This window comes from Heloderma suspectum, chromosome 6 (assembly GCF_057233095.1).
Source record: "Heloderma suspectum isolate Gila_16-S chromosome 6, 16-S_ref, whole genome shotgun sequence".
NCBI lineage: Eukaryota > Metazoa > Chordata > Lepidosauria > Squamata > Helodermatidae > Heloderma > Heloderma suspectum.
Genome location: NC_139463.1, coordinates 118,712,615 through 118,784,703, shown reverse-complemented (window position 1 = coordinate 118,784,703; position 72,089 = coordinate 118,712,615). Strand labels below are relative to the sequence as shown.

The 72,089-nt window shown below is 46.1% G+C and overlaps 2 protein-coding genes and 1 pseudogene across 2 annotated transcripts; all 3 read right to left on the bottom strand.

Moving 5' to 3' along the window:
• Window positions 1-16,463: 16,463 nt before the first annotated feature.
• LOC146342849 (vomeronasal type-2 receptor 26-like) lies at window positions 16,464-36,441 on the bottom strand. Its single transcript, XM_084808036.1, has 3 exons — window positions 36,432-36,441; window positions 34,126-34,896; window positions 16,464-16,594 (listed from the first exon to the last, which is right to left on the bottom strand). The coding sequence occupies exons 1-3, from the start codon at window positions 36,439-36,441 to the stop codon at window positions 16,464-16,466; spliced, it is 912 nt and encodes a 303-aa protein (XP_084664162.1).
• Window positions 36,442-36,950: 509 nt separating this feature from the next.
• LOC146342848 (vomeronasal type-2 receptor 26-like) lies at window positions 36,951-45,781 on the bottom strand (annotated as a pseudogene).
• Window positions 45,782-54,077: 8,296 nt separating this feature from the next.
• On the bottom strand, window positions 54,078-66,502 carry LOC146342847 (vomeronasal type-2 receptor 26-like). The gene is made up of 4 exons (XM_084808653.1): window positions 66,212-66,502; window positions 59,336-59,563; window positions 56,855-56,981; window positions 54,078-54,979 (listed from the first exon to the last, which is right to left on the bottom strand). Exons 1-4 carry the CDS (start codon window positions 66,500-66,502, stop codon window positions 54,078-54,080), a joined length of 1,548 nt encoding a protein of 515 aa, XP_084664779.1.
• Window positions 66,503-72,089: the final 5,587 nt, after the last annotated feature.

Here is a 72,089-nt window from a genome sequence, read left to right as displayed (position 1 = left end):
CTTTGCCTCCAGTTCTTCCTGTTCCCTCTGGCTTCTAGGATTAATTTAGTTTGGAGAACTCTTCCTAAAGACCCCTTTTATCAGACCTCAGGCTGACTCCTTCCTTTGCTGGTCTCTGCTATCAACCACCACCAACCCCACAGCATGTCCTCTTGCTCTTCACTGCTCCTGGCTCCAGCTTCCAGGTGTCCCTCTAGAAGAATTCTCCAAGAGACTAGCTTTCTCTTTCTTTCCCCAGCTGTGAGCTCTCTCCGTTTTCAGCCACCAGCTGTCCTCTCATCCACCACACTAGCAGACTTTAATTGTCTCCCAAAGACTTTTTACTAGGGATGTCAGAGAATTTTGCCATGAATCTCGGGGAGGCCGAATGCCAGCGCATTCAGCCCCCCAAAACTGGTGGCGGAACAGTCTCCCCCCCCGGGATGGGACTTACCTTCGGCGAATCTTCCTGGCGGCGGCTCCGGCGGCGGTTGGGCGGTGGATGGGCGGCGGTTTGGTGGTGGCAGTGGCCGGTCTTCCGACGGGCTGCCGCCACCGCCATTTCCAGTAAAAACAAAACAAACCGTGATAGGCTACGTAAAGATTTACGTAGCCTATCACGGCTAGATTATTTAAAAACACCGTGATAGGCTATGTAAATGTTTACGTAGCCTATCACAGCTGATTTAAAAGGGAAAAAAAACCCGTGCATACACAAATGGCGGCACCCATGGGCGCCGCCATTTGCGTTCCTTATTTTGGCACATCTTAGTCTACTTAAATGTTTAAATGAGATTAGTCTACGTAATCTCTACACCAGCCAAAATCCTCCATTTAAAACAGGGCTTTCTGCTTCCATTTTAAATGCAGGATCACAATGACTCCCTTCACTCACTCACTTCCTTCCCCCCTCCCCCTCCTTCTCCCCATATCTGAGTCTTCCATTGACCTCGCTCTTCTTCTTGCCGCTTTTACTCATTTCACAGAGGGAACTCAAGCGGAACAAAATGGGTTAATTTGATAGGTCATTATCTGTGATCTATGTAAAAATGGAACAAAGGGAATTTAGTGCAAGAGACATCCTGGAGGGTCACGTCGTCATGTAAAGAACCCGCAAACGTCCGTGAAGGAGCAATCTCAATCACAGGATAAAAGCTCCATGTGAAGAAAGCTAAAATCTCCATGCCAATCATGACCCTTATGGAACTTATAACTGCCAGTCATCTTTGTTGAGCTACCTGAGCAGCCCAGACAATGACAGCTTCTTCCCCTAGACAGTTCTAAATTCAGACTGAAGCCTCCTGTCACAAGCAAATGAAACTACGGCAGCCTCATGTGTTTGAGTTCCCATATACCAACCTCCCCCAATGTGGTGCCCTCCAGATATTTTGGACTTCAGCTCCCACCGGCTCTAGCCAGCACAGCCAATGGTGAGGAATGCTGGGAACAGTAGCCCACAATATCTGGAGGGGACTGTATTGGGAAAGGCTGCCACAGACAGCAACAAAGCCAGGCTTCTGACCTACTCAGTTAAAGTATAATGTCATGGAGGTCACTCAAATCGAATAAGCATTCAGGAAAGGTCACCTAGTGAAAACCCCTGCTCAGTCCAGGCTAGCCACAGGAAAAACATTCCTCCTTCACCAGGGTTGGGTTACTTTTGTAATCCTGTAACAAAGGTCACCTATAGTAAGTTAATATTCCCCATAATGCAGAATTAGTAAAGGACCCGAGAGCCAGAGAAACAGTGTGCCTTACAGTTAAATATCGGGATGGACAGAACACTTACCTTCTGTTCCGTTCTGTTTCCGCGGGGGGGGGAGGCGCTCCATCCCTCCCCCTGGAATCCTGGCTGGGGGGGGAGGCGCTCCGTTCCTCCCCCCCCGGAATCCTGTCCGTCCGGCTCCACTCTGCAGGGATTCTGCGGAGACGCCGGCCGGCTCTGCCAGCAGCCGGACATCCGGCCGCTGGCTAACAGGGACGCAAATGGCAGCGGCCATAGCCACCGCCGTTTGCATCCATGCAGTCAGCCATGATAGGCTACGTAAATGTTTACGTAGCCTATCACAGATTATTTTTTAAAAAAAACAATACGCGTACGCAAATGGCGGCGGCCATGGCTGCCGCCATTTGCGTTCTTTATTTTGGCATGTCTTAGTCTACGTAAACATTTACATAGACTAAGATGGCGAAAATAAGGGGAACGCAAATTGCGTAGCATCTATGCTATTTGCGTTCCCCTTATTTTCTCTGTCTTAGTTTACGTAAATCTTTACGTAGACTGAGACATGCCAAAATAAGGAACGCAAATGCCAGCGGCCATGGCCACCACCATTTGCGTACACGCATTTGTTTGTTTTTTTAAGTCAGCCGTGATAGGCTACGTAAACATTTATGTAGCCTATCACGGTGTTTTTTAAAAATCTAGCCGTGATAGGCTACATAAATCTTTACGTAGCCTATCATGTTTTTTTGGTTTTTTTTAACTGGAAATGTCAGTGGCAGCCATTCGTAAGACCAGCCGCCACCGCTGCTGCTGCCGAACGGCCACCAGAGCCACCGCTGGAGCCGCCGCCGCCAGGAAGATCCGCCCAAGGTAAGTCCCATCCCGGGGGGGTGGCGGGCCATTTCGCCACCGATTTTGGGGGGCTGAATGCACTGGCATTCGGCCTCCCCGAGGTCCGTGGTGGAACTTTCATACATCCATTGTTAAATATGCTTTGCGTTTATGGCACAGGAAGGATTCATGCTTTGGATTGTGTAGGTTACTGAACTGCATCATAACTAGATGAACCCTAGATGAATGCAAGTTGTGTGTAGGATTGGGGCAAGGGCAGAATAGTTCTCAGTAATATTACATTATTGGCTCATGTCATTGGCCACTAATGAAAATGTCCTGCCTTTTCAGTAATTAGGTAAGGCAATTTAATGGACTCTGAAGAATTGCATATGTAAGAAGAATATATTTCTTTTCGTAAACTCCCCCTGTAATCCTGATCTCCCACATAATATCACATTCAATCAAGGAAGAAAATTTGAGGAAGGGACTATAGAGTTTGGACAGAGGAAAACATGTTGTACAATGTATAAGAAATGAAAAATCAGTATATCAGAATTGTTTTTTATCCCCTCCTTTTAAATGGTCTCTCTGCATCTATCATCCGTCCATCCATCCATCCATCCACCATCTATCTATCCAGGGGCTCTGAAACTGTTAAGTGAGGTAGACACTCTGATCTGAAAGTCTACTCCACAAAATGTTCTGCGGAGTTTGCCTTTCCCTAGTCCAAGTTGGCACAGCTATTGAACCTCAGGCACAGCCAGGTAGACAAGGTTTTTTACTTAGCCAGTTATAATGGAGGAGTATTGCAACAGTAGTTGTTCCATTCCGGGCTAATGGGAAATGGGTTAATGTTTCATACCTCCTTGTCATGACAGAAGTGACAGGTTGATCTGGGGTATCTGGTATCTCTTAAGAGTAGATCCATGGACTCAGTTGTTTAGACACCTCAGAAAGAATACGTTTAAGTGGAGAGAACAATGCTTAATTCTCTCTCCTTATTAGCTGCTCTGTGTTGTCAATCTCAGGCTTGATGACAATAGTGCAATATTGGGGTGGGGGGGACGTGCTGGCAACAAGCCAGCACTGGAGGCTTAGATAGAAAATACATAAACAGTGACCATGTATGTCCCCGTGGTACTCAGGTAGGCTGGGCCCAGGACGGAGCCCTGTAGTGTCCCCGCTCATTACCTCTCCCCAGTTTGAGAAGATCTCATTGATAAGGACTCTTTGAGTCCGATTCTGTAGCCAGCTGTGGATCCACTTGAGAGTTGTTTCATCTAGCCCATTTTCAGCTACTTTGCTCATCAGGATATCTTGCAGAAGTAGAGGTATATGATGTTCACAGCATTCCCACAGTCCACAAGGGAGGTGACCTGATCAAAAAATGAGATCAGATTCATCTGGCAAGATTTGTTCTTGACATCTCTCAGAGAAACCCCATATCTCAGCCCTAGGGATGTACAAAAGTCACTTACCTTTTCGCAGCTTTGCTTCACGGTGGGGGGGAGGCACTTCGCTTCTCCCCCTGAAATTCATGCCGGGAGGGAGGCGCCCCACCTCACCCAGCTGGAATTCACGCCAGGGGGGCGCCCCACCTTGCCCACCCGAAATTCATGCCGGGGAGACACGCCCCATCTCCCTGGCTGCAAAAGAAAAAGTGGGAAAAAACAACAACCCCGTGATAGGATACGTAACGATTAACATAGCCTATCATGGCTAGATTTCCAAAGTCAGCCGTGATAGGCTGCGTTAATCGTTACGTAGCCTATCACAGTTTTTTTTTTTAACTTTACTTTGTAATGGCGGCAGCGGCAGCTGGTCGGAAGACTGGCTGCCGCCCCCCCCCACCGAAAAGCAGACGAACCGCCGCTGAGACCCAGCGCCGGGAGGGACATTCGGCCACGGTAAGTCCCATCCCAGGGGGGATGGAGAATTTCACCGCCGATTTCGGGGGGCCGAATGCATTGGCACACGGCCCCCCGAAGATTCGGGGAGAAATTCTCTGCCATCCCTAGCCCCATATATAATCTGTGGAATGACCTTTACAACAAAAACTCTAACAGCCAGAACAAAGAAATTACGTCCCTTGGCTTTGGAAAATGTTAATACTGTCTGCATAGATTTTTTAGCTTTCAGCTTAGTAGCTGACAAGTGGCCAGTCCAGGATCCATTCTGACTGAAACAGACTCCCAAATAATCAAATTCAGTATCCATTTAAGTTTGGGGGAGCTTTGCTGAAGTCAAGGTATATTATGTCTACAGCATTCCCACAGTCCACAAGGGAGGTGACGTGATCAAAAAATGAGATCACATTCATCTGGCAGGATTTGTTCTTGACAAATCCATGTTGGCTTCGAGTAATCACGGCATTGTTTTCAAGGTACTTACAGATGGATTGCTTTATCATCTGCTCCAGAATTTTCCCAGGGATTGATGTCAGACTGACTGGCCTGGAGTTCCCAGGTTCCTCCTTTTTGCCCTTGTTGAAGATAAGGACAACATTAGCACTCCTCCCATCATCAGGCACATTACCTGTCCTCCAGGACTTCTCAAAGATAATAGACAGTGGTTCTGACAGTTTCTCTGCCAGTTCCTTTATAACTCGAGGATGCAGTTCATCTGGCCCTGGAGATTTGACCTCATTCAAAGTAATTCGGTGTTCCTTGACCATATGCCTATCGATCCCAAGCTGCAATCCTGCCCCTTCTGCCTGTACTTTGCCTTTGCCAGGGGAGCCATAGACCCTCTTTCAGGAGAAAACTGAGCCAAAGTAGGAATAGAGCACATCTGCCTTCTCCTTGTCATCTGTCATCATTTTGCCATCCTCATTTAGTAGCTGAACCACAATTCCTTTCCTCCATCTTTTACTATGCACCTGGGGTGGCTCAGGACTTCATGGCCACCATGACAACCATGGGGTGTCCCAACATGTCATCAGGCCAACACATGTAAAAGGACACAAGCCTGATCTGTTTTTCTTGACTAGGCAGGAGGATGTCACAGAGAGGAAGGCCAGGATCTCTTCTCAATCAGCGCAGAATGCAGGACACGGAATAATGGCTCAAGTGACAGGAAGCCAGATTCCTGCTGAACATCAGGAAAAACTCTCTGACTGTTAGAGCAATACAACAATGGGACCAATTACCTAGGGAGGTGGTGGGCTCTCCCACACTGGAGGCATTCAAGACGAGGCTGGACAGCCATCTGTCAGGGATGCTCTGACTTGGATTCCTGCATTGAGCAGGGGGTTCAGTGGACTTGTAGGCCCCTTCCAACCCTACTATTCTAGGATTCCATGATTCTATGATGGTGATCTGAAAGTGGAGGAATTAACATCTGTCCCTTTGTCATGGTTCCGTGAGAAGACTATATGAAAATAAATGTAGCTTATTTCCCTATCAGAGTGTAGTTGTCATGCGAGTCCTGCAGGTTCATTGCCATTGTTATCCATGTGTTTAAAGTGGTATTGCTCAACTATCTCCATTTCCCCAGAATCAACTCATGCATTTTAAATCCATGTTGTAACTAATACATGTACCAAGTAGGTTTCTCTTAAGTTCTCTGTGTGTGGTAATTTTGGGGGTCACCTCTTAGTCAATAGACAATCTATGACCAAAGCTTAAAGATGATGTGATTTAGCAAATGTGTGTCTCTGAGAATGTACACAGAGGTGCACACATCTGCAAATGAGAGCATTTTTGGTCATAATACACTAACACCACAAGAATAGGGAGATCTATAGCCAATTTAAGGAGGAGGAGTTCTGTGCATGTATGTTGATATTAATGGAAGGGGTTTGGCCACTGGGAGAATCAGCAGTGGGGTGTAGAGACAGCCCATATGCCTGCATGGCACCCTCCTCATCTTTTGAAGACTTGGGTGATGATTTTCTTGACATTGAAATAATTGGTTGGAAAGGTTCTGTGGAATCCCCCAATGTGAAAGGAAAAATAGAACTACCAGATAAACTGCCAATATCTCTTCTTACCAAATGCTATCATGCAGACTCTTGACATTAATGATGGGAATCAAAGGCTGTTTAGTCAGGACTGAGCAGAACACCATTCCATTTCTTTCTTCTTCTTCCTGAGGATCTCCTTTGATTTACTACAAAATATCCAGCACACATCTGCTTTCTCCTACATACCTCCACATTCAGAAGCCACACACACACACAGGGACCTGTACAGGAGTTAATTGTATCTGCATAAGTAATTCACAGCCAAAGGGAGGCTAAAATGCATGCTTGGGTCTTATTTCAGACAGGTCCCTACAACCCAGCCCAGGATGGATGTAATGATCTTGTGGTAGGGATGTACGAAAGATCCGCCATGGATCTCGGGGAGGCCGTATGCCAGCGCATTCGGCCACCCGAAATCAGTGGCAGAACGGCCCCCCGTCCCCCCGGGACAGGACTTACCTGGGGCGGATCTTCCTGGTGACGGCAGCTCCGGCAGCGGCTCCAGGGGTGTTCGATGGCGGCTGCGGTGGCCGGTCTTCCGACCGGCTGCCGCCGCCGCCATTTCCAGGTTAAAAAAAAAAAGTGATAGGCTATGTAGAGATTTATGCAGCCTATCATGGCTAGATTTAAAAAAAAAACCTGATAGGCTACGTAAATGTTTATGTAGCCTATCATGGCTGATTAAAACAAAAAACAAAAAAACACGAGTACACAATTGGCGGCGCCCATGGGCGCTGCCGTTTGCATTCCTTATTTTGGCACGTCTTAGTCTACGTAAACATTTATGTAGACTAAGACGGTGAAAATAAGGCGAATGCAAATAGCGTAACATCTACATAAAAGCATAAATGTTTACGTAGACTAAAACGTGCCAAAATAAGGAATGCAAAAGGCGGCGCCCATGGGCGCCGCCATTTGCGTACGTACGTTGTTGTAATTGTTTTTTCATCAGCCGTGATAGGCTACGTAAACATTTGTGTATCCTATGATGGCTGACTGCAGGGACACAAACAGTGGCAGCTACGATGGCCGCCATTTGCGTCCCTGCTAGCCAGCGGCCGGATGTCCGGCTGCTGACGGAGCCGGCTGGTGGCTCTGCAGAATCCCTGCGGAGCGGAGCCGGCTGGCCAGGATTCCAGGGGGGAGGAACGGAGCACCTCCCCCTGGCCAGGATTCCGGGGGGAGGGACGAAAGGGCTCCCCCCCAGCATCAGCATAATCTGCGGAAAGGTAAGTACCTTCCATACATCCCTATCTTGTGGTATCCCCCCTGCTCTTTTGGTTGAACAGTGCCATCTATTTGTAAAAGAAAATACATGGACAGGTTACATTTTATAGCATTGACTGACAGAAAGCAAAGGCATTCAGGACAACTGTGGAAAGAAGATGGTACTGCGCTCCTAGTTAACAGAATGTAAAGGATGCAGAGAAAAGGTGACAGATGAGATTGAAAAAATGCAATGCATACATTACCAGTTCCAATATTCTGCTAGTAGAGGCGACTGAGCACATCTAATGTCACCATTTTACTTTTCCGCTTTTACACAAGGACATGATTTGTGATGTGATTTGTTTACCCTTTTTCTCCTACCTCTTTCCATCCCCTTAAGCCTTCCCTTCACATCATCTGTATCACCCCTTTCTCCGAGTGTCCTCTCTCCACCGATTCCAGCCCTCCTGGGTTCCCCAAATGGCCATCTTCCATTTCCCCAGCCCCAACCATCCTCCCCAAATGCCAAATATTTGATTGGTTCCTGATTTATTTATGTTTTGGCACCCCCTCCCCCATTCTGTTCTAAGTAGTTGAGATGCCTCTCGCAGGGGCTCACTAATGGCAGACAGAACTTCAACGGAAAATATGCTGGTAGTTTGGGATTTTGCCTCCATGCCTTTTTCCTTTGGCCCAGAGCTCTTTTGCCTTCACCATCCATCCACCACTGGAATGCAGTCCTTGAAAAAAAAATATTTGAAGGGAAATTTGGCCCTTGGACTGAGAGAACTTCTGCCCTCCCGTTTCATAAGTCTGTGATGTGGCATTAAAACCAAATTCATTATTTCTTTTCCGATTTCTCAGATCCAAACTGTAGGAATGGGGAATCTCCAGCTCTCAGGCCAATTGGACCAACTAGGCTGGTCCATCGGACCCATGGGGCCATGGCAGAAGCCTCTTTCCCTGCCCCTTCAGGGCGAAGTGGGAGAGGGTTCCCTGCTGTTAGCTTCAAACAGAGATGGGTTGTAACAGTGGAGATATCTTTGTGCACACCTCCCCCTCCCAAATCAGATGGGAAGTGGCACATAACATCATCTTTCTCACAGAAGGGATGGGGGGCCATCTGGCCCCCTCACCCAAGTGTAGTTCCCATCCCTGTCATACTGTGACATCTCCCCTAGCGATGGTACTGCAGACATTGATCAGCATGATTTTCAAAACCTTGTACATTTGTATTTCAGTACTATACTGATTCTATGCCACACAAGGGGAATCTCTACTTATCTAATGCCTGTGTGTGCATACATGACCGTATATTTCATGTACCATAGCACTGCTAGACTAGAAAGCATTAATGCAAATGCACACAAACCATTTTCTCTCATCACACCTAAATCAGTTTCTGGTGATATTTCTTTATTTATCATAAGAATTTGACTGTGTTGTGACTTTAAGAGAAGGGTAATATGTAACCAGGCCAATAACGTTTGACAGCAGTGAAAGATGGAATTGTATTGTGTAAATGGATTCCCTGACTCCCTCCAGGATCTCGTGTTACTTTTGATTTTATTCCAGACTTGTTGGAAGAACCATTACCTACTAAGGGACTGTGTCCCCCAACCAACCTTCCAATTCAGGTTAGGGAAGGTTCAGGCGTCTGAAAAGGGGGTGGAGTCTGATGAAAGGAGGCCAGTGCGAGAGTGCTGGGGGCTGGCCATGCTGGGACACATCCTGCCTTTGCTGGCTGTCAAGGGCTTCCTTAACAGCCGGTGCGGGGAGGAAGGGGATCTGTGGCACCTCAGTACTCTTGCCCTGGCCTCCTCTCTTCAGACACTGAGGACTTGGCAGTAGGGATGGGCAGATTCCCTACCTGCTGGTCCTCCAGGGAATCCACCCTTGGGGGAGAAAATCTGTTCATCCCTCCGGAATCCTCGCTGGCAAGCTCCGCTCCATGGCAATTCCGTGGAGCCACCAGCCAGCTCGGAAGTACCAGCAATATGGCTGCCATTGCCATATCGCTGGTTGAGCCTGAGGCTGACTGACTCCAAATGCAAATGGCATGCACTACGCCATTTGCAGGCATAAAGCTCTAAGATTAAGCTAAATGCAGCTGTAAATGGCCACATTTCACTTAAATTAAGTGCTTTACAACCACAAGTGGTGTCTGCTACGCCATTTGTGCCTGTGGTTTTTCATGCGATAGGCTAGCCAAGGACTCCGTTCCTCCACTGGGGTCCATGGAGGACTTCTCCGCCATCCCTACTTGGCAGTCAAGCCCTTGACACATAAAGCACAAGGGCTTGACTGCCAGAGCCCATGGCATGGAGAGCAGGGGTGGCTAGTGCGGCTCGGAGGGCAGAAAGAGCAAGGAGGGCTGCCGAGTGGGTCCAGGCTGTGTGAGCTGGGTGGGCAGCTCAGCAGGCTCCCCTGTGCCCCACATGGAGATGGGTCCATCCATCCCTAATTAAGGGGGGAATTCATATACCGAACTGCAGTGACTCTACCCTGATATGTCCTTCACCATCTCTACTAATGGCACTGCACATCTGTCCATGAAGCCCAACATGGCTGTGCAATAACAGAGAAGGCCTCAATTTAGAATTCTTAGGAAGGACATCAGATGCTGTCTGTCACATGAATAGACCCAAAGATATAGTGTGGTTTTTCCTTGGTGTACGAAGGATGAACAATTAAACAGCAGGATATTTTTTTTTTACTTCCATGACCACTAAAGGATGACAACAGGTTCATTCCATCCAGAACATGAACACTTTTGATAATCTGGTACATCCTTATCAAAAACTGAGCTGACAGATACTTCACACCCATCTGGACAAGCGAATGCATGCAATACAAAGGAAAAGAGCAGGAAAGCAGGGAAGGCAGGTGAGATCCCTGCAGCTTTGAAGGAAGCAGTATTGAAGACCTCGTTGAAGGAATCAAATGTTGATCCTCTGGTTCTGGATAACTACCGTCCAGTGACAAACTAAAAAAATCATGAGTAGTGTTCTTCTTTGCCTGGAAGAGACCCAGTTGTAGGGCAATTTGAGGGCTAAATCCAAGAGGCACGGGGTCAAGAACAGAAGCACCAGTCCAGCAAGAGCACAATGCAAGGTAGGAGTACTCAGTAAAGAGCCAATGGTCACAGTATTCCCAGCAAGGGAGAGTGGGTTGTTGTTGTTCAGTCATTCAGTCATGTCCGACTCTTTGTGACCCCATGGACCATAGCACGCCAGGCCTTCCTGTCCTGCACTCTCTCCCGGAGTGTGCTCAAGTTCATATTCATTGCATCGGTGATGCTATCTAGCCATCTCATCTTCTATCGTCCCCTTCTTCTTTTGCCTTCAGTCTTTCCCAGCATCAGGGTCTTTTCCAGAGCGTTTTCTCTTCGCATTAGGTGGCCAAAATATCTGAGCTACAGCTTCAGTATCTGTCCTTCCTATAAGCAGTCAGGGTTGATTTCCATTAGGATGGACTGATTTGACGTCCTTGCAGTCCAGGGGACTCGTAAGAGTCTTCTCCAGAACCACAGTTCGAAACATCAATTCTTTGGCGCTCAGCCTTCCTTATAGTCAAGCTCTCACAGCCATACATTACTCCTGGGAAAACCATAGCTTTGGTTAGACGGACCTTTGTCAGCAAGGTGATGTCTCTGCTTCTTAAAATGCTGTCTAGGTTTGCCATAGCTTTCCTCCCAAGGAGCAAGCATCTTTTATTTTCATGGCTACAGTCACCGTCTGCGGTGATCTTGGAGCCCAAGAAAGTAAAATCTGTCACTGCTTCCATTTCTTCCCCTTCTATATGCCAGGAAGTGATGGGGCCAGATGCCATGATCTTAGTTTTTTTAATGTTGAGTTTCAAACCAGCTTTTGCACTCTCCTCTTTCACCCTCAACAAGAGGCTCTTTAGACCCTCTTTGCTTCTAGACTAATACCAAAAAAAGATGTCCTCTTCATCATAGGGGATTGGAAGGCTAAAGTAGGAAGTCAAGAAATCACTGGGATAACAGGCAGGCATGGCCTTGGTGTACAAAATGAAGCAGGACAAAAGCTAATAGAGTTTTGCCAAGAGAACACGCTGATCATAGCAAACACTCTTTTCCAACAGCACAAGAGGCGACTCTACACATGGACATCACCAGATGGTCAATATCGAAATCAGATTGGTTATGTCCTTTGCAGCCAAAGATGGAGAAGCTCTATACAGTCAGTCAAAACAAGACCTGGAGCTGACTGTGGCTCAGATCATGAGCCTCTTGTTGCAAAATTTCAGCTTAAATTGAAGAACGTAGGGAAAACCACTAAACCGTTCAGGTATGACCAAAATCATATCCCTTATGAATATACAGTGGAGGTGATGAATAGATTTAAGGGATTAGACTTGATAGACAGAGTGGCTGAGGAACTATGGACGGAGGTCCATAACATTGTTCAATAGGCAGCAACGAAATCCATCCCAAAGAAAAAGAAATGCAAGAAAGCCAAGTGGCTGTCTGATGAGGCTTTACAAGTAGCTGAAGAAAGAAGGGAAGCGAAAAGCAAGGGAGAAAGCAGAAGATATATCCAACTGAATGCAGAGTTCCAGAGAATAGCAAGGAGAGACAAGAAGGCCTTCTTAAATGAACAATGCAAAGAAATCGAGGAAAACAAGAGAATGGGAAAGACTAGAGATCTCTTCAAGAAAACTGGAGATCTCAAGGGAACATTTTGTGCAAAGACAGGCATGATAAAGGACAAAGAAGGCAGGGACCTAACAGAAGCAGATGAGATTAAGAAGAGGTGGAAAGAAGACACAGAAGAACTATACAGGAAAGATCTGAATGTCCCTGATAGCCATGACAGTGCGGTCACTGAACTTGAGCCGGACATCCTCGAGAGTAAAGTCAAGTGGGCCTTAGGAAGCATTAGTAACAACAAAGCTAGCGGAGATGACATTCTTCCAGCTGAGCTATTTAAAATCCTAAAAGATGATGCTGTTAAAGTGCTGCATTCAATATGCCAACAAATCTGGAACACTCAACAGTGGCCACAAGACTGGAAAAGGTCAGTTTACATTCCAATTCCAAAGAAGGGCAACGCCAAAGAGTGTTCAAACTACCACACAGTTGCGCTCATTTCACATGCCAGCAAGGTGATGCTCAAAATCCAACAAGCTAGGCTTCAGCAGTATGCGAACCGAGAACTACCGGAAGTACAAGCTGGGTTTCGAAGAGGCAGAAGAACTAGAGATCAAATTGCCAATGTTCGCTGGATCATGGAGAAAGCAAGAGAATTCCAGAAAAACGTCTATTTCTGCTTCATTGACTACGCTAAAGCCTTTGATTGTGTGGATCACAACAAACTGTGGCAAATTCTTAAAGTGATGGGAGTACCAGACCACCTTACCTGTCTCCTGAGAAACCTTTATGAGGGTCAAGAAGCAACAGTCAGAACCAGACATGGAACAACCGATTGGTTCCAAATTGGGAAAGGAGTACGACAAGGCTGCATATTGTCACCCTGCTTATTTAACTTATATGCAGAGTACATCATGAGAAACGCCGGGTTGGATGAATCACAGGTCGGAATTAAGATTGCTGGGAGAGTGGGTACCCAGAAGCAAAGTCAAGCAGAGGTCCAAAGGTCAGTAGAATGGAAGTTCAGTCAAGGAGCAAGGTCATGGAAACAAGGGTTCATGGTACTGGAGCTCATGCTAAGGGTCCTGCCAAGTGATGCAAGTGAGTGCTGATATAGCAGAGCTTCCAGAGCCCTTCTGACAGAGATGGCAGCAAGTCCTCCTGATTTGGGTAGATGTTTTACTCAGGAAGTATAACTTTACTCCTCAGTAGACCTTTACTCAGGAGGAGTCAAGCAACTATGATCATTGAGGCTCACCTTTACTCAGGAGGAGTCAAGCAACTATGATCGTTGAGGCTCACCAGCCATTTGCACTGGCATTCGGCCTCACCAATTTCCGTGGCAGAATTATCTGACATCCCTAATGGGCACTAAAGAAAGAGTTAAGGAAGAGGAGGATCCAAAATGAGAGTTGATCCCACTTGACTCATTGGAGTGGGCTTCACTGCGAGATGGAAATGATGGCTGAAAGAAGTGTTTCTGAAGGAAGAGGATTGAAATGACAGTTCATTCAACTGAAATGGCAGGGGAATGGAAAAAAGAATTGATGTCATACCATTCCTTCTGATGACATACAGAGATGAAATATGAAGAAGATGGGCAGGACTGGCATGTCTGGAGTCTCCACTTCGTAAATTGTAGGAGTAATTTCACTATCTCCATGTATTGGAAATAATACCTTTAATTGGAAATGTTGATGCTTTAATAGGGATGTACGAAAGTCACTTACCTTTTCTCAGGTATGATTCATGGGGGGGGAGGTGCTTCGCTTCTCCACCCGAAATTCAGGACGGGGGGAGGCGCCCCGCCTCGCCCGGCCGAAATTCAGGCCGTGGGGGGAGGCGCCCCGCCTTGCCCACCCGAAATTCAGGCCGGGGAGACGCACCCCATCTCCCTGGCCGCAAAAGAAAAAGTGGGGGGGGGAATCCGTGACAGGCTACGTAATGATTAACTTAGCCTATCACGGCTAGATTTCCAAAGTCAGCCATGATAGGCTACATTAATCGTTACGTAGCTTATCACGGGTGACTTTAAAAAAAAATGCTCGTATGCAAATGGCGGCGCCCATGGGTGCCGCCATTTGCGTTCCTTATTTTGGCATGGGTAGACTATGTAAGTATTTATGTAGACTACAGCGAAAATAAGGGCAACACAAATGGAGTTCCCCTTATTTTTGCCATCTTAGTCTACGTAAATGTTTACATAGACTAAGACATTCCAAAATAAGGAAAGCAAATGGCGGCACCCATGGGCGCCGCCATTTGCGTACGCGCTTTTTTTCCCCCCAAAGTCAACCGTGATAGGCTACGTGAACCTTTACGTAGCCTATCATGGTGTATTTTGAAAATCTAGCTGTGAAAGGCTATGTAAATCTTTACGTAGCCTATCACGTTTGTTGGTTGTTGTTTTTTTTCACTTGGAAATGGTGGCGGCTGCAGCCGGTCAGAAGACCCCTGCCGAACCCCCGTCAGGACCCGCCGCCGCGAGGACATTCACCAAAGTCCCATCGCAGGGGGGTGAGGGGGCTGGCGGACCATTTCTCCACCGATTTCCGGGGGCCGAATGCATTGGCATTTGGCCCCCCAGAGATTATTGTAGAAATTCTCCGACATCCCTGTATATTGGTTCACATTTCTCTATTCTTGCAGCCAACACTGAAAGACGCAGTAAATTTTCATTAGTAGGTCACAAAAAAATCTTCTTATTTTTTTTAGGTGAGATTGCATACACAACAATGTTTGGGATCCAGCCCTAGACATGCTTTGAATAGACACAGTGAAATCATTACATTAGTCATGTCTAATGTTTCCCATTAATTTCAGTAAGTGTGCTCTGCGTGTCAATCTGGACACAACCACAGATCAGCAAGGAAAGGTATTTTGGTTTTCTGCGTGAAAACATCAATAAGGCTTTATTCTGTTTTCCTTTCTTTTCCAACTAGCACCACTCATTTCTTCAAGGCATTTCCTTTAACAACTCTGCTGGAGAAAGAGTCTTTTTGAATGATCATGGGGAAATGGAAGGTGGATTCGAAATAACAAACTTTGTCACATTCCCAAACAAGTCCTTCCTTAAAGTGAAAGTTGGATGGGTAAATCCCAATGCCGTTGAAGGAAAAGCATTCAGCATTAATGAGGACACCATTATTTGGGACAGGAGTTTTAATCAGGTGTGGATTCAATGGTATTTAATCATCATGGGAGGCGCACTGTTATGAGGGTGTGTGAACTGGGCTCCAGAGGCAGAGATACACATCGCTGTCTGAATTGACCTTGTCAAGTTAGAGCCACATGCTACACTACAGAGAGACATGGATAAAATCAGGAATGATGTCCAGAGTAGGGATGTACAAAAGTCCTTACCTTTTTGTGGATGTGATTCACGGTGGGGGGGGAGGCGCTCCGTCCCTCCCCCCGGAATCCTCGATGGGGGGGTCCGGTTCTCCCCCCTGGAATCCTGCCCGGCTGGCTCTGCTCCGTGGCGGCTCTGCGGAGCAGCTGGCCACGGCCGTCCGCAGCCGGAGTTCCAGCCACGGATGGGCTGCTGCGGATGCAAATGGTGGCCGCCATAGCTGCCGCCATTTCCACCAAGCCAGGCTGCCGTGATGGGCTATGTAAATACTAGTATAAAGTTGCAGTCGCTCCAGCGCAAATAGCATTGCCCTTATTTTCGATGTAGTCTACGTAAATCTTTACATAGAGTACCAAGACCAAATAAAGAATGCAAATGGTGGCACCCTATGGGCGCCGCCATTTGCGTACGCGCATTTTTTTTTCTAAGTCACCCGTGATAGGCTACGTAACAATTAACGTAGCCTATCACGGCTGACTTTGGAAATCTAGCCGTGATAGGCTACGTTAATCGTTACGTAGCCTATCACGGGGTTTGTTTTTTTAAAAAAACTTTACTTTGTAATGGCGGTGGTGGCAGCCGGTCGGAAGACTGGCTGCCGGCCCCACCCCTGATGAAAAGCCGAAGAACCGCCGCCGGGACCCAACTCCAGGAGGGACATTTGGCCCCGGTTAGTCCCATCCCGGGGGGTGGCAGAGAATTCAACCACCAATTTCGGGGTCTGAATGCGTTGGCACTCAGCCCCCCGAAGATTCGGGGAGAAACTCTCCGCCATCCCTATGCTTTAATGCTTTCTCCTCATTAGCTGCTCCCTGTTGTTCAGCTCAGGCTTGAAGAGAATAATGTCACATTTGGGGGGGAAGATACAGCCTAACACCCCAGCACTAGAAGCTATGATAGAGAAGATCTCCACAGCTACCATGTATTTGCCATTGGTGCTTAGGTAGGCAGGAACAAAAGACAGCCAAATGCTGCAAAACATCAGCATGCTGAAAGTGATAAACCTGGCTTCATTAAAACTGTCAGGCAACTTCCTGGCAAGGAAAGCCACCAGAAAGCTAATGATGGACAGAAATCCAATGTAGCCAGGACAAGAGAAAACATGAGGGCAGACCCTGCATTACATTGCACAATGATCTCCTCCATCACTGAGTGCATGTCTAAATCTGGGAATGGGGGAGAGGTTCTGAGCCACACAACACAAATGCCAGCTTGAAAGAGGGAGCAAGACAGGACAATGGAGGTGGCCAGCCTTTTTCCAACCCACCTCCTTATGCTGGACCCTGGCTTGGTGGCCATGAAAGCAACAACCACAGTGATGGTTTTGGCCAAGACACAAGAAACAGCCATGGAGAAGATAATAGCAAACATTGGTGGTTGGAGAGGGCAGCTCAGTTGGCCAGGCTTGCCAAGGAAGTACAAAGAAGAGAGGAAGCAGAGCAGGAGAGAGATAAGGAGAGTGTAGGTGAGGCCCTGGTTGTTGGCTTTGACTATGGGGGTATTTCTGTGCTTAATAAAAGTTTGCAGCACCAAAGCTTTGATCAGGGAAAAAGAAAGAGCAACAGCAGCTAAACTTCTCCCCAATGGTTCTTCATAGGACAGAAAGCTGATAACTTTAGGGAAGCATCGCTCTCGGTCCTTGTTTGGATACTGATCTTCTGAGCATTGAAAACAGTCATCTTTGCCTGGAAAAGGAAGAAGGAGGAGTCATCTATTTTATTTCTCTCTGGAATATGCTTTTTTGAACAGCCTTGTCCAAAATGCTGAAAGGAATCAAATGTAATAGGATTTTGCCTTATTCCCAATGGGATCATCTTGAGGAAGAAACCAATTTGCTCATGTATACCCATCCTCTTTGTCTCCCCTGTCCCACCCCAGGGTGTATATGGCCAACTCCCAAACCTTTATTTGTTACACTAGTACTCCAAAATTATACTCTCATGAGTGCTACTCATTAGAAACTTTCAGCTTTTTCAAATAATGTTCTACATCCCAATGGTTTAAAAAACATCATGACTCACCCTACCAACTTTATTATTTATGTACTTTTCTTTTCTTTTTTAACATCAGCAAATCTGCATTCCCCATGTTTGACTTTCAGGAGAAGGCTTATTTTGCTACAGAGATATGATCCCGCTGTCTGATATCACTGTTTTGTATTTGGGAACTAGCTATCTCAGTCAGGATCAGTGGTAGTGGAAGAAGCTTTAAACTTGACCTGTGGATACCATCAGCTGATTTCAACTCAAGAAAGGCACATTTCAACATGCAGTTTCATTTGCATTGAGATGTGTGTTGGTGGAGGGAAGAATATGTGTGGACATGTGGACACACTTGTAACCCACCACATTGCAGTGCCTGTGGCCCTCAAGGCCAGAAAGCTCACCCATCCCTGACTGAGGCCATTCCTGGTCATTCATAATAGGGGGATCTTCAGGATTCTTCCTCCCTGCATAGAATACAACAACTTGAGCCCTCAAAGGCCTGCCATTTTATCTCAACATTTTGCAGATGAAGTCACTCATATCCATGCCGACTTGGAGGTTCTTGTTTTCACAAAGTCTGAAACAGATATGGAAGTGCACCATCTAGCTGTTTTATGGATAACTTTTGGCTTGTGCAACCTATGGACAAGGAGAAATTGCTTTGAGGACTTAGGCCAACATCATGCTCTATGGATTCCTCTCCACCCTAGTTTGTGAAATACTCTGGAGCTGGGCTGGATACTTAGACCTGTGAGTTGGCCAATTCCTCCTGGGGGGCATTGAGTTCCCTGCAGCATTGAAGGAAGCAGTGTTGAAGCCCATGTTGAAGGAATCAAATGTTGATCCTCTGGTTCTGGATAACTACCGTCCAGTGACAAACTAACAATTCTTGAGTAGTGTTCTTCTTTGCCTGGAAGAGACCCAGTTTTAGGGCAATTTGAGGGCTAAATCCAAGAGCAATGCAAGAGGCCCAGGGTCAAGCACAGAGGCACCAGTCCAGGAAGAGCACAATGCAAGGTAGGAGTAGTCAGTAAAGAGCCAATGGTCACAGTATTCCCAGCAAGAGAGAAGGGGTGCCAAGAAGCAGAGTCAAGCAGAGGTCCAAAGGTCAGTGGAATGGAGGTTCCGTCAAGGAGCAAGGTGATGGAAACAAGGGTTTATGGCACTGGAGCTCATGCTAAGTGTCCTGCCCCCCCTCAGCAGCTCTCAAGACCCAAATGAGAGCTGATATAGCCAGAGCTTCCAGAGCCCCTCCCAAAGAGACAGCACCAAGTCCTCCTGATTCTGGTAGAAGTTTTACTCAGGAAGCATAACTTTACTCCTCAGTAGACCTTTACTCAGGAGGAGTCAAGCAACTATGATCATTGAGGCTCACCCTTCATGTCTGCATGCCAGCCTGTGCCTCCACCTTCTGGTGTCAATGCACTTGAGGACAGGGTGGAAATTCCGTTGTTGTTGTTGTTGTTGTTGTTGTTGTTGTAGATGTTATTGTTGTTGTTGTTGTTATTGTTGTTGTTTTCCTCTGTTACCATTTGTGAGGAATAGTGCCTCAGGAGTGCCATCTTGAGTTCCGTCGGAATCCACTGCTGTAGAAGGGCCCCCGTGAATCTTCTCCCCAGATGTCAGACGTGCTTTGGGTCTCCCTATCATCAGGAGGGCCCACATGGAGGGTACAATCTGCCAGGTTGAGTTCTTCATCTGATGGTTTATCCCAGCTGATGTTAGGGTCAGGCATGACTAGGGATGGTGGAGAATTTCTCCCCGAATCTTTGGGGGGCTGAGTGCCAACGTATTTGGCCCCCCGAAATCGGTGGTGAAATTCTCCACCCCCCCACCCCCCTGGGATGGGACTTACCTTTGGTGAATGTCCCTCCCGGTGGCGGGTCCCGGCGGCGGTTCATCGGCTTTTCAGCGGGGGCGGCAGCCAGTCTTCCGACTGGCTGCCACCACCGCCATTACAAAGTAAAGTTTAAAAAAAAAAAACCGTGATAGGCTATGTAACGATTAATGTAGCCTATCATGGCTAGATTTCCAAAGCTATTTGCATTGCCCTTATTTTCGCCATAGTCTACTTAAATCTTTACGTAGACTACCGGGACCAATTAAGGAACGCAAATGGCGGCGCTCATGGTAGCCGCCATTTGCGTACACGCTTTTTTCTCTTTTTTTTCAAAGTCACCCGTGATAGGCTACGTAACGAGCCTTGCCAGGACCAAAAGTGGCTCCTCGAAGAATGCAAGTAAGCCACTCTGTCCTTCTCCTTCCATTGTTGTGGAAACAGGACCCAGGACAATGCTTAATCCTTCTTGGGCAGGTAGGCCATCTGTTGCCCTACCTCTACAAGACAGATCTTGCCTTCCTTATCCTGTCCTTTATGATCTGTATGGGACACATTATCCTGTCATTTTATTATTCTATGTTTTATTATCTGGACAGGACAGATCTGATGTAATCAGGTCTGGACAGGACAGATCTTGGCTTTTGATCTTGGGTCAGCATCAACTGTCCATCCCACCCCAATAGTGCAGGCTTTCAGGAAATCCCTGAAGACTTACTTGTGTTCCCTGGCATTCCCTGACTAAGTTTTATCAGACTGTTCTGGGTTGTAGGTGCAATTATGTGTGTGTGTGTGGGGGGGGTTGTCTTCTGTTGGAGCCGACCCTTGGGAGGGCTCTCACCTTGAAAGGCAGCCTAGTAATATCTGAACTGAATAAATTGTAATAAATGCAATGTTGATTTCTTATAATAAACTTCTAAGAAATCAGAGCATATTAATCAAATATTTAGTGTCTACATAACTGGCTATTTGATGATCTGACTACAAACATTGATACAACCTAGAAGAATGGATGGTTAACATCCATCAGACGTTCTTTCCCAAATGTGGAAAGTCTTAACTGATATTTGGACATCAGCTGGATCTTTGGATCTTAGGAAGCTGGCTTATATCCTGTCAGGCCATTGGTCCATTTAGCCCAGAATTGTCAACAGTGACTGGAAGCAGCTGTCCAGGGTTTCAGATGGGTGTTTTTCCAGGCCTACCTGGAGATGGCAGGAATTGAACCTGGGACCTTCTGTATGAAAAACAAACAAACAAACAAACAAATAAATAAATGGTCTACTACTGAGCTCAGATGACAATCAGGAGTTCTAGCAAATGGACACGATGATACATATATAGCCCTGACCCTTACCAAGTGGTTGCATGTGGACTAGGAAATCTAGAAGTTCAAAAATGGTAGTATAGTATGAACCCTAACTGGGGTAACATTTCATGCATCACATCACCTACCCGTCTGGTTTGAAATCTTCCCTTCTGGACACAGATTACAATCATAGCAACAGAATTTCTCACCTTCCTTCTTTCTCTTCTGAGATCCAGGCTGGCAGGAGTCACTACAGAGAGAAAGGGGCAGGACCTATCCATAAAGACGAAGAATGTTTACAGTAGGAGATATTGGAAACATTTTTTTAACGTTAGCTGATACAGAACTTTCTTTTTTTAAAAAGTGATCACTTGGTATGGAAGATGCAGAACATGGTACATGCAAGCATCTGCTAGAACTTTCTGGGACATGGCAAATATTACTTTTACCATGTGTTGGTTCCCCGAGAAATACTTAAAAGCTAGGGATGGTGGAGAATTTCTCCCCAAAACTTGAGGGGGCCGAGCGCCAATGTGTTCGGCCCCAGGGAGAAATTCTCCACCCCCCCGCCCCCGCACCCCCCCGGTATGGGACTTACCTTTGGCGAATGTCCCTCCTGGCGGCGGGTCCGGCCGGCGGTTCGTCGGGTCTTCGTCCGGGGCGGGAGCAGCAGCCGGTCTTTTGACCGGCTGCTGCCTCCGTCTTTCCAATAAAAGAAAAAAAAAAGGCCCCCGTGATAGGCTACGTAACGATTAGCGTAGCCTATCACAGCTAGATTTGCAAAGTCAGCCGTGATAGGCTATGTAAATCGTCACGTAGCCTATCACGGGTGACTTTAAAAAAAAAAAAAAGCACGTACGGATAATGGCGGCCCCCATAGGGAGCCGCCATTCACGTTCCTTATTTGGTCGCTGTAGTCTACGTAAAGATTACGTAGACTACGGCGAAAATAAGGGCAACGCTATCAAAATAAAACATTATTTTGATGTCCAAATCCAAAAGAGTGTTGCCCTTATTTTCGCCATAGTCTACGTAAATCTTTAAGTAGACTACAGCAACCAAATACTGCCGCCGCTGCCATTACAAGTGAAGTAAAAAAAAAAAACACCCCCGTGATAGGCTATGTAACGGTTAATGAAGCCTATCATGGCTAGATCTCCAAAGTCAGCCATGATAGGTTACGTTAATCGTTATGTAGGCTATCACGGGTGACTTTGGGGGGAAAAAAAGCGCATACACAAATGGCGGCCCCGATGGGGCACCGCCATTTGCGTTCCTTATTTGGTCCGTGTAGTCTACATAAAGATTTACGTAGACTACGGCGAAAATAAGGGCAACGCAAATAGCGTACGCTATTTGCGTATGCGCTTTTTTTTTTCAAAGTCACCCGTGATAGGCTACGTGACGATTTACGTAGCCTATCATGGCTGACTTTGGAAATCTAGCCATGATAGGCTACATAAATCGTCACGTAGCCTATCACGGGGGTGTTGTGTTTTTTTTTTACTTCACTTGTAATGGCAGCGGCGGCAGTATTTGGTTGCTGTAGTCTACTTAAAGATTTACGTAGACTATGGTGAAAATAAGGGCAACGCTATTTTGGATTTGGACATCAAAATAATGTTTGATAATAATGATATCAATGATATATATAATAATGATATATATAATAATGATAAAGGTTTTTTACTTTTTTTTCGTGGCCAGGTAGACGGGGCGCTTCTACCTAGCCTGAATTTCGCTGGCGAGGGATGGGGCGCCTCCCCCCCCGGCCTGAATTTCGGCCAGGTGAGGCGGGGCACCTCCCCCCCTCGCATGAACTTCGGGGGAAGAAGCAAAGCGCCTCCCCCCCACCGCGAAGCAAGCTTCGAAGACAGGTAAGAGACATTCGCCCATCCCTAAATGGGTTGTAACAGTGGAGATTTCATTGTGCATCACTCCCCCTGCCAAATGAGATGGGAACTGCACATAACATCGTGTTACACACACCAGGGATGGGGGTCCATCTGGCCCCCTCACCCAAGTGTAGTTCCCTTCCCTGTCTTAGTGTGGTTGTTCTTTGCTGTAAGAAGGATGAACAATTAAATAAATAGCAGGATTTTTTTTTTATTCCAAGACTTCTAAAGGAGTGCATCAGATTCATTCCATCCAGAACATGAACACTTTTGATAATCTGGTACATTCTTATCAAAAACTGAGCTGACAGATAGTTCACTCCCATTTGAACAAGCAAATGCATGCAATCCAAAGGAAAAGGGCAAGAAAGCAGGGAAGGCAGGTACAGAGTCTGAAAGTTAATTATTATCTGTTGGTGGTCATCGGGAATGGGCACTGAAGAGAGAGTTAAGGAAGAGGAGGATTCAAAATGAGAGTTGATCCCAGTGGACCGATTGGAGAGAGCTTCATGACCCGATGCAATTGAGGGCTGCAAGACATGGTTCTGGGGGACGAGAATTGAAATGAAACTTCATCCAATTGAAATGGCAGGGGAAAGGAAATGGATTGATGTCTTACCTTTCCTTTGGAAGACACGCAAGAATGACATATGAAGAAGATGGGCAGGACTGGTATGTCTGGAATCTCCACCTCATAGCCCTGAAGAGTAACCACACTATCTCCATGTGTTGAAAGTAACACATTTAATTGAGCAGGTTGATGCTTTATTTTTTTCTCCTTATTAGCTGCTCCCTGCTGTTCATCTCAGACTTGATGAGAATAATGTAACATTTGGGTGGAAAGATATAGCCTAACAATCCAGCACTGGAGGCTACTATGGAGAAGATCTCCACAGCTACCATGTATTTGCCCTTGGTGCTTAGGTAGGCAGGAACAAAAGACAACCAAACATATCAGCATGCTGAAAGTGATAAACGTGGCTTCATTAAAACTGTCAGGCAACTTCCTGGCAAGGAAAGCCACCGAGAAGCTAAGGATGGACAGAAGTCCCATGTAGCCCAGGACAAGAGAAAACATGAAGACAGACCCAACATTGCATTGCACATAGGGGTGTACGAAAGTTCCGCCACGGATTGGAGGGAGGCCGAATGCCAGCGCATTCAGCCCCCCAAAATCGGTGGCGGAATGGCCCACCCCCCTGGGACAGGACTTACCTTGGGCAGATCTTCCTGGCAGCGGTGGCTCCAGCAGTGGCTCCGGAAGCGGTTTGGCAGTGGCGGCTCCAGCACCCGGTCTTCTGACCATCTGCCACCGCTGCCATTTCCAGGTCAAAAAACAAAAACAAAAAAACGTGATAGGCTACATAAAGATTTACGTAGCCTATCATGGCTAGATTTAAAAAAAAAAAAAACACTGTGATAGGCTACATAATTGTTTACGTAGCCTATCATGGCTGACTTAAAAAAAAAAAAAGCGCGTACGCAAATGGTGGTTGCATTGGCCGCCGCCATTTGCGTTCCTTATTTTGGCATGTCTTAGTCTACGTAAACATTTACGTAGACTAAGACGGCGAAAATAAGGGGAATGCAAATAGCGTAGATGCTACGCTATTTGTGTTCCCCTTATTTTCGCCGTCTTAGTCTACGTAAATGTTTACGTAGACTAAGACGCGCCGCCATTTGCGTACGCGCGTTGTTGTTGTTGTTTTCAAATCAGCTGTGATAGGCTACGTAAACATTTACATAGCCTATCATGGCTGACTGCAGGGAAGCAAACAGCAGTGGCTACGGCCGCTGCCATTTGCGTCCCTCCTAGCCAGTGGCTGGATGTCCGGCTGCTGGCGGACCTGGGCAGCGGCTCCGCAGAATCGCTGCGGAGCACAGCCAGCCAGCCAGGATTCCAGGGTGGGGGAGGGACGGAACGCCTTCCCCCCACCATCAACATAATCCGCAAACAGGTAAGTGACTTTCGTACATCCCTAATTGCACAGTGATTTCTTCAGTGACTGAGTGCTTGTCTAAATCTGGGAATGGGGGACAGGTTCTGAGCCACACAACACACATGCCAGCTTGAATGAGGGAGCAAGAAAGGACAATATAGGTGGCCAGTCTTTTCCCCAACCCTGTTGTCATGCTGGACCCTGGCTTGGTGGCCATGAAAGCGACAACCACAGTGATGGTTTTCGGCAACACACAAGAAAAACCACTGAGAAGATCAAACCAAACATTGGTTGTTGGAGAAGGCAGCTCAGTTGGCCAGGCTTGCCAAGGAAGAACAAAGAAGAGAGGAAGCAGAGCAGGAGAGAGATAAGGAGAGTGTAGGTGAGGCCCCGGTTGTTGGCTTTGACTATGGGGGTATCTCTGTTCTTAATAAAAGTTCACAGCACCAAAGCTATGATCGGGGAAAAAGAGTGTCAGAAGCTAAACTTCTCCCCAATGGTTCTTCATAGGAAAGAAAGCTGATAACTTTAGGGATCCATCCATCTCAGTCCTTGTTTGGATACTGATCATTGGATGACTGAGCATTGAAAACAGTCATCTGTGTCTGGAAAAGAAAGAAGGAGGAGTCATCTATTTAATTTCTCTCTGGAATATGCTTTTTTGAGCAGCCTGGTCCAAAATGCTGAAAGGAATCAAATGTAGAAGATTTTGCCTTATTCCCAATGGGATTGTCTTGATGAAGAAACCTATTTGCTTACGTAGAACCATCCTCTTTGTGTCCCCCGTCCCACCCCAGGGTATATATAGCCAACTCCCAAACCTTTATTTGTTACACTAGTATTCCAAAATTATACTCTCATGGGTGCTACTCAATAGAAACTTTCAGCTTTGTCAAATACTGTCCTAAATCCCAATGGTTTAAAAAATTTCCAGACATCATGACTTATCCTACCAACTTTATTATTTATGTACTTTTCTTTTCTTTTTTAACTTCAGCAAATCTGCATTCCCCATGTTTGACTTGGCAGGAGAAGGCTTATGTTGCTACAGAGATATGATCCTGATGTCTGATATCACCATTTTTTTATTGGGGAACTAGCTATCTCATTCAGGATTGGTGGTAGTGGAAGAGGCTTTGAATTTGGCCTGGGGATACCATCAGCTGATTTCAATTCAAGAAAGGCAAATTTTAACATACAGATTCAGTTGAATTGATATATGTGTGGACATGTGGACACCCTTGTAACCCAGCACATTGCAGTGCCTTTGGCCCTCAAGGCCAGAAAGCTCACCCATCCCTGACTGAGGGCATTCCTGGTAATTCATAATAGGGGGATCTTCAGATTTCTTCCTCCCTGCATAGAATACAACAGCTTGAACCCTTCAATTTCATTTGAACCTCAAATGCTTGCCATTTTATCTCGACATTTTTCAGATGAAGTCACTCATATCCATGCCGACTTGAAGGTTCTTGTTTTCACAAAGTCTGAAATGGATACAGCAAGTGCACCATCCAGAATGTTTTATGGATACTAGGGATGTCAGAGAATTCCACCACAGTTCTCGGTGAGGCCGAATGCCCTTGCACTCGGCCCCCCAAATCTGTGGTGGAACGGCTGCCCCCCCACCCCCCCCCCGCAGATCACCCCTGGGACAAGACTTACCTGGGGCGGATCTTCTGGGCGGCGGTGGCTCCAGCAGCAGCTCTGGAGGCTTCAGCTCTGGCGGTTTCAGCTCCGCTGGCGGCGACTGCTCAAAGACACAGTGGGGATTCCACTCCATGCCACTTCCCCTCCCAACTGTGCTCCTTGCAAAGCCTTAGAGCCCGTGGAAGGCTGGGTGAGGTGACATCCAGAAAGATGCCCAAATTATGTTCCAACCCATGCCTTACCGTAATCTCTGCCCTTGCTAAGCTACTGTAGACCTGTATTAGCAGGATTTTCTAAGGATGGCGGAGTATTCCACCACAGATTTCAGTGAGGCTGAATGCACAGTAAAGGCAGCCACGCAAATGGCAGCAACGATGCCATTTGCGTGGCTGCCTTTACTGTAATAGGCTATGTAAATACTTACGTGGCCTATCATGGTAAGAGCAGCAGTACAATAAGCATAGCATCCGCCGTTTGTGCCCCTGCTCTTTGCCGTGATAGGCTACGTAAATGCTTATGCAGCCTGTCACGGCAGCCTGGCAGGACGCAAATGGAGGCCGCTGTGGTGGCTGCCATTTGCGGGTGCAGCAGCTGGCCGTGGCCAGAACTCCGGCTGTGGATGGCCCTGGCTGGGGGCTCCGTGGTTGTGCCACAGCGCAGAGCTGGCCAAGGGATGATTCCGGGGGGAGGGATGGAGCTCCTTCCCCCCACTGCGGATCAAAGCTGTGAAAAGTTAAGTGACTTTCGTACATCCCTAGGATTCTCATCACCTTTGCCTAATACTGAAATTCCTATACAATGCTAATGCTGTGTCACACATATGTGGTTAATATGTACGTTTCTAACACATGGATGTTCACACATGTGTTTAAATTGCATATACCATAACACTCCTATGGCAGAAAATCTGAATGCAAATACACAAAAAACAGTTTCTCCAGGCAGAGAAAGTTCACTTTGAGGTAATATTTATTCAATTCTCTTAAGAATTTGACCACTTTGCGAGTTTATGTGCAGTATAAAATAGGGGTGTACGAAACCCTGCTTACCTGGCTCTGCCGGGTTCCACTGGGGGGGGAGGTGCTCCATCCCTCCCCCCAGAATCCTCACCAGGGGAGGCGCTCTGTGACTCCCCCCTGAATCCTGGGTGGCTGGCTCCACTCCGCAGGGATTCTGCGGAGCCGCCGGCCAGCTCTGCCATTGGCCAGACATCCGGCCGCTGGCTAGCAGGGACGCAAATGGCGGCAGTCGTAGCCCCTTATGCGTTTCCCATATTTTCGTGGTCTTAGTCTACGTAAACGTTTACGTAGCCTATCACGGCTGATTTAAAAGAAAAAAAATGTGTGTATGCAAATGGCGGCGCCATTTGCATTCCTTATTTTAGCACGTCTTAGTCTACATAAACATTTACGTAGACTAAGACCGTGAAAATAAGGGGAACGCAAATAGCATAACGTCTATGCTACTTGTGTTCCCCTTATTTTTGCCGTTTACGTAGACTAAGTATGTTATGTACTTAGTAAATGTAAATGTTTACGTAGACTAAGACGTGCCAAAATAAGGAACACAAATGGTGGTGCCCATGGGTGCCGCCATTTGCATACGTGCGTTTGTTTTTTGTTTGTTTTTAATCAGCCATGATAGGCTACGTAAATCTTTACGTGGCGTATCATGTTTTCTTGGTTTTTGTTTTTTTTTTAATGGAAAGGGCGGCAGAAGACCGGCTGCCGCCGCCGCCGCCACAGAACCACCGCTGGAGCCGCCGCCGGCAGGAAGATCCGCCCAAGGTAAGTCCCGTCCCGAGGGGACAGACCGTTCCGCCACCAATTTCGGGGGGTGGAATGCGATGGCATTTGGCCTCCCCGAGATCCATGGTGGAATTCTCTGACATCCCTAGTCATACCACCATCATTTGCATCCCTGCAGTGAGCCGTGATAGGCTACGTAAAAATTTATGTAGCCTAACATGGCAAAGGGAAAACCCCAGCGTACACAAATGGTGGTAGCCGCTGCCATTTGTGTACGCTGTGTTCCCCCCCCCTTCCATGATAGGCTATGCAAATACTTGCATAGCCTATCATGGCAGGGGGGAAAGAAACCCAGCATACACAAATGGTGGTAGCTGCCGCCATTTGCGTACGCTGGGGTTCCCCCCCTGCCGTGGTAGGCTACGTAAATACTTACGTAGCCTATCATGGCCTCTGCAGGGACACAAATGGTGTCTCTGCGTTAGCCATGATAGGCTACGTAAGTATTTACGTTGCCTATCACAGCAGAAGAAGGAGGAAGCAAATGGTGGCCACAGGATGGCCACCATTCGCACAGCAGTATGGATGGAAGAAGATAAGTGCTCGTGGGATGGGGGTGCAGGGGCTTCGTTCCATGTCGGTTTTTTTGGGGGACGAATGTGCTGGCATTTAGCTTCCCTGACAGCCCTGGTAAAAAATCAAATCAAATCATTTAATGGCTCTTGGACAGTATTGTTCATAGTATTGTTGTATTATTCCAGCATTTAATTGCGTTATTAACTTCTGATGGACGAACCAAGTTGCGTGTTGGAGCCTCTGCCTGCTGCTCCTCCTTCAACACACCCTGGAGGACCTCCTCCTCTTCCCCCTCCGCCATGCTGGGGATGTCAGACACCTCTAACCGAATGCCCACCAGTGGGCTCCCCTCTTCCACTACAGAAGGAGATGCTCCTCCTCCTTGGTCAAGAGTGTGACTACTGCACTGCCCACACCAGCCTCCTCAAACACTGACCCCCGGGCACTGCACCTGGCCTCTGCACTCCGCTGCCGTACTGCACTGGGATGCACTGTCTGGACTAGGGGACAGACAGCTTGCCTAACGGTGCTGCTACTAGGGATGTCAGATAATTCCGCCACGGATCTCAGTGAGGCCGAATGCCAGTGCAGTCAGCCCTGAAATCTGTGGTGGAACAAAGCCCCCCACCCCTCCACCCCACGAAATGGGCCCGGATGGAGCACCTACCTGTTGCCATCTGCACTGCGTTGTCTGCTTTCATATAGCCGTGATAGGCTACGTAAATACTTACGTAACCTATGACGGCTAACGCAGGGCCACCATTTGCATGCCTGTGGAAGCTGTGATTGACTGTGTAAGTATTTACGTAGCCTATCACAGCAAAATACAGGGACACAAATGGCAGCAGCTATGGCAGCCGCCATTTGCATCCCTGCAGGCTGCCAAGTGGCCAGATATGCGGCTGTGGGCATCCCCGGCCGGCGGCTCCACAGAATGTCTGCAGAGCGGAGCTGGCCAGAGAGAATTTTTGGGGGAGGGACGGAGCGCCTCCCCCCCACCTTGAATGTCACCCTTCGAAAAGGTAGGTGACTTTTGTACATCCCTAGCTGCTAGTAACAGCAGCACCTCACCCACCTCTGCCCCTGCCATCACCCCAAAGATGCCTCATTTTGCACTGGATTTCTTTGCCACACAGCAGAATGTTATTGGAATAAGAAGGTAATTAATATAAATAGTTTGGGCTTAGTGCTTTTTCAACACTGTCTTGAAATTGGGACATGTAGGATTGGTGGAACAACAACTTAACACACATGCATGGACACACACACACACACACACACACACGGACACACGGACACATACACACAAGAGCAAAAGTAAAGGAGAACTACCTAAGCCAATAATGGGTACATTTAATTTATATGTATATATATACAGTGTATTTCACTTTTTTTATGGAAGGCAGGTTAACTTCAAGAAATACAGGATAACAGTGGAGGTGGTAAGATAAGAGCCAAGCGTGAGCAAACAATAATATATGTTTTTTTAAAAAAACTTTAATGTCTGTTTTGGGACGATCAACATAGAGAGGACACAGATGGTTGACTTCAGCACAGGAGGGCGCGGGAATCCAAACACTGCACACATAGGCTGCTATAATATGTCTTTTAAACGAGTTTAGAAAGCAAGACAAAACTAAATGGTTGAATATGACTGTAAAGTGGGGGGGGGGCTCCTTGTGAGCCCAGAACTCAATGTATGTTTTTAAAAATTAAAATAAGACTGGGTTTTTAAAAATCTAGAAGAGACAGAGTTGAAAGACAAAAATGACAAGCAAACAGATTGGAGAAAGCAGAAGTCAGGGTAGACCTTAAACAACAAACGCAGCCTTTTCTGGAGCCCACAAGCGACATAAACAAACAAACACAGGAATGGAGGGGGAGGGGGGAGTGTAGCAGCAACGAGAAAGGAAAAGCTGTTAGTTTGAAAAAATATGGAAAGGAGAGATTAATATATCTAATACAAATAACAAATGAGTGAGAGGAATAAAGAAATAGGAGAAGGTGGCTGGAAGGGGTGCAAAGACACTGTCTCAAAGAGGCTGGTCGAGCAAAGAGCAAGGGAACGATCCCACTACAACATAGCTGTTTGTTTCCTTTTAAATATCAAGGAAAGCCTAATGACAATTGAGAATGAAGGAATAGAAGGCGGAAATGCAAGGAACGCATGCACGCATGCACACACCAGATAATCTAACTAACTATTCACCAGCCCTCTCCCAAAGACACAGCTAGTGCAATAACTGAACACAGCCTTTCCCCAAAGTATATACCCCCCTACTCCACTACCCTCTCTGATTGGAGACTGCTGGTGTCGGTTCTGGCTGAGAGTTCCTATTTGCCAAAGCACAATCCCTCCTCCTCCTGCGCTCGCCTTCCTGCCCCCTTGTCTGCTCACCTTCCCCCTCCTCCCTTCCTCCCTCCCTGCTCTCTCCTCCTTCTCCACCTCCTGCCCCTCCGTGTGAGATTTCAGAAGTTGAAACATTTTGGAGAAAGCCTGTCTGGACTCCACAAGCATTAAGTAGAGCTCCAAATATATGAGGTGGAAGAGGTGCTTCATGGCGATTCGCCTTGGGGCGCCTCGGCTTTGCTCTGATCCACTTCGTGTCACCAGAGGCTGGTCCGAATCTGCCCACTTTACCTCGTTACTTGGGCTTTGTAATGAGGCAGTACACAGCCCTATCACACATATATGGTTAATATATATGTTTATAATATGTGCACCCGTGTGTATAAATTTCATATATTCTAATACTCCTACAGCAGAAACCATGAATGTAAATGTGCAGAAAGCAGTTTGTCCAGTCAAAGAAAGGTTAGTTTTAGGAGATATTTATTCATCCCTTTTTAGAGTTCAACCACTTGGTGACTTTAAGTGGAGGGTAATAACCAACCTAGCAATCTTCTTCTCACTCACCCAGCTCTATTGAAGAGGAAGATGTAGGGATGGTGGAGAATTAAAATAAAAAGTTAAAAAAAAAAAACACGCCCCCGTGATAGGCTACGTGACGATTAACGTAGCCTATCACGGCTAGATCTGCAAAGACAGCCATGATAGGCTATGTAAATCGTCACGTAGCCTATCACGGATTTACGATTTACGTAGACTACAGCGACCAAATAAGGAATGCGAATGGTGGCTCCCTATGGGGCCGCCATTTGCGTACGCACTTTAAAAAAAAAAGTGATAGGCTACGTGATGATTTACGTAGCCTATCATGGCTGACTTTGCAGATCTAGCCATCATAGGCTACATTAATCGTCACGTAGCCTATCACGGGGGCGTGTTTTTTTTAACTTTTTATTTCGCGGCCGGGCGAGGCGAGGCGCCTCCCCCCCGGCCTGAATTTCGGCCGGGCGAGGCGAGAAGCTTCCCCCCAGGCCTGAACTTCGTGGGGAGAGCAGCGAAGCACCTCCCCCCCACCGCGAAAAGCTGTGAGACCAGGTAAGTGACTTTCGTGCACCCCTAGGAAGATGGAGTTGTGGATATGGGTTAGGCTTTGTCTTCGCATGTAAGAATTCCTTCAAAATGATGATCAGCAACCGTGCAGGATGGAGTCTTACACTTTAACTGATTTTCTGGCTTCCTCCAGCTAGTTTCACTTTTGATTGCAGATTTGACCAAAGCAGGATTATTTACTGACCTGAAATCTCCTGTGAGCAAGATCATCACTGCACTAAAGGAGTTGAGATCGTGCAGAGATCCAACTCTAGACTTTTCTTCACAGTGAACATCAGGGTCCTGGTAATTTTGCACAGGAAGTCCAGCAAGGCTGTACAATTATAGAGACAGCTTGAATTTATAGTTATTACACAAAGAAAAGTGTCAGATGCAGAATGGAAGATGATTATGAAGACTTTTATGAAGCAGTTATTACTTGGTAGATGAAGGGTGTACCATTATATAAATGGCAGAAATTTTTAGATCTCAAAAGAGCAAGATTATGGCAAGCAAGGAGGCACCTGACTATACTATGAATTAAACTAACAATAACATGAATTATTGTAGTGTGAATCTCTCTATGAACTGCCCAGAGAGCTTTGGCTATTTGGCAGTATAGAAATGAAATGAAATGAAATGAATAAAAGACGAAATACAGGAAATAATTAAAAACAAAGGAATTTTTTTTTCATTTTCAAAGGAACACCTTTTATGAAATAGTAAGAATAAATTTTTGCTCTGGTACATGGAGCTATTTCTATAGTTGGTTTCTCCATCTGTATACCAGTTAGCACTATATCAGCTTCAACCAGTTCTTACTGGTATCATGAACATTAACACATCAAGTCATAAAGTCACAATGTACTGTTCCCACAAATATGGGGTAGGGAGAGGGATTTGTTAGCTTTGGTTTCTCCTGCATTTAGATTTTTTGTAAAGATACAGCTCATTCCTCCTGAGATATGAAAAAAGAAAAGTGAATTTTGAAAAATCCGTATTTATTTATTTACTTTAAAAAAATGAGCTCAAAAAATCCACAGCCATTTGCACCAGCCATTTGCAATCCTTGGACTGATACAAAGGGAAATGGGGGGGGGGGTGTGGAAGGCAGAGGACAGCAAGGAAATACAGGTATGTGTTTGTAAGGTAACAAAGTTACATATTTGATCTGGAAAGAACACTGAAGCAACAATTGGGGGAGGGGATGAGCCAAAATGGTAGTTGAACCTTGGACTGAAGTTGTGTTCCCTCAGGCACAGCCAAGTAGAAATGCTTGCTGACATAACCAGTTCTGGGGGAGGAAGAATGAAACAGCAGTTGTTCCAAAACAGGCTAATGAAAAAACTCCTAGAGAGCAATGCTATGCCCACTAGACAGCGTCGGAGAGGTGGGGATAAAAAAGTTTGGTTTCCTGGTTCCAACCTTGGAGACAGGGCTCCAAGCTCAGAAAAGGAAACCATGCTCCCTGCTCCTCCCATCCCCCTCATAGCCTGCATGGAAAGAACTGTGCTGGCTACCTCACCATGCTCTTGCAAAATGGAGTGCAGAGATAGAGAAAAGGTGTGCTCCCAGGGGCAGGTGGGGGAGAAGACCAAGGTGACTGCCTTATGCCATTTCCTATGTCCACCCCAGCCTCCTTCCAAGACTACTGTTAGATGGGTGAAATCGCCTGTGTAGCAGAAATGCAGGGTTGCTGGAGCACGGAGCTACCATTCTCCTTCTGCCCTGCATTGTATCTTCAAAGTTTGGATGCTGCCAACTCTCTGGATAGCATTGTGCCCCTAATGTCTTACCCCTACCTCTCAGGATAGACAGAGGTGATGTGTGAATAAGATGGTTTGATCTGGGATATCTGTTATCTCTTATCTGTATGCCCACTGCCTCAATGTATTAGACAACACAGAAGTAATACATCTAATTGAGCAGAGTGATGCTTATTTTTTTCTCCTCATTAGCTTATACCTGTTGTTCAGCTCAGGCTTGAAGAGAATAATATAACATTTTGGAGAAAGATACAGCATAATAACCCAGCACTGGAGGCCAAGATAGAGAAGATCTCCACACCTACCATGTATTTGCCCTTGGTGCTTACATAGGCTGGAACAAAAGACAACCAAACACTGCAAAACATCAGCATGCTGAAGGTGATAAACTTGGCTTCATTAAAAGCATCTGGCAAATTCCTGGCTATGAAAGCCACAGTGAAGCTGATGAGGGACAGAAGTCCCATGTAGCTTAGGACAAGAGAAAACATGATGGCAGATCCTACATTACATTTCACAATGATTTCTTCAGTGATTGAGTGCATGTCTAAATCTGGGATGGATGGAGAGGTTCTGAGCCACACAACACAAATGCCAGCTTGAATTGCAGAACAAGTAAGGACAATGGAGTTGGACAACCGTTTCCCCACCCAGTTCCTCAAGCGGGACCTGGGTTTGGTGGCCATGAAAGCTACAACCACAGTGATGGTTTTGGCCAACACACAAGAAACAGCTACTGAGAAGATCAAACCAAATACTGGTTGTTGGAGGAGGCAGGTCAGTTTCCCAGGTTGGCCAAGGAATAGCAAAGAAGAGAGGAAGCAGAGCAGGAGGGAGACAAGGAGCATGTACGAGAGCTGTCTATTATTTGCTTTGACTATGGGGGTATTTCTGTGATTGATTAATGTCTGCAGCACCAAGACTGTGATCAAGGAAAAAGAAAGAGCAACTGAAACTAAACTTTTCCCCAATGTTTCTTCATAGGACAGAAAGCTTATAACTTTGGGGATGCATCGGTCTTGGTCCTTGTTTGGATAGTGATCTTCTGGACATGCAGAACAGTCATCCACATCTGAAAAAAAAGGGTGAGGTATCAAAATGATGAGGCATACGTGAATGGTAGCCAGTTTCCCTGAATAATTTGCACATTGGAATCACTGTTTCTGTTCTGACCTCTCTTGAAGTTTCACATACGATGTTGATAGTGTGAGAAGATATTGTGGTATAGAGAGGGATACCCCAGGCTGCTGGCCCTTCCTAAATGAAATGAAACTAATAAAAGAAAAGAAAAAAAGAGATCCATAAGAAGAATTGTGTTATGGTGCCTTTCCCTGGGCTTTAATTCAAGTGTGGTAAGCCGAGGAGGCTACAGGCTGCTGGAGAGAGGATTGCACAAAGACACGGGAAAGATGTGAACAGAGTTGCATCATAAGTAAAGTCAGCACATGAACCCTGAACCCAACCCATAAGAATTTCTTTAAAATTGTCCTCTCCTTTGAATTACTTTATGGAAATATTTTCTTTTCTATCAAGTTGAAAGAGAATGGTTGAAAAATATGTTGGAGCTCTAGTTTTCACCCTATTTGCTGGAAGATTTCATGCATCACATCACCTACCTATTTCAAATGAAATCTTTCCTTCTGGACATAGATTACAATCATAGCAGCAAAACTTCTCCACTTCCTTCTTTCTCTTCTGAAAACCAGGGTGGCAGGACTCACTACAAACAGAAACGGGTAGGACCTATCCATAAAGATCAAGAGTGTTTAGGATGGGAAATATGAGAAATAAAATGTGATCATAAAAGTATATACAATATAGGGATGTTAGAGAATTCCACCACAGATCCCAGGGGGGCCGAATTCAAGTGAATTCGGCCTCCCGGAATCTGTGGCGGAACGGAGCTCCCCAACCCTCCACCCCGCGAAAGCCCCGCAAAACGGAGCCTACCTGGCTGCGGCTCAAGCTGCGGCTGCGGCTCTGGCAGTAGCGGCGGTGGATCCAGCTGCTGCTGGGCTGCTGCAGACGCAAATGGCGTCCTGAGTAGGGGACGCCATTTGCGTCCCTATGGTAGCCCATGATAGGCTACATAAATATTTACATAGCCTATCACAGCTAAAGCAGAGATGCAAATGGCATCCACTACACCATTTGCGTCCCTGTTCTTTGTAGTAATAGGCTACATAAAGATTTACGTAGCCTATTACTGCAAAGAATAGGGACGCAAATGGTGCGAGCTACGCGGACACCATTTGCATCCCAGCGGCAGGAGCCAGACGGTGCCGGCTGGCAGCTCTGCAGACTCACCATCTGCCACAGATGAATGCCTTATCCCATAAACACATGGATGGCCAATGATGGTCCACAGTCCTTTTGTTGCTCATATATATATATTCTGTTTGCTCTTAGTCGTTCCAAATTTATTCAAGGCCTACTAGGGGTGTGTGTGTGTGTGTGAATTAAAATACTTTGGGCTTTAATGTTTTATCCCCCATGCCTTTTCTTTCTTTAATGTGAATGTGACTTTGACCAATAGAGAGCCTAATCACCCATGACAGAATCAATTTATCTGGCAAAGGATATTTCTACATCTGGCTGCCAGTTTACATATCCTCATGATGGTGTGCCTGCCATCTGCAAGGTGTGCCTTCTGCAGAAGGTGTGCCTTCTGCAGAACCCAGAGTCAGAGAGACCACGGAGTGAAGGAAAAAGAGATTCTTTATTTAACGCGCGGGCTTAAGGCTGGAATCTTTTCCAAAGAACCAGAAGCCTCGAAATACATCAGCACATTGTTTTTATAGACATTGTGACACATATGAAATGGCTCCTCCTCCCCCTCCCGTGTGGGGTTGCAGTCCTCAACATTTCTTCTCCTAGCACCATTGTTTATAATACAAGAACTGGGTTATAGGGTAGCCATGATAAGGAGAGAACAGAAGAGAACAGCAGAGAACAAGATATACAATTGTATGACCTTTGACAAGATAAGGAATTCCTGTGTCTCATCAGCTTACAACAATATATTCAAGGGAGAAAGAGCTCAGCAAGAACATGAAGACTGCATGAGGCTACTTAGTCTGACCCCCGATATGGCTGCTACACCGACAATATGAAATACCATAGGATTCACACCTGGTTGTAGCTCCTATGCCAACTAATCATGTCCTCTTTAATGATGAATTCTTTTCCATCAAGAGCATTCGGAGCTACCCATCCAACATTCACTTTCAGGAAGGACTTGTTTGGAAATGTAACCAAGTTAATTATATCAAATCCACCAGCTATTTCCCTGTTATCATTCAAAGACACTTTTTCTCCAGCAGAGTTGTTAAATGAAATGCCTTTAAGAAATGGATGGAGCTAGTTGAAATAGAAAAGAAAAGAAAAGAAAAAAGAAAACAAAACCATATTGAGTTCTGCACACTGAAAATTCTGCACACAGAGTAGATCAACTGAATTCAATGGGACAGAACAGGGAAGAATAGTTTGTACTATTGATTTCACTGGGTCTGCGCTAAACCTTACTAAAACTGGATCCCACCCATTGTTTTTTGCAGTTTGATCTAATCAGGTTTGAGCCTAAAAAGTTTTTTCTTCAGTGAAAGACATGGAAATTCACTGCTTCCACAACAAAAATATGAACTCATAAACCTGTGTGAAGGATTTAACATCTATAACACCATTCACCAATGTTTTGGAGAAGTGCTTGTTTAATAGTGTTTTTTTATAGTTTGGAATGTCAGAATTCTGCCACGGATCTCGGTGAGGCCGAATGCCACCGCATTCAGCCCCATGAAATCCATGGCAGAAAGAAGCCCCTGCCCCCCCCAACCCATGAAAGGTGTGCAAAACAGAGGATTTACTTGCTGCTGTCTGCGTTGACTTGCGAATAGTGGCCGTCCTGGGGCCGCCATTTGCTTCCTGATCATAGCCATGATAGGCTATGTAAATACTTACGTAACCTATCACGGCTAATGCAGGGATGCCTTTTGCATCCCTGCAGAGGCCGTGATAGGCTACATAAGTATTTATGTAGCCTATCATGGCAAGCCCCCCAAAAAAAACAGCGTACGCAAATGGCGGCGGCTGTGGCGGCTGCCATTTGCCTTCCCTATTTTTCGCCGTTTTAGCCTCCGTAAATATTTACGTAGGCTATTACAGTGAAGAAAAGGGGAACGCAAATAGCATAGTGGGCACTATTTGCGTTCCTTTTTTTCCCACTGTAATAGCCTACGTAAATATTTATGGAAGCTAAAAGGGAGGGGGGGGAAAGGTGATGGTTTTAAATTTATCTCAGTGCCTTAAATTTATCTCAGGTTAATTTCACCTGGGTTTAGAGTATTGTAGTGGCTTTAAGAACTGCTGGTTTATCTAAAAGATTTGTTTTATGAATGATTGATTGGGATTAAGTTTAATCTGGCATATGCTCCAAGTTTTTTCTTAACCAGAGATGGTTCTTCTTGCTAGGAAATCAGATGATGATGATGACGACGATGATGATGATGATTACACCATAGAATAGAAGTCATAGAATAGTAGGGTTGGAAGGGGCCTACAAGGCCATGGAGTCCAACCCCCTGCTCAATGCAGGAATCCAAGTCAGAGCATCCCTGACAGATGGCTGTCCAGCCTCATCTTCAATGCCTCCAGTGTGGCATTCACTGCTTCCGCAACAAAAATATGAACTCATAAATCTGTGTGAAGGATTTAACATCTATAACACCATTCACCAATGTTTTGGAGAAGTGCTTGTTTAATAGTGTTTTTTTATAGTTTGGAATGTCAGAGAATTCTGCCATGGATCTCTGTGAGGCCGAATGCCACTGCATTCGGCCCCATGAAATCCATGGCGGAAAGAAGCCCCCCCCAACCCACGAAAGGTGTGCAAAACAGAGGACTCACTTGCTGCCGTCTGCGTTGACTTGCGAATAGTGGCCGCCCTGGGGCCGCCATTTGCGTACACTGGTGGGCGTTTTTTGGCTTGCCGTGATAGGCTACATAAATACTTACATAGACTATCACAGCACCTTTTCAGGATGCAAATGGTGGCCACTATGGCGGCCGCCATTTGCATCTGCAGCAGCCCGTCCGCGGCCGGAAGTCTGGCTGCGGATGGCCCTGGTCGGCGGCTCTGCAGAGCTGCCACGGAGCGGAGCCAGCCAGGGAGGAATCCGGGGGGAGGGACGGGTCGCCCCCCCCACCGTGGATCCCTGGAAAGGAGCCAGGTAAGGGATTTGTACATCCCTATTTATAGTGATTAATATATCTAAAAATATCTCTAAGCCGTTGAAAAGGAAACATTAGAATGTGTTAAATACATTGAAATGATTATAAAACCATTTATATAAAGCATACACACACACACACGCACACACACAAACTTAAACCAAATACCCAATACATAATAATTAGAGGCAGTCTTACTTTGTGCTAATGTAGTCATGGAAATAATACTATTAAATTGCAGAGACTTTACCTGCCATGGTTGCAAATGTTGAAGTTCATCTTTTATTCCACCCACCATGGCTCTGTATTTGGATCTAGTTAAATAAAAGGCCCATAAAGCATGTGCCACAGTATAGACAGCATTATAAATGCTGTAGCTGTGGCCAATCATGTGCATTTCAAAAAAAGGCCCAGGAAGGCTCTCCAGCCTCTCCTCCCCAGTACATCTTCCAGAAACCTTGTATGGCAACCTGGGATCTGGAACCGAACATTGAAAAGATCCCTCCCAGAACTCCTCAAGAAAAACGTCTGCTTTTGTCCAATCAGGGTTTAGGGTCTGAAGATATTTCTGGAACCCAATCGGCTCCTTGGAGTGAATTGAGAAGGCAATGGCACCTTGGAACACTTGCAAATCAGATTCCCGGCTTCTGCCTCCTAGGATAAAATCAATTTGCGTGGTTATAATCCACACCTTTCCAACAAGTGTATTTTCCTTATGTTTGGCAATTCCTATGCCATGTGTAAAAAACCACACATACATAAACGTAAAAGTTTCACCATAGATGATAAATATTCTGGATTTCCAAAACTGATGAGTTGATACATATGATTGGCTACATCATTCACTATATTTACAGGATTCAAACGCTCTTGTCTGGGGATCCATTCTGTGAAGTCTGAACAGAGTCCATTCTGGGAAAGCAGTGGCTCCAGGGCCTGCAAGAAACGTTCTCCTTGATCATCACCCACCACAAAGAGCCCAATCCACATCCATCCAAAATGTTTCAGCAGGCTGATAATTCCCCTATACTGATGGAGTTCATTTGGGACCATGTGGTAAACGGAAGGGAGCTGCATCATCTCACTCTCTGCTGGGGCAAAGGAGCCGTATGTGAGCTGAAAGGATTTAGAAATAACCATTACAACATATATTTGAGCAAGAAGCTAAGTTCACAACAGGTATTTTTATGTACCATTCACACTGGGAGATCAGTGAAGTTAGAATCAAAAATCCACCCACAGTATCAGGTACGACATGGGAAAGAAAAGTTTGCTGTTGTTGTTGTTGTTGTTGTTGTTGTTGTTGTTGTTATATTTATGCCCTGCCTTTTTCCCAGTACTGGGACACAAGGCGGCTTACAACAATTAAACCATATCAAAGTATACAAAACTTAAAATATAATTAAACAACAATACAATTAAAATTATATCAAAACAGCATTTTAAAACAGCATTAATTAATTTTAGGACATTTATATACAAGCTTTTCATCTATAAAGTCCTAAAAAAAGTCAAAAGAAAAGTGCCCCTCATTGGAATTGTGGGTTCCTGATGCTGCTCCCCAGAAAAGTGATGATGGCAAACTGTCAGCACTGGGAAGGATATCGTCCTTCAGAGCATTATCTCATTCCCACCACGTCCCTTTGCTGACACAACTGTTGCCGTTGCTGCCCTGGGCAGAAGTTTGTTTGCTATTTCTGGTCACACTCACACCTCCACATTGCACCATTTTTCTGGCAATTAACAGTTGTTTTCAAGTATGTGCCATCACTGTAGAGATGGTTTCAGAGGAGTGCCTAGGTGTGTGTGTGTGTGATGTAATGCAACACAATGAATATTTACAGTGGTAAATATTGATTTGAATATGCAGTTTTGGCAAGTGTTAAGGATTCTTCTGTCTGAAAGGTGGGGATAGGATAATGCCATTTCTGAGAAGGAAATCTGGCAAAAGTGCCAGACTCTACCCTGCTTCACTCCCCACATTCCAGTTTTCCTTTGTCCATGTTTTTCCTGGACTGGTATATCCAGTCATTTGTTCTTGTTGCTTAAACATTAGGCAAGACTTGCTTTTCAGGCTCATTCTTTGTAAACTCTAAAAACCATGACCAGAAAATTAGTAGATCACACATAGGGATGTCAGAGAATTTTGCCATGAATCTTGGGGAGGCCGAATGCCAGCGCATTCGGCCCCCCGAAATCAGTGGCGGAACGGTCTGCCCCCCCGCCCCCCCGGGATGGGACTTATCTTTGGCGAATCTTCCTGGCGGCGGTGGCTCTGGCAGCGGTTCAGTGGCGGCAGCTGCGGTGGCCAGTCTTCCGACTGGCTGCCGCCGCCACCATTTCCAGTAAAAACAACAACAACAACAACAAAACATCATAGGCCACGTAAAGATTTACGTAGCCTATCACAGCTAGATTTTTAAAAAACACCGTGATAGGTTATGTAAATGTTTACGTAGCCTATCACGGCTGATTTAAAAGGGGAAAAAAAACCATGCGTACGCAAATGGCGACACCCATGGGTGCCGCCATTTGCGTTCCTTATTTTGCCACATCTTAGTCTACGTAAACATTTACGTAGACTAAGATGGCAAAAATAAGGGGAATGCAAATAACGTAGATGCTACGCTATTTGGATTCCCCTTATTTTCGCCGTCTTAGTCTATGTAAATGTTTACATAGACTAAGACATGCCAAAATGAGGAACGCAAATGGCAGCACCCATGGGCGCCGCCATTTGCGTACGCATGGTTTTTTTTTCTTTTATATCAGCCGTGATAGGCTACGTAAACATTTATGTAGCCTCTCACGGCTGACTGCAGGAACGCAAATGGTAGCGGCTATGGACGCTGCCATTTGCGGAGCCGGCCAGCCAGGATTCGGGGTGGGGGGGTGGGATGGAGCGCCTCCCCCCCAGCCAGAATTTTTGGAGGGAGGGACGGAGTGCCTCCCCCCCACCGCGAATGTCACCCTCCGAAAAGGTAAGTGACTTTCGTACATCCCTAAATTCACACACGAAATCCGTTAATGTCCCAGAACCCCCTACAGAGATCCTACCTGTGGAATCTTGTAGGGATTTAAGATGCTTGCCATGTAGAGAGAGGTATCAAAGCCAAGCGCCCCGATGATGCCTATCATTTTTTTGTGGGCATCACATTCATAGTTGGCGACGAATCTATGGGATTTGAAGAGGAGATCCAGGGTGGTACGATAGGTCATTTGGGCATCATTGTAGTTGTCATAGATATGGAAGCCAAGGGTGACATTCTGTAAGATCTTAGGATTCTTGTTAATCTCATTTACAGCAAAATCCAAGGACAAGATGTGCTGGTAGAACTTTGTCACCACTCTTCAAATAAAGATGCAGTTTTTCAGTGGAGAATTCTACCACATGCAAAGTTGTTGTATCACAGTATTGGTCTGTCCTGCTACATTTTTGTTGTCTGACTGGAAGAATGCCCTTCTGTTTCTTACTCTGAAATATTATGTAGCTCTCTTTCTTAATTGCAAATCAGATTTCTCATGAATTGCCCCAACATCTCACTGCACCTCCCTTCCTCTCAGTTTCTGCCATTTGAGGCCTCTGTGACACACTGCCTAATGGTACAGTCAGCCCTGACAAGGACCCGACCATTTTGCTATATCATCATCATCATACTGTAGTTGAGGAACTAAGCTGTGCCACATAGTTTTGATGCAACAGCAACCATTACCCACTTCCTGCTTCTATTGAAAGTGCATTTGCTTCACACACCATTTGTATATATTTACTACAGGGGTGGGGAGCTTGTGTCCCTCCAGAGAGCTGGGCTACAACTCCCATCATCTGTGACAATTTGCCATGGTGGCTGGGGCTGAGGGTAGTTGGAGTCTAACAACATCTGGAAGGACAGAGGGATCCCAGCCATGCTTCAGTACCTGTACATCAGAAATGCCTGTCAGTACGAAGGCGCCTTCCTTTAGTCATCAAATCAGATTGCCATAATTAAGAACACGTTGTTGTTGTTACTAAGAACACATGAGGCAGTCAAGAAGCAGTTGTCAGTAAAAAGAGGTTATGAGAACATCATGAAAGTAGGTGCGGTCGCAGTGCAGAAAAACTATTTTGAGGCCAAGCTATACAAACATGAGCTTGCATCCTAATTAACATACAAGAAAATATTAAATTCAGTGCACACAAGGAAAAAGAGAAGAAGGGGTGCATCAAGGAGAAGTCATAGTAAGCAAGCGATGCATTGTACAACCTAAATGCATTGTGGAAGCCCTATTTTTAATCCAGGACGCCAGTGGCTCATATTCTGTACAATTGTGTCACAATGAATTCTGTTCTGTATCCAGGTCTGACATGCATTTCGAAAGCCAAACTAAACAATAGGACTCAGCAGGACAGCTCCCAACTGGACCACCACATTCTTTGGCAGTAAGAGCCATCATCTGGAGAAAGCAGTGGGATCTGCACAATATCCTCACCCCCTAACAGGAGTACTCCTGTTCAGGGTTCCAGCCAGCCAGCCTTGCCCTCTTCCAGGACAGTATAAGCTGTAAGAATCGCAAGCCAGCATTTGATTGTATTCCCCACACCCAGCCTTGCTCTCACATTCTTCTTTTCTCACACTCAACATTTCATGGCAACTGAACATGCTCAGTCCTCACTGGATTCTGTCCCACTCCCAAAATGTATGGGTTTTAAGATCCTGTATACTTCTGAAACCATTGGGGTTCTGTGTAGCACACATTTACCTCCCTGCTGATTTTCAGTGGCCCCAGTTCTACTCCATTTCTATCAGTATACATTTCTGTTCATTTATAGAGATATTTTCATTAGAGCTGTATGCAAATCCGCTATTGAAATTCTCCACCCTATTTGTGAGCAGAGAAATTGGCATGGGAGAGGGACAATTTCACCTAATTGCTCCAGGGGAAGGACAAATCCTCCAAAAAATTCTCACAGGTAGGGCTCACCTTTGGCAAAGGTTGTAGCACAGTTACTTTCTCCCCCACCTCTTTTTTCCTCACCAACAGTTTTGTTGTTGCTTGCTTTTAAGAACATAAGAACGTAAAGAGAGCCCAGCTGGGTCAGACCAAGGGTCCATCTAGTCCAGCATTCTGTTCACACAGTGGCCAACCAGCTGCTGACCAGGAACCCATAAGCAGGGCATGATCATAACAGCATCCATCCAGCCATGTTCCCCAGCAACTGGTGTACATAATATCTGCCTCTGCTACTGGAGGTTGCACATAGCTCTCAAGACTGGTAGCCATTGATAGCCTTTTCCTCCAGGAATTTGTCCAGCCCCCTTTTTAAAGCCAGTCAAGTTGGTGGCCATCACATCCTATGGTAGCAAAATGGTTGGAGAATTTCTCCTCCCCCTGGATAAATTTTGCTTTCCGCAGTGCAAGCAGCAACAGCAGCAACTGTGCCAGAAGGCTGGCCTCCATCTTGCATCCTTCACAGAACTCCAAAGCGAGCATTATTCCATGGCACGGTGGGGCAGGAATGCAGCCAACACAAAAAACGATGGTGAAGGAAATCTGGAGAAAATTCTGCAAGGTGTTTTTAACCTTTCCTGGGTAAAAACACCACTTTGAGGTGGTTGAGGGTGCTCTCTCTTTCTCTCTCTCTCTCTCTCTCTCTCTCTCTCTCTCTCTGTGTTTCTTTCTATCACACACCTCTTTATTGACCTGCAATGTCCCAGGTTGCCTGGACTTCCTGATCTGAGAAAGCCTATGGGAGAAATTACTTCATGATGTCTTCACCTGGGCAGGAAGGTTGGGAAACCAGGGAGGCTACAAGCTGCCTGAGATGATTGTACAATGAAAGACAGCACACTCATACACACTTATCAGCCACCTCATAATTAAGGTAAAGCATACCAACCCTGTACCAAACCCAGTATGTCTCCAAAATGTCATGTCCTTGGAAGTTCTTTACAAGAGTTGTTGGGAAGTATGGGGGAGAATTTTTTGGCAGAGCAGCACTAATTGTCAGACCAATCCAACGTCATTGTCCACTGCCATCTACCTTGGTGTGTAATGTCAGAAAATGTTGGGATATATATACCCCTCCCACTCTGATTTTCCTAATTTCAACATGTTTTGGAACTACTGTAAGATATGGCTTTCACGTATATCTTTGTTTACACCGAAAACTCATACTCAGTTCTTCACACTCTGCAAATTCTTACACCTTGCCCTGATCCAAATCTAATGCATGGACAGGAAACACTACGTGCCCCTACCCCAAAACAGACCTGCATATGTGCACATCAGAATGAGATCTCTCATGGGGAGAGGCAGATGTCATGTATAAGCAGGGTAGAATACAAGCAAGTGTAAACCATTGAAAATGAAGATACAGGAGCAATGCCTACATTCCCTAATCATTACTTGGTATTTATCATACTTTGGGGTTATGAACTGGCCAAATTCACATGATGCAGGGAGGATAAAATAAGAATTCCTTACACTCTAAATTCAGAGAACTGCTGCCAAGGAAGTTCCTTGAAAGTAAATTCTGGGGAATAGGGAGTGATCTGAGAAACCATCCCACCAATAATGAAGTCTCCCGACTGATACGACTCATATGGAACAGGCGCAGGATCAATTGTGGGGCAATTCATTGTATCCACTTCACACACCCAGGGGAGAAGAAGAAGCAATAACAGTAAGATGGACAGCCCAGTATCCTGGTGGCAAAGCTTCTGTCCGGATGCAAACCCTCCTGCATCCATCTACAGCCTATGCTTGGCTTCGGGAGGCTGCCTTGGCTGGCAACTGACTTTGCCAATATACTTCCTAGGAAGAGACTTTACTGCCTTCTCTATAGCAGCAGCATGGTTGCATCTGCCTGCTTGACTAAGCCAACAGGTATTAGCAATACAAAGATAAAGTCTGGCCTAGAAAAGGGGAAGACAAGCAAGTGCCAGGGATCAAAATGACAGAGCCCTGCCTGCCTCTTGTCCTGAATGGCACAAGAGGCGGGCTTTATGGAACCACTTCCAGGCATGCCTCATGATTGTTTTCAAATCTTCTAAAGATCCACTGGACCTTTCTCTAGGAGACACAAAACAAAAACAAAAAACAAATTGCACTTATTCAGATAATGACAGGGAAGATAATTATTTCTTGTCTCCGAGTGTCAACATTGTAGTCAAACATGTTTTTCAAATTTGATGAAAAGTTTTCTTTGCTCCTTAGTGGGACAAAAAGCAGATGGGTTTCAGATTTCCATATTAAGGAAATGGGCAGCAATTTCTGGCCATATAATGAAGTCATCACCTTGACTAATGCCATCATGTGCTGCTACCTGCTGAAATGAAGCCCGTGTTCCACTTCCAATTTTTATAAAAAGTAGTTGGGAGTCAAAGTCTATCTGATTGATAATAAATGAGGGGGCCTTATATCTAGGGATGGGTGGACCAGTGATGGTTGGGTGTGCCAAGGTTCTCCAAATATCAGCTCACCGCTTGTCTCTCCTTAATGTGTACTTGGGTTTGTGACTTCTGTTCATTTTTTTGTGAATCAGAAAATTGTGCAAAAGAAACAGCTGTCAAGTGTGAACGATTTGCAAAAAATCCCCACATTTGTGCCAATTTTCCCCATAAATAGAAGCATGGGTGATTTTAAAGTGTCACATTTTGAGAAAGTTCTGCATTTTTCAACTGCACATTTCACAAGTGCAAGTTTGGGAATTGGCAAACATTTTCAGAGTGCATGTGCTACTATTTGTGTTCAGAGTTGCAAATGGGACATTTCCGAGTGATTTGCATTCTGAAACTAAATTCTCATATATCAAAATTTCCTCAGTGTGTCTCTTGCATAATTATGGCTGTCCATGACCTCAGGCCACAATTTTGGAGAATGCTATTTAGGGATCTCAGAGAAAACCCCAATGGAATCAAATGCATTGGGATTTTTAGGAATCTGATCCATGGATTCTGCAGCAGATTGACGTTTCCCCAATTGGGAGGATTCTACTGACTTGTGGACCTTTAAAAAAAAATTCCAGAATTTTGTGCAATTTTAGCAATGGAAGAACATGCAAAATTTAAAATCCTGCCCGGGAAATGTGCATTTCCCCCACAGGCTACAGTGTAAAAATGCACATTTTGGGGAGATGTGTGCATTTGGGGAAACATTGCAAATTTGTGCAAGTGTGAACTTGTGCAAATTGGGAAACAAAAGAAAAAGACTAGATTGCTGACAAGACATCAGAATGAAAGGCATCTGGTGATCTGTGAAACACAGACTGAATGGATTTTACACAATCTGTACATCCCTAGTGCTGTTATCGTGAAGGTTTCTACCACTAGAGATATGTCCAGTCCACTCTGGCCCCTTTCCTGAAAGCAGCTGACAGACTCAGTGTACTCTGTAGTTTGTTAGAGTTGATCCAGACACTGTACAGCTCAATTGGAGAGTTTCTCCTGGCCTCTTCACTCCACCACCCAGTTCTTTAAGTGTAACCTGTGTGGAAATGCCTGGATGCAAACCAAACAAGCATATGTTTTCCCTCCCCCCGCCCCCGCTTTGGTAAAGACTGAGACCCATTTTCTTTCAGTGATATCAACCTCAATTGAATAACTGTGAATGTTTAGTAAAACCTGGAGGGCATCACTTTGTGTGTTTAAATGTTGTACGTTGGGTCTAGACTGGGTCGTGGTGGTGGTATGTGTGTGTTCATTCCCCCTTATATGTTTGCAGTCTCACTATGGCAGATTTTGAGAATCCCTGCCTTGGAGGGGAAAAAAATGCTACTACCATCTTTTACATGTGGGATGATGTACTATGAACGATGTGGGACATCATGTTTTGGGATGAGGGAAGGATCAGGCTATTTACACTTAGGGCACAACGTTGTGTGCATGACTAAGTCTGATTTCCTGAAAAGGGTGCTTTTTAAAGTGACTTTGAAAAGATGATTTCCACTTGACTCCCCACACAGTAATACATGGTGGAATCATTGGGCTTCAGGCCACTCAGTCACAGGATCATTTGGCTTTTTGAGACATCCCCTGTGATGGTGATATAACTTTTGAAAGTATCGATAAAAGAAGTGCTGCTATCACTGATGAATTGTCCTCACGGGGCCATACCTCCAAAAGTGTCATGCCTGCATACCTGATCTGTGCCTGTGACTTAATCTCCAAATTCTTATTCTGACAAGTCATGGTTACCCACGAACATAGTTCGCAGAGAAAAATCAAATATGATGAAAGGTTTAACTTACCTAACCACATTCGAAATGGTACATCTTTTATCTTTACAAAACTTCCTTAAATGCAAAGTTCTTGGTGTAATCTCCAGGACGGCCCCTTTAACGTTCTTGTTCTGGTCCATCGATGACTTGAATCTTGAGGTTTGCCATTGAGTGCACGTGGCTCATGGCAACAAAGAGTTGTCTGGGGAAGAGGACAGGTGTAGGGAAACAGATGCCAAATTGGTTTGCCTGGCTGCAACATGCGCCATGCCAGGCCCCCATCCAGCCTCACCGTGAAAGTGCAGCAAAGGGTAAACTCAAGGGTGGCCATGAGTCTCCTCCATACAGGAGACCTCACAGCACTGTCAACCTTTCGGGTATACCATCAGACAACTATCAGCCAGAGGAAAGCCGTTTGAGGAAACCAACACAGCAGTGGGGAATGTGATAGAATCCACAGTGCTCATCAGTCTGCAGTCATGATGGAAGCACTGCGATGCGTCCATTGGTGCCCGATCAGCAGCAAGCGTGGCAGTGTTCTCATGCTCAAGGGTTCCACTTAATTGACGATACTCCTTAGCAGATGGGTTAACATTTAGTAGCAGGTCAGTGAGCGACTCCAGCAAGGTGCAGTCTAGTATGATGTTCTCCACTTGCTCAAGGGATGCCATCATGGCCTCGTTGGTATCAAGAATGTTTCCCTATAGGTGGTGGCAGTGCTTGGGAGGGGAGATCTCCCACACCTGCACACTTGAAAGACTAGGTGTAAAGTTCTGGTTTATTTTTCTCTTGCATTTCCTTTCCTTTCTCAAAAGAGAACGGATGTAAAAATATGAAAGGCAAACAAACAGACAAACTAAAACAAATAAACGCTGCAATCAGGCTGAGGAAGCTGTGCTTCCTGGGAAGAACCAGGGAGTGTTTGAGGGTGTCAGGGTTCCCCTTATGAGCAAGACCACCCGAGCAACCCCTTAAGGATCTCCTGCCTCCTTAAGAGTCCCACTTTCCTTCTTTTAACTTCCCCTTCCCAGGAACATGGGGTTTGGGCTGTAGAAGTGGGGTGACGGACTCTATAGACACAGGGTTGAACCCCAACAAGCAAACCATCTCAACTAAAGGTATTTATGCAGTAGAGCTGAGTGATACAAACAGCATGAATAGAAAAGAAAAGAAAAATTGCAAAACACAAGTTCCTTTACCCTAGGTGTCCTTATTCATGTCTATGCTGCTTCTTCCTGCCCACTCAGACTCTAGAGCCTGAGATTTTAAAGGGTCACATTTTTTTTCCTGTAACCCTTCACCTTAGATTAGCTTTCCTGAAAACCCACGCCCTCTACCCCACTCCAGACTGCTTCTCCTGAACCCTTTTCCCTTTCTTTTCCTACCCCCACAAGTGTTAGGGAATCTACTTGACACAACAGCCTCCTTCCCCTTCTTCTGGTAATATCACCCAATCCAGTCCTTCCCTTGCAGAACAAACAGTCCATTTCTGTCCATACAGCCTCCATTTGGTTCCACAACCAGACTATCCAAGAATGTCACTAATTTCTCCACAAAGAGTACAGTTCTCATGAAGTCTTGCAGGTTCATTGCCTTTGTTATCCATGTGTTTAAAGGGATATTGCTTTGCCAAGTTAATTTCCCTGGATTCAATGTGTGCATTATATATCCATGTTTGTAACTAATATATGTGCCAAGTTTTTCTTGAGTTCTCTGTGTGTGTTCATGTTGGGGGTCACCTCTTAGTCGACTGACACTCTGTGACCGCTGTCTAAAAGTGATATGATATAGCAAATGTGCATCTATGAGAATGTGTGTAGAGGTGCACACATGTCTGCAAATGAGAGCATATTTGGTAATACTACACTGACATATGTGCCTACAATACCTCCATATGAGGGAGATCAGTATACTAACTCCCTTGCATTGAGGAGTTCTATGCATGTATGTTGGTAATAAGGGAAGGGGTTTGGCCATGGGGTGCATCAGCTGTGTGTGTGGAGTTACCCCATATGTCTGCATGACATGACCCACTCCCTCACCCTTTGAGGAGTGTTGCGAAGATTTTCTTGGCATGGAAATAATTAGTAGGAAAAGAATTGTGTAATTACCCAGTGTTGAAGGCAAAATAGTAAAGTAAGGTCAACTACAAATCTTTCTCCTAACCAAATACTGTTGCACAGACTCCTTGGCATTAACGGTGTGAATCAAAGGCTGTTAAGACTGAAAAGAACACCATTCATTTTATTTCTTCTTCTTCTTCCTCTTCCTCTTCCTCTTCCTCTTCCTCCTCCTCCTCCTCCTCCTCCTCCTCCTCCCCCTCCTCCTCCTCCTCCTCCTCCTCCTCCTCCCCCTCCTCCTCCTCCCCCTTTATGTACTACAAAACATCCATGGCAAATATTCTTTCTCCTACATACTGCTGCATGGAGAGGAACAAATAAAAGATGAGCAAAGGAGCTAATTTTAGCTGTGAAATTAAGTCATAGCCAAAGAGAAAATAAAATGCTTAGTTCCTGTTTCAGACAGGTCACTGCAACCCTGCCCCACATGCAAATGGTATTGCTCTTGCTTGGTGGATTGAATAGCATAGCTCATGTATAAATGAAAGCACACAGACGGGTTACATTTTACCGAATTTAGTAAGAGAAGGCAAATATATTCATGACAATTGTGGAAAGAAGATGCTATTATATTACAGTTAACATAATTTAAAGTACGCAGTTAAAACATGACATGCGAGTTTACGGAAATACAATGCATACATTACCAAATATAGTATTCTGCTAGCAGAGGTGGGTGAGTCCACCCAATATCTTCACTTCACTTGTGTACTTCCACACTAGGACATGATGTGTGATGTGATTGGTTTTTACTCCTACCAGTTCCCATCTCCCCACACCTTCCCTTCACATCATATTTACTATGTATTCATTTATTATGTATTTGTTACATTTATATCCCACCATTCTTCCTTTGTAGAACTCAACATGGCTATATGTGGTTCCCAGGTGGTCTCCTGTCTAAGCACTGACCAGCCCCAAACTTGCTTAGCATCAGAAGGGTGGCTGCCTCATGTGCCTTCAGACCATGACCTGGGACCATAATGATCACCTCTTTCTTTTAGTGACCTCTCTCCATTGACCACCACCCCTGGCACTCAATTTCTGCATCAATAGCATTGTAGTCTTTCTATATTCATATGCTCCTGATTTAATCACAAGAGGGTCACATCCCTGTTGTACTCAGTAGGTCCATTTCTTTAGGACAGGGCTGCAGAACGTCAGGCCTAGGGGCAACATTTACCCCTCCTTGGTTCCCCAAATGGCTGTGCCCCATTTCCCCATTCCCCAAAAGTTTCTTGAAAGTGAAATTTGGCCCTCGGGCTGAAAGAGGTGCTGCACCCGCATTTTATACCTTTCCGTGATGTTGCATAAATACCAACTTAGTTACTGCTTTTGTGATTTCTCCTATGCTTAGTATAGGGAAGGGGAATCTCCAGACCTTAGCCCCATTTGACTCACTAGGCTGGTCCCTCAGGCCGATTGGACCATGGGAGAAGCCTGTTTTCCCTCCCTATCAGGGTTAACAGAAAGAAGGTTCCCTCCCTGCTGTTTGCTTCAAACATATAACAGCAGGGATTTCTTTGTACAGTTGCCCCCCATCCCAATTGAGGGGGGGAGTGGCACCTCACATCATGTGGCCCACAGAAGGGATGGGGCCATCTGGCCCCCTCACCCATGTTAAGTTTCCCATCCCTACCTTACTGTGTCCCCTTGCTAAGCTGCTGCAGACATATTTTTAGCAGCATTTTTGTAGCTTAAGCCTTACATTGCTATTTCTACACTGCACTAATTCTAGGGCACACAGAAGTAATTTCTAGTTGTGTGATGCCGGTGTGTGCATACATGACCATATATATCATATACCATAACACTGGTAGACTAGAAAACATTAATGCAAATGCACAAAAACCATTTTCTCCCATCAGACCTAAATCTCTAGTGAGATTTACTCCTTTTTCTTAAGCATTTGACTTGATTGCGACTTCCAGTGAAGGGTAATATGTAACCTGACAAATGACGACCGGCAGGAGTAAAAGATGGAATTGTGCTGAGTGCATTGATTCCCTGGCTTCCTCCAGGATCTGCTGTTACTTCTGATTTTATTCCAGACTTGTGTTAAGGAGGATTACTTCCTAAGCTTCTGTCTCCCCGCCACCACCACCACCAACATCCCTTTCATCAAAGAGTGACTCATACACGGAATTGTGGTAACTCTGTCCTAAGGTGTTATTTACCTCTGTAATAGGGTTGTTTCACATCTGTACATGAACTCTGACATGGCTGTGCAATGATACAAATCCCTCAATTGAGAATTCTTAGAAAGATACTTTGTCAGAGACAGAATCTCAGCTGAATATACAGCCCCGAAGACATAGTGTGGTTGTTTTCTGGTGTGTGAAGGATGAAAAATTACATAAAAAGCAGGATTTTTTTTTTTAATTCCCAGACCTCAAGAGGACTAGATCAGGTAAGAAGGCCAAAATGAAAAGCAATGTAAATCTGCTAACATTCTTTCTCTATAAAGAAGCAATACTTAAGATATTTTTTCAAGGAACAGCATTACATACTAAATTGTAAAGATAACATTTAATGTGTTGCATAGAGGTTTGTCTAGAGCTGTGTCCTCTCTCTTTATACCAACTACCTAGGGAGTCAAGCCACTCTGAGCCAGTTCTCCATAACATCAGCTGTATGTATGCAGTGCATCTTAAAAAGATTAAAAGTTTACTATTCCCACGACTAGGGGTCTACAAATTTGGGTTCTCCTACATTCATTACAAAAGAAGAAGACCCTCTCAAGTTCTTTCCATCCAGAATATGAAAAGATTTGAGAATTTGGTGCATTCTTATCAAAACCTGAGCCAAAAGAAAGTTCACACCCATGAATAACTAACCCATGCAATACAAAGGAAAAGGGCGGCAAAGCAAGGAAACTCAGGTACAGAGTCTGAATGTTATATTATTATCTGGGAGGGGGTCTGGGAACTAGGGTTGTATAAAAGTCACTTACCTTTCCGCGGATTGTGTTGATGGTGGGGAGGAGGTGTTCCATCCCTCCCCCCGGAATCCTCGACGGGGGGGAGGCAATCCGTTCCTCCACCCCGGAATCCTCCATGGCTGGCTGTGCTCCGTGGCAGCTTGGCGGATTAGCCGGGCAGGCCCAGCCAGGCCAGAGCCATCTGCAGCTGGATTTCCGGCCGCGGAGGGCTCTGGGAAAAAAACACACAAAAAAACGTGCACACAAATGGTGGCCTTTTTGATTCACCGCCACCCGGAAGATCCGCCCCAGCTAAGTCTCATCCCGGGGGGTATCCGCAGGGGGGCGGGGGGGTGGCAGGCCATTCCGCCACGGAGTTTGGGGCCCAAATGCAGTGGCATTCAGCCTCACTGAGATCCATGGCGGAATTCTCTGACATCCCTAATGGGCACTGGAGAAAGAGTTAAGGAAGAGGAGGATCCAAAATGAGAGTTGATCCCACTTGACTCATTGGAGTGGGCTTCACTGCCAGATGAAATTGATGGCTACAAGAAGTGTTTCTGAAGGAAGAGGATTGAAATGACAGTTCATCCAACTGAAATGGCAGGGGAATGGAAAAAAGAATTGAGGTCATACCGTTCCTTCTGATGACATACAGAGATGAAATATGCAGAAGATGGGCAGGACTGGCATGTCTGGAGTCTCCATTTGATAAATTGTACTTTACCAAGTAATTTCACTATCTCCATGCATTGGAAATAATACCTTTAATTGGAAATGTTGATGCTTTAATGCTTTCTCCTCATTAGCTGCTCCCTGTTGTTCAGCTCAGGCTTGAAGAGAATAATGTAACATTTGGGGGGAAAGATACAGCCTAACACCCCAGCACTAGAAGCTATGATAGAGAAGATCTCCACAGCTACCATGTATTTGCCCTTGGTGCTTAGGTAGGCAGGAACAAAAGACAGCCAAACGCTGCAAAACATCAGCATGCTGAAAGTGATAAACCTGGCTTCATTAAAACTGTCAGGCAACTTCCTGGCAAGGAAAGCCACCAGAAAGCTAAAGATGGACAGAAGTCCAATGTAGCCCAGGATGAGATAAAACATGAGGGCAGACCCTGCATTACATTGCACAATCACCTCCTCCATCACTGAGTGCATGTCTAAATCTGGGAATGGGGGAGAGGTTCTGAGCCACACAGCACAAATGGCAGCTTGAAAGAGGGAGCAAGAAAGGACAATGGAGGTGGCCAGCCCTTTCCCAACCCATCTTCTTATGCTGGACCCTGGCTTGGTGGCCATAAAAGCAACAACCACAGTGACGGTTTTGGCCAAGACACAAGAAACAGCCACGGAGAAGATCAAACCAAACATTGGTTGTTGGAGAAGGCAGCTCAGTTGGCCAGGCTTGCCAAGGAAGAACAAAGAAGAGAGGAAGCAGAGCAGGAGAGAGATAAGGAGAGTGTAGGTGAGGCCCCGGTTGTTGGCTTTGACTATGGGGGTATCTCTGTGTCTAATAAAAGTTTGCAGCACCAAAGCTGTGATCAGGGAAAAAGAAAGAGCGACAGAAGCTAAACTTCTCCCCAATGGTTCTTCATAGGACAGAAAGCTGATAACTTTAGGGATGCATCGCTCTCGGTCCTTGTTTGGATACTGATCTTCTGAGCATTGAAAACAGTCATCTGTGTCTGGAAAAGAAAGAAGGAGGAGTCATCTATTTAATTTCTCTCTGGAATACGCTTTTTTGAGCAGCCTGGTCCAAAATGCTGAAAGGAATCAATGTAATAGGATTTTGCCTTATTCCCAATAGGGTCGTCTTGATGAAGAAACCAACTTGTTATCTCGACATTTTGCAGATGAAGTCACTCATATCCATGCCAACTTGGAGGTTCTTGTTTTCACAAAATCTTAAATGGTTACGGAAGTGCACCATCTCACTGTTTTATGGATACCTTTCAGCTTGTGCAACCTATGGACAAGGAGAAATTGCTTTGAGGACTTAGGCCAGCATCATGCTCTATGGATTCCTCTCCACCCTAGTTTGTGAAATACTCTGGAGCTGGGCTGGTTACTTAGACCTGTGAGGTGGCCAATTCCTCCTTGGGGGCATTGAGATCCCTGCAGCATTGAAGGAAGCATGTTGAAGCCCTTGTTGAAGGAATCAAATGTTGATCCTCTGGTTCTGGATAACTACCGTCCCTTGACAAACTAACAATTCTTGAGTAGTGTTCTTCTTTGCCTGGAAGAGACCCAGAGGTAGGGCAATTTGAGGGCTAAATCCAAGAGCAATGCAAGAGGCCCAGGGTCAAGCACAGAGGCACCAGTCCAGCAAGAGCACAATGCAAGGTAGGAGTAGTCAGTAAAGAGCCAATGGTCACAGTATTCCTAGCAAGAGAGGGTGGGTGCCAAGAAGCAGAGTCAAGCAGAGGTCCAAAGGTCAGTGGAATGGAGGTTCCGTGAAGGAGCAAGGTGATGGAAACAAGGGTTCATGGCACTGGAGCTCATGCTAAGTGTCCTGCCCCCCCCCCCGCAGCTCTCAAGACCCAGTTGAGAGCTGATATAGCCAGAGCTTCCAGAGCCCCTCCCAAAGAGACAGCACCAAGTCCTCCTGATTCTGGTAGATGTTTTACTCAGGAAGCATAACTTTACTCCTCAGTAGACCTTTACTCATGAGGAGTCAAGCAACTATGATTGTTGAGGCTCACCCTTTGGGCTGAAGTGTCATCAGTCTGTGTATAATATTCAGGTCTTCTTCCCATTTCCAACTACAGATCCTTGGGAGGCTGTAGGACTCTTGAACCAGGGTCTTGGGGCTATTTTGGGCTGGATGAGGGTGAAAAAGCTGAGTCTTAATCCAGATAAGACTAAGGTACTGTGGGTTGCAAACCAAGTCCTTTGGAAAGGCGTTTACAACTCATTTTACAGGGAGTTCCACTCCCCCTAAACCTCCAAGTGCATAGAGTCGGAGTCCTCCTGGCCTTTGTACTCACTAAATTGTAATAAATGCAATGTTGATTTCTTATAATAAACTTCTAAGAAATCAGAGGATATTAATCAAATATTCAGTGTCTACATAACTGGCTATTTGATGATCTGACTACAAACATTGATACCACCTAGAAGAATGGATGGTTAGTGTCCGTCAGAAGTTCTTTCCCAAATGAGGAAAGTGTTAACTGAGATTTGGACATCAGCTGGGTCTTTGGATCTTAGGAAGCTACTTATATCCTGTCCGGCCATTGGTCCATCTAGCCCAGTACTGTCAACCCTGACTGGAAGCAGCTGTCCAGGGTTTCAGGTGGGTGTTTTTCCAGGCCTACCTGGAGATGCCAGGAATTAAACCTGGGACCTTCTGTGTGAAAATAAATAAATAAATAAATAAATAAATGTTCTTCTACTGAGCTCAGATGACAATCAAGAGTTCTTGCAAATGGACACAATGATACAGATGTATTCCTGACACTAGCCAAGTGGTTGCATGTGGAGTAGGAAATATAGAACTCCCAAATATAGCATAGTATGAACCCAAGATGGTGGAATATTTGATGCATCACATCACCTACCCGTTTGGTTTGAAATCTTCCCTTCTGGACATGGATTACAATCATAGCAACAGAATTTCTCCCCTTCCTTCTTTCTCTTCTGATATCCAGGCTGGCAGGAGTCACTACAGATAGAAAGGGGCAGGACCTATCCAAAGAGATGAACGTTTACAGTAGGAGACACTGGAAACCTTTATTGTAATCATTAGCTGATACACAATATTTTTTTCTTAAAAAGTGATCACTTGATATTAGGGATGTACGAAATTGCCCTTACCTGTCTCCGCTGGGTTCTGCTGGGGGGGGGAGGCGCTCCGTCCCTCCCCCTGGAATCCTGGCTGGCTGGCTCCAATCCGCGTGGATTCCGCGGAGCTGCTGGCCAGCTCCGCCAACATCCGGACCTCCGGCCGCTGGCTAACAGGGATGCAAATGGCGGCAGCTGTAGCCGCCATTTGCGTACGTGCATTTTTTTCTTTTAAAGTCAGATGTGATAGGCTACGTAAAGATTTACGTAGCTTATCACGTTGTTGTTGTTTTTTTAACCTAGCCATGATAGGCCACGTAAATCTTTACCTAGCCTATCACGGCTTTTTTTTTTTTAATACTGGAAATGGCGGCGGCAGCCAGTCGGAAGACACTGGCACTCGGCCTCACCGACATTCGGCCTCACTGAGATCCGTGGTGGAATTCTCTGCCATCTCTATTTGATATGGAAGATGCTGAACATGGTGCATGCAACCATCTGCTAGAACTTTCTGGAACACGGCATTATTACTTTTGCCATCTCTTGGTTCCCTGAGAAATATTTCCAAGCTTGACGAAAGAAATGGCTAACTTTGCTGAATGACTCATCCATAAATGCAGGGACAGCCAATTAGTGATGCAAAGATTGTGTTAAATCAGTTCCATCTGTGTTTTGGGGATTGTCAGGTGCCTTTTGTTCTGTCGTCCTCCCATCCCGGAATTAGATTTTTATTTTATTTTTTGGTCTCTGAATTGGTATCCAAAAATCTGCAAATTCTCCCCAAATGTGCATTTTCATACTTTAGCCTATTGGGAAAATGCACATATTTGCCCAGTTTTCTTTCTTTTCTTTTCTTTTTTCGTTTTGCATATTTTTTATCACAAAATTTGTGCAAGATCTGAGAAAGTTTGAAAACTGGTCCAGAAGTCCATGGAATTCCCCTAACAGGGGGAAAGCTGGTCTGTTGTGGAATTTGCTGGTCAGATTCATGAAAATCCGAACTCATTCGGTTCTGTTGTGGATTTCTCCAACATCCCTACAGCCAATTTGGAGAGTAATTTTGAGGTCCTGAGTCGTATTGTAGCCCACATTTTGTTTTTGTCTGGCTCTTCCTAAGCCTTACCAAAGTTTCATCAAGACACAGTAAACCATAACCATGGTTCTGGACTATGGATGGCGGAGAATTCTGCCACGGATTTCAGTGAGGCCGAATGCACTGGCATTCAGCCCCCCGAAACCCATGGCAGAATGCCCTCCCACCCCCGCCCACCCACAGATTCCCCCCCTGGGACTAAGCTTACTTGGGGCAGATGTTCCGGCGCCGGCGGCTCTGGCGACGGCTCCGGCGGTGACGGCTGGTCTTTCGACCGGATGCCACAGCTGCCATTTACATCTGCTGTTTGCTGTAATAGGCTACATAAGTATTTACGTAGCCTATCATGGCAGGCCAAAAAAACAACAACCAGCATATGCAAATGGCAGCGGCTACAGCCTACAGATAAAACGGCGGGGAAAAAAGTAACGCAAATGGCGCCCACTACACTATTAGCGTTCCCCTTTTTTTTCCACCATAATTGCGTACGTAAATATTTACGTAGAATAAAATGGCAAAAAATAGGCAATAGAATTGGCGGCCGCCATAGCCCTCGCCATTTGCATATGCTTTTTTGGGGGGGGCCCTGCCGTGATGGGCTATGTAAATTCTTATGTAGCCTATCACGGCAAACAGCAGATGCAAATGGCGGCTGTGGCTGCCAGTCGAAAGACCAGCTGCTTCCACTGCCGGAGCCACCACAAATTTATTCCAGTATTTGCGTAGCCCATCATGGCAGCCTGGCTTCATGGAAATGGCAGCAGATATGGCGGCCACCATTTGCGTCCGCAGCAGCCCGTCCACAGCCAGAACTCCGGCTGTGGACGGCCAAGTCCAGCTGCTCCGCAGAGCCACCAAGGAGTGGAGCCAGCCGGGCAGAATTCTGGGGGGGAAGACCAGATTGCCTCCCCCCCATTGAGGATTCCGGGGGGAGGGATGGAGCACCTCCCCCCCCACTGTGAATCACATCCGCAAAATGGTAAGGACTTTTGTACATCCCTACATCATTCCTGATCTTATCCATGTCTCTCTGTAGTGTAACATGTGGCTCTAACTTGATAGGGTCAATTCAGACAGCGATGTGTATCTCTGCCTCTGGAGCCCAGTTCACACACCCTCATCACAGTGCACCTACCATGATGATTAAATACCATTGAATCCACACCTGATTAAAACTCCTGTGCCAAATAATGGTGTCCTCATTAATGATGAATGCTTTTCCTTCAACGGCATTGGGATTTACCCATCCAACTTTCACTTTAAGGAAGGACTTGTTTGGAAACGTGACAAAGTTTGTTATATCGAATCCACCTTCCATTTCCCCATGATCATTCAAAAAGACTCTTTCTCCAGCAGAGTTGTTAAAGGAAATGCCTTGAAGAAATGAGTGGAGCTAGTTGGAAAAGAAAGGAAAACAGAATAAAGCCTTATTGATGTTTTCATGCAGAAAACCAAAATACCTTTCCTTGCTGATCTGTGGTTGTGTCCAGATTGACACACAGAGCACACTCACTGAAATTAATGGGAAACAGTAGACATGACTAATGTAATGATTTCACTGTGTCTATTCAAAGCATGTCTAGGGCTGGATCCCAAACATTGTTGTGTATGCAATTTCACCTAAAAAAAAATAAGAAGATTTTTTTGTGACATACTAATGAAAATTTACTGCGTCTTTCAGTGTTGGCTGTAAGAATAGAGAAATGTGAACCAAAATGTCTTTGTGAATGAACAAGGTGTATTACACCTTTGACCAGTTCTTCAGGGAAGAGGAAGTTGGATACTGTTGAATACTGGGAAAGAACTCATACCGTTATGGAGCCATTACCTGCCATGGCTTCAGATCTTGAAGTTCACCGTCTCTGTCATGCAATGTTGCTCTGTGATTCGATCTAGATGAGTACAAGGCATGTAAAGCATATGCCACAGCATAGACAGCATTATAAATACTGTAGCTGTGGCCAGTCATGCGCATCTCAAAAAAAGGCCCGAGAAGACTCTCCAGCCGCTCTTCCCCACTACATCTCCCAGCAACCTTGTAGAGCACCCTGGGATCTGGAACTGAACAGTCGAATGCTTGCTCCCAGAACTCCTCGAGAAAATCATCTGCCTCTGCCCAATTGGGTTTCAGGATCTGAAGATACTTCTGGAACCCCAAAGGTTCATTTGAGTGAATTGAGAAGTAAATGGCACCTTGAAACACTTGCAAATCAAAGCCCCGGCTTATGCTTGCTAGTATAAAATCAATCTGGGCTGTTATAATCCACACCTTTCCAACCAATGTATTTTGCTCATATCCAGGAGCTCTTGTACCAATTGTAAAATACCATATATACATAAGGGTAAAAGTTTCACCATAGATGACAAATATTCGGGATTTCCGAAAATTGATAAATTGATACAGATTATGTGCCACAGCTTTATCTTCATTGACAGAAATCAGGTGTACTTGGCTGGGGATTCGGCTTGTGAAGGCTGAACAGATTCCATTTTGGGAAAGCAGAGGCTCCAGGGCCTGCAAGAAAAGTTCTCCATGTTCATCATCCACCACAAAGAGCCCAACCCACGTCCATCTGAAATGCTTTAGCAAGCTGATAATGCCGTTATACTGATGGGCTTCGCTTGGGACCATACGGTAAAAGGAAGGGAGCTCCATCCTCTCACTCACTGCTGGGGCAAAGGAGCCATACGTGAGCTGAAGGGAGTAAAAATAACCAGAAGAGGAAGGATTTCAATGAAATAAATTGTCAAATCATATATTGTATGTAACATTCATACTGGGAGATAAATTGCATTAATAACACAAATCTATCCACATGATAAGGTACCATATGAAAAGCTGTTATTTAATGTATGTAATTTCACAGTATGTTTATGCTACCGTTCAGCCATAATTTTATTTATGTATTTATTTAAATATTTTTGTGCCACTTAATACATTGAAATCTATGTGGTTCTCTATGTGGTTCACATTAAAATAGGAAACAAAATATAACAGCCTTGGTAAAATAATACATAATAAAAATGTTTAAAAATTTTACAGTTGTACGGCAGTAAAATAGGGTAGTAACAGAGTCTCTCACATATCAGGGAAAGCCATTGTAAACAGGGGCATTTGCAGGAACCATTTAAATTTGCCACAGTTTCTGTCTTTCGAACCACATGTGGGCGACTCTTCCAAAAGCTGGGAGCCTCAGTGAGACGGCCCTCTTACGTACCGCTATCTGGCAACATTTTGTTTCCTGCAGAACAACCAGTAGGCCTCCTCAAAAGTTCCCAGGGTTTTACTGGGTGTGTATAAGGGAAGACAGAGAATGGAATGGTGGTCTCCTTGCTTTGCTGCCCAGAACATTGGTGTTGTCAAAGGGTAGTGTCTTGGTGGTGGTCGTGGTGCTACTGCCATTCAGAATCATTTCTCCTACCTAGCAGTAGTGATGTACGAAAGTCACTTACCTGGTCCCGCAGCTTGCTTCGCGGTGGGGGGGAGGCACTTCGGTTCTCCCCCCGAAGTTCAGGCCGGGGGGGAGGTGCCCCGCCTCGCCCGGCCAAAATTCAGGCCGGGGAGAAGCGCCCCGTCTCCCCGGCCGCGAAATAAAAAGTGAATGGGAAAAAACAACAACACCCATGATAGGCTACGTAATGATTTACGTAGCCTATCACGGCTAGATTTCCAAAGTCAGCCATGATAGGCTATGTAAATCGTTACGTAGCCTATCACGGGTGACTTTGAAAAAAAAAAAGCGCGTACGCAAACGTTATTTGCGTTGCCCTTATTTTTGCCGTAGTCTACGTAAATCTTTACGTAGACTACCCGGGCCCAAATACGGAACGCAAATGGCGGCGCCCATGGGCGCCGCCATTTGTGTACGCGCTTTTTTTTTTCCAAAGTCACCCGTGATAGGCTACGTAACGATTAATGTAGCCTATCACAGCTGACTTTGGAAATCTAGTCGTGATAGGCTACGTTAATCGTTACGTAGCCTATCACGGGTATTTTTTTTTAGTTTAGTTTATTTTGTAATGGCGGCATCAGCAGCCGGTCGGAAGACCGGCCGCTGCCCCTGCCCCCGCCGAAACGCCGCCGGGACCCGCCGCCAAGAGGGACATTCGCATGAGGTAAGTCCCATCCCCGGGGGGGGGGGCGGGGGGGCGGAGAATTTCACCAACAATTTCGGGGGCCGAATGCATTGGCATTCCGCCTCCCCAAGATTCGTGAAAAAATTCACGGCCGTCCCTACAGCAGGGATTCCTCCTGTCATGAGTCCTGCTGTTTTTGTCCCAGGAAAATGTTGTTTTCCATGTAAGAGTTCAATGTTTCACTGTGTGCTTGACCCTTGCCCTTCATGGCTTGACATTGTAAATTCCTCCTTGAGAGAGGGAGTGGTGCCGACCACTTTAAAAGAGGCAGTAATCAGACCACTCCTGAAAAAGCCTAATGTGGACCTGGAGGATGTTAACAATTGGAGGCCTGTGGCGGACATCCCCTTCTTGGGCAAGGTGCTTGAGCGGGTGGTTGTAGGACAGCTCCAGGGACTCTTGAATGAAACAGATTATCTAGATCCATTTCAATTGGGCTTCAGGCCTGGTTTTGGAGTGGAAACTGCCTTGGTTGCCCTGTGGGATGACCTCTGCTGGGTGAGGGACAGGGGGAGGGTGACCCTGTTGATTCTCCTGGACCTCTCAGTGGCTTTCAATACTCAGCAGCTTTCAAGACCATGGTATCCTTCTGGATAGGTTGTCTGGGTTGGGAGTTGGAGACACTGCACTGCATTGGTTCCGCTCCTACTTGGATGGCTGACTCCAGAAGTTGGTGCTGTGGGATTATTGCTTTGTACCATGGCTATTATGGCATGGGGTTCCACAGGGCTCTATTTTATCCCCCATGCTGTTTAACATCTACATGAAACCACGGGGGGAGATTACCCGGAGGTGTGGGCTGAGGTGCCATCAATATGCGATTGATACCCAGCTCTACCTCTCTTTCTCATCAAACCCAGGTGAGGCAGTGGCTGTTCTGAATCAGTGCCTGGGCATGGTAATGGATGGGATGAGGGCCAATAAACTGAAACTCAATCTAGACAAGACGGAGGTGCTGTTAGTGGGTGATTCATCTGCCTGGCTAGGTGATATTCAACCTGTTCTGGAAGGGGTTGCACTCCCCTTAAAGGATCACGTTCGTAGTTTGGGGTGCTCTTGAATCCAGAACTGTCACTTGAGGCACAGGTGAATTCAATGGCCTGGATGGAGCACTTTTTTTCACCTTAGGCAGGTATACCAATTATGACCTTATCTGGACAGAGATAGCCTAGCTACAGTTATCCATGCTCTGATAACTTCTCGTCTGGATTACTGCAATGCAGTAATTGGGGGACTGCCTTTGAAAATGGTCTGGACACTTCAGCTGGTCCAAAATAGGGCAGCAAGATTGCTAATAGGGACTGGCCAATGAGCTCATATTATGTAGGGATGTACGAAATGACTTACCTGTTTCATTTCGTGACAGCCATGCTAGGGGGGAGGTGCTCCATCCCTCCCCCCGAAATCCTTGCCAGCTGGCTCCGCTCTGTGGCAACTCCGTGGAGCCACCATCCATGGTTGCCCGCAGCGACATCCAGCTGCTGCTGGGCTACACAGGGACACAAATGGCGGCTGCCGTAGCAGCCGCCATTTGTGTCCTTTTTTTTCGCTGTCATAGGCTACATAAATATTTACATAGCCTATCACGGGAAAAATAATGCAGCAAATGGCAGCCACAGACGCGGCTGCCATTCACAAAGCAGCACGAACGGCACCAGGTAGGTGCTCCATTTCGCGCACCTTTCATGAGGTGGTGGGGCGGGGGGGCTTCATTCTGCCATGGATTTCGGGGGGCTGAATGCACTGGCATTCGGCCTCACTGAGATCCATGGTGGAATTCTCCACCATCCCTAATATTATGCCAGTACTTTTCCAGCTGCCCTGGCTGCCAGTCCATTTCCAAGCCCGATTCAAAGTGCTGGTATTAACATTCAAAGCCCTTAGCAGCATGGGGCCAGGTTATATGAAGGATTGCCTCCTCCCATATGTGCCTCAGTGCCTGCCTGGACCTTAAGATCATCCTCAGTGGCCTTTCTCTGCAAGCCCCTGCCAGAGGAAGTGAGGCAGGTGGCTCCTAGGAGGAGGGCCTTTTCTGCTGTGGCACCCTGGCTGTGGAATGAGCTCCCTAGTGAGGTTCATCTGGCACCAACATTGTATTCTTTCTGGCACCAGGTGAAGACCTTTTTTTATTTTCCCAGGCATTTTAGCATTTTAGATTTCTAGACTTTTAGCTTTGCTGTTTTAAATCAGTATTTTAAATTCCTGCACTGCTAGGATTTATTCTGGTTTTATTCTGGTTATATTGTTGTACTGTGGTTTTAATGTTTTATATATTTAATATTGTTTTATTGTGTGCTCCTTGGTTTTAATTTTTGTGAACTGCCCAGAGAACTTCGGCTATTGGGAGGTATAGAAATAAATAAATAAATAAATACATGTGTCTGATAATTCACTTGTGCTTTCAAGTAGTTGGTCTGTTTGAAATAAAATATGCTTTCACTGTGTAGAGCTGTGTTTAGTGGGTGCCTGAGTGTGTCTGTGTAATATAAAACAATGGATATTTTATAGGGCAAATCCTAACTTGAATTTGGAGTTTTGCCCTGGTGCTAAGTATGGGATTTTTAGAGTGCAATCCTGGGCATGTTTAAACAGAAAAAAAGTCCTACAATTCCCAGCATTCGCCAGCAAGCATATCTATCTTGGGAATGCTGGGAAGTTTGAGACTTTGTTCTCTCTAAGCATTCACAGACTGCACCCTTCAGGAGATTAATTTTAGCTTGTTTTTGACTGGAATCTACCCAGTTTGCTCCTCCAATCTCAAACACAGATTCAGTTAGGGGATGGCGGAGAATTCCGCCATGGATTTCAGTGAGGCTGAAAGCACTGGCATTCGGCCCCCTGAAACTCGTGGCGGAACAGCCTCCCACCCACCCCACCCCACGGAATCCCCCTGGAATGAAACTTCCCTGGGGCTCCGGTGGTGGCGGCGGTGGCTGGTCTTTTGGCTGCCTTCTGAGGCCGCCATTTGTGTCCTGCCAAGCTGCCATGATAGGCTATGTAAGGATTTATGTAGCCTATCACGGCAAAGAGGAGGGATGCAAACGGCTGCTGCTACGCTGTTTGCGCCGCTGCTCTTTCCGTGATAGGCTACATAAGTATTTATGTAACCTATTACGGTAAAGGCAGCCACGCAAATGGATTTGCATCCGCAGCAGCCCAGCAGCAGACGGAACTCCAGCTGTGGATGGCCCTGGCCAGCGGCTCCGTGGAGCTGCCACCGAGCGCAGCCAGCCAAGGAGGATTCTGGGGGGAGGGATGGAGCGCCTCCTCCCCCACCGCGAATCACACCTGCGAAAAGGTAAGTGACTTTCGTACATCCCTAGATTCAGTCTGAGGTCAAGGATGGGATATTTCCAAGTTTGTGATGTGATCCGAAAATGTGCACAGTTGAATATATATATTCAAATATATAGAATGATGAGGGTGGGATTTGAAAAAAAAAAATAGGTTAAATATATTTTTGAATACTATGTTTTTAGTCTTTCTGTCTTGTATAAATAGATGTGGATGTAGATATAGATACATGGGAAACTGTGTATGGAAAAATACATCACTTTGAAAAATGGACACAAACATTATTTGTTTGAGGTAAAATTCAGAGAACCTCAGTGAGCTTGGATTTAGCTGATTTGCACATCCATACTTAACATTAACAATTCTTCTGCCAGCATGATAGGGAGAGAATGATAGAAATTTCGAGAAAGGAATCCGACCAAAGAAGCTGACTTTTCTGCTTCCTTCCCACATTCCCGCTTTTCTCATTGTGTAATTTAAATATCAGAGAAGACTTCGCTTTTCAGTCTCTCTCTTTCTTAACTTCTAAAACCATGATCATATAGTCAAGTAATGGAAAGCATTACATATGAGCCATGGAGGTCTCACATCCCCAGTGCACAGATCCTACCTGTGGAATCTTGTAGGGATTTAAGATTTTTGCCATGTGGAGTGAGGTATCAAAGGCAAGTGCCCCAATGACGGCTATTAATTTTTTGTGGGTATCACATTTATAGTTGGGGACAAATTGATGGGTGTTGAAGAGAAGATCCATGGTGGTACGATAGGTCATCCGTGCATTATTGTAGCTGTCATAGATGCGGAATCCAAGTGTGACATTCAGTATGATCTTGGGATTTGCATTGATCTCATTAACAGCAAATGCCAAGGACAAGATATGCTGGTAGAACTTGGTCATCATCCTGCAAACAGAGAGAAATACTCTTTACTTGGAGAATTGGACAAAACACAGAGATCTGTTACCACAGCCTTTGTCCACACTGCTCAAGTTTAGGTCTTGATTTTAAGAATGTTCTTTCAGTTGTTACAGATGGCTTTAAAAGAATATATAGTTCTCCTTCTTAAGCCAAAATTAGAGTTCTGAAGCATGAGAATCCACACTGGGAAGGAATCAGCACATATAGGGGAAATGGTTTACACTTAAATACCCTTAGGGTGAGATCCTATGGCTGCTAGACAGTGTCTAGGCCATAGGATTGTTTGGTTTCTAGGAACTGACCTTGGAGCTCACACTCTGAGATCGGTTCCCAGAAAGCGTCCCCCACCCATCCCCCACTGGCTCTTAGGTGGTGTGGATCATCCCCGCACTCTGTGCTTGGATGAGCGGTGTGGAGAAAAGGGGGCGTTTCTGGGGACAGGGAGGGGTGGGAGTGTGGAAAGTGCTGCTCTGATGCTTCCTCTGTATCATCCAGCCTCCCCCTGACCCCACACTCTGAAGTCCCATGGCAAGACAGCCAAAATGTGGTGTCTGGCCGCGAATGCAGGGTGGCCAGAGCTCAAAGGAGAAGAACCCCTCCACGATCCACCCACCCTGTGTTGGATAGCCGGTTGCCTCTGAGTTCAGAGGTGGCCACCTATCCCAATAAGTTTGCTCCCTCCATTTCTTGTCCTTCAGTTATTCCTCCCAAAACTTGCATTCTCAATCTTTTGAAGTATGGAGTAGAACGAACAAAAGTCACATGCAGGACATACTGCTAGATCATTATCACACTGCTGGAGGCACCATCCACAGCTATGCCCAAGGGTTTTGACGCAAATCCAGAAATCATTACCACCTTCCTGCATTTGTTGAAAGTGAATCTGCTTCATACACCCTGTTTGGAAACTGGCCCCAGATGGCTGATACATGTATTTATGTTCTTCTTCTTTGTCAACAAAATGTATCAGATTTGCAATGTCTTGGACTGGACCTGAATCAGAACACACTCTGCAGTCTGTACATTTCCAAATTCACAGTGCAATTCAACAGCAAGAAATGGGTTCAAAAATATGTGCATTTGAAAAATGCTCACAAAACTGCACATTTCCAAAATGAATGTAACTGGTTCGTACGTCTGAGAAATGTGCATGAAAGGATGGAGGAATATCCTTGTAAAACAAAGGCTTTTAATAAATCACAAAACCTTATCAGGGCTTCTGCTTCCAGGTTCCTTGCGGGATTACCTTCCGCTCCTTTCCATGTGGTCTTCTCCTTTTTGATATTCCCTACCCAATGCCAGCTTGTCTGGCTGAACGTGGGGGCATTGCGGGCGGGTAGGGTGACAAGACATAGGGGCCTCTGATTGGTGCATCCCAGCGGCACCACCATGCAAGGAGGGGCAGGCTGAGTTGCCTTAAACTCAGCCCTCCTCCGAATCTCAGTTCTCTGGCTCGACGCAGCTAGAGAAAACTACAGCTCTGCCGAGAAATAACGAAGGACACCTGCCTGCTGGAGACCGGCTTCGTCGTCTTCCCAGCCACATGAACACGGCGTGCAATCTGCGCGCCCAAAGCCTCGCGGCGGGTGCGCGTGCTCCAGTGCGGCTCCATTGTGGCCAGCGCCTCCCCTGCTGGCAGAGGCACCGGCGTTGGTGACGGAGCATGTTCGGGCGCTGCGCACCCGCCCACCTCCTTCTTCGGCCGGCGCTTGCCGCCCCGGTCGGAGCACCTGCAGCTGTGCCAGCGCGTGTCCGGGAGCAGCGCCGGCATTCCCTCCCTCTCTCCGGTTGCCTCGTGCCTGGGACGCCATGGCCCCAGGATTGCCGGCCCTCGCAGCGGGGTGCATGTGTGTGGGCGCCGCCCTCCGTCAACCGGCACTTGCCCTCGGAGGGCACGCCGGCGGCTGTGCCCGCACACGCCCGGGTGCCGCGCTCTCGTTCCCTCCCCTGCAGGGGCGCCGGCGCTCACGGACGCTGAGCGGCCACCCCTCCCTCTCCCCTGCTGCGGCGTGCCTGCTCTGCCGCGGCCCCAGGATTGCTGGCCCTCACGGCGGGGAGCTTGTGTGTGGACACCGCCCCCCCCTCAGCTGGTGCTTGCCGCCCCAGCGGGAGTGCCAGCGGCTGTGCCGGCGTGTGCTCGTGTGCGGCGCCGGTTGGCCCGTTCCCCTGCATGGCGCTGGCGATTGCAGAGGCTGGGTGCCCCCCCCTTGCTGTGGCCCTGGGTCCCCTGCGCTCTCGGCGGGGCGTGTGTCTTCGTGCACCGCCCCTCCTGGCTGCAGTTGCTGGGCCGGTGCTAGTGCCGGTGCTTAGAGTGGTGGCATGCTCGCCCTGCTTCCTCTCTCGCGAGCACTCGTCCGCCCCCCCACCACCAAAAAAAACCACACACCATGTGCCCCCACACACAATTAAAATAAAAAAAGAAAAAAAGAAAAAAAGAAAAGAAAAGAAAAGAAGAACAAATAAATAAATAAATAGTTATAATGATTAATAATAATAATAATAATAATAATAATAATAATAAATAATCATAAGAAAATTCACACAGACACCCCCGGCAGCCGCTGCTCCCTGTTGCATGCCCACCGTGACTCCTGGGTCGCAGGCGCTTTTGGCAGGGGGCGCCTGTGCTCAAGCGCATCTTCCGTGGCCATAGGCCCTGGCCGTGCCTCTTAGGCGCCAGGCTTGCAGCGGGCGGCAACCCTTTAAAGCCACTGTGGCCTAGTGGCTGCAGTGTTGAACCGGGGCTTGAGAGACCCTGGTTCTAGTCTCCTTTCCGGGGGTTTAGTTCAGTGCTAGTCCCCTGCTGGACATGCAGAAGGTGCCAGGTCCTGTCCCTCGCATCTCCAGGTAGGGCTAGAAAAACCCCTACCTGAATCCCTGGCAGAGTCATTGGGGGGGCCACAGATTCTTCACCCCCGCCCTATAAACAAATAAAAGTTAAGGGCTAGACACACGGTGTCTTAAATGTGAACACACAGAGCCATACAGGAAGAGGATGAACGTTGTGCGCTCACCTATCTAACCGCTGCCGGACACAGAGGGTCCCCCTCCTGTCTAGCGGTAATGGAGGCACTGCTGCCTGTTGTCCTGGGTGCCCTGCGAGTAGCCCACTGGAACCTCCTGCTGGGTGCTCCAACCCCAACCACTTTTACTGTTAAGGGTGGTGGTTTGAGTGTTGGACTGGGTCCAGGGACCTGGGCCCTTCCTTTTTCTTGCCAATATCATGCCAACCTTATCTCACTTTCTACAGCATGCCCCCCCCCCAAGAATGGCCAAGGTTGAAAGAACGGGAAGGGTAGGGCTCTGCCTCCCCTCCCCAATAGATTGCGGCCTAGGCCGGAGTCCGAGTCTGATGATGAAGCAGACCCGGTAGTGGCGTCAATTCTTCTCGTCTGGAAACTGCTGAGCGTTCTCCAGGGATCCCTTCCCCCTCCCCTGGCCAGGCCTAAGAAACCCTCGGTGGTCCAGATTAAGTGAACGCAACAGCCGACCTAACGCTCGCTACTTATTTCTATTTCAGCTCATCTGGACCCTGTTGAAGCCTCCATCTCCTCTTCCTCGGCTTCCGGATGGTTCACCGCCTTCGGTTGAGCTCCTCCATTCTTCAACCTCCTCTTCCCCGAGTGCACAAGCAACATCCATTTTCCAGTCGGGGATCAGAGCACGGCCACAATGGATTCAGTCCCGCCTGCTCGGGCATCCACTTAAGTGGCATATCAGATCTCTACGCTAATCTGATGAGTTGCAAGGCCACTGGCACTACTCCTTCTTGTAATGGCTTTCACCTGAGGAGGTGTGCGGCTGGCTTATGTCGAGGCCTTCCACAGGAGGGCCGCCATTGACCCTTCTCTGCGCAGGGACCGGATGGACAAGGACATTTTGCTCCAATTTGACTCCTTCCCGGACATGTTTCAGCGACAGATCTGACAGTGGCCACATTCCCCAGGCTGGCTCCCGCACTGGCCCTCGGCCTATGGCAGGTCCGCTGTTTCAGCACCGCTGTCTGTAATGGGAATACAGCTCCCGGGCACATACTCCCAGAACCTGTGCCTTTCTGTAATGAGTGCTGCCTTGTTGCAGTCAGCACTCGTGCACCTCTTGTCCAATGCCTGGGGACTGTAGGATCCCCCTTGGAAAGGCCAAGGCAGTAGAAAGCCGGGGGGGGCAGGCTACAGCTCCCTCCGGTGGGCCCAGGAATGGTTAGGTTGGCCCCACTACTCCGGCTTTAAGATGCTACCCCAACTAGGGGAACACATTTTAACTTGGAACACGATTTCATTCTAGGTTCTAGGACCCCTCCCCCTTTTTTCTAGGTCAACGTAAGCCATCCTTACCTAGTAAGCAACATTTCTCCTCGCCAGGCGTCAACATGTTTGTGAGAGGTTTAACAAGGCAGTACTGGCAGAAGGGTTATAGCCCCTCCCCCCGTTTTTCGTTAAGTAAGCATTGCCCTTATTTTCGCCGTAGTCTACGTAAATCTTTACGTAGACTACCCAGGACCAAATAAGGAACGCAAATGGCAGCCCCATTTGCATACGCGCTTTGTCTTTTTCAAAGTCACCCATGATAGGCTACGTAACGATTCACGTAACCTATCACGGCTGACTTTGGAAATCTAGCCGTGATAGGCTGCGTAATTAGTTATGTAGCCTATCACGGTTTTTTTTTTCACTTTGTATTTCGCAATCCAGGGAGACGGTGCCTCCCCCCCGGCCTGAATTTCGTGGGGAGAACCGAAGCACCTCCCCCACACCGCGAAACAAGCTGCGAGTAAGAAAGTCACCAGGTAAGTGACTTTCGTACATCACTAACTATGAGAGGATAATACCACTAAGCAGGGGGAAAGAGCAGAAATATTAATTTGAAGGCAAGACATACAAATAAGAGCTTTCTTTAATATTAGAATTCAGGAGAAGAGATTAGAGCGGCTACAAGGCAGAGAGAAAATGACCATTTGTATTCTGATACATGAGGCAGGAGAAAGCACAGAGACATAGATGAGGCGGTAAAATGCAGAAGTTAACCTGGTGAGAGATGTGGATTCTGGATATGAAAGAGCCTGTCATCTAATAAAACATCATTTACACAGCATTTCAAGTAATACATTGTAGAAGGTCAACACAATATGGGAGCTCTATATTGAATCTAGTAAATGTATGTCCAATTCCAGATTTCTGTCATGCATTTCTTTAAAAATATGCAAGATTGCCACCATATGTACAAGCACATTTTTTAGCAGGAGGAACATGTATCATTTGGAGGGAAAAGTGGGCTTTGCAATAAAATATTGCTGTCTATCCTCACCTCCAAGCTCTTCTTCAAGGTGCCTGTCAGAAAGCCATATTCTCCTCCTGGATATTACCCCCCACCTACTGGTTTTCCTTTTTTTTTTTCCTTTTCTTTTTCTTCCCTTAGCTGATGCTCAACATTTCTTCATAAGCATGCACAATTACCATTGGGATTTCGGTGAATTTTTTGCCCTCTCACCACATAAGATGCTCTATATTTCTGCAAACCTTCCAGTCTTGCAAGCATACTATTTCCTCCCTGCTATTTCTCAGTGACCCCATT

What these genes read in the sequence shown, in the direction of transcription:
- LOC146342847 (XM_084808653.1), bottom strand. Translation starts at nt 66,502, where the DNA reads ATGATGACCAAGTTCTACCAGCATATCTTGTCCTTGGCATTTGCTGTT. An exon ending in ATCCCTACAAGATTCCACAG is followed by an intron (nt 59,564 to 66,211) that starts GTAGGATCTGTG and finishes TTTTCCAACTAG; the next exon opens with CTCCACTCATTTCTTCAAGG. An exon ending in GGCACAGGAGTTTTAATCAG is followed by an intron (nt 56,982 to 59,335) that starts GTGTGGATTCAA and finishes CTCTTTGGATAG; the next exon opens with GTCCTGCCCCTTTCTATCTG.
- LOC146342849 (XM_084808036.1), bottom strand. An exon ending in CAAGGGCAAATACATGGTAG is followed by an intron (nt 16,595 to 34,125) that starts GTGTGGAGATCT and finishes AATACATGGTAG; the next exon opens with CTGTGGAGATCTTCTCTATC.